We start from the raw sequence: 71,787 nt of genomic DNA on the forward strand, positions 1-71,787 counted from the left end.
AGAGGATGAAAATAATGAACCACTGAGCACAGATTGTTTGACAAAGACCAAATTTTGGGAGCCCTGTTGGCTGTATTATTCACTGCTCAAGATCAGCCCAGTATGAAGGAGTGTTGGTGATTGCTGGTGCATTTGTCCATACCCCTGAGCCATCTCCGCTTTTGCATTTAACAGATTGACATTTCAGTCTTCCATATCTTCAGAATAAGAAAGGGTCTCACTTGGATAGATGTCTGCTGTTTTAGAGTATGTTTTTCTGAAATCAGTGAGAAAGTACTTTTTGATTTCATCTGCTGCAGGGTCAGTTCCTAAGGTAATATTGCCTGACATAAGAACTTTCAACATACAAAACCTAGATTGTAGTATAACACAAGATGGCTATTCCTATGATACTTTTGTATGCATTCAGTCATACATTATTCCTCAAACACCTACATTTTCGAAAACAAAGATTAATGTACTCTATTAAATACTTAGTGAGAGAATCCTTACATTGAATTACTGTGCACATTAGATTTTACTGTAATTTTGTGGCTTTCAGACTGTTGGTGTTGAGATCCAGGAACACTACCGAATCTTGACTGAAAATTTGGAAAAATAAGCATATTTATTTCTGCTATTTGGTGTGAAAACTTGTAGTCTTTACTCTGAAGATGGTAAGGCAGTATAACAAGTGGCTATTTATTCCAAAAAAGGAAATGCAAATACACTTTTGGATTGTAAGGCATCTTGGATGGAAATGTCATTGTTATCTGGTTTGGTTTTGTTTTTTTCTCAAGCTGAAATGTACACACAGATAATTTTCTGTTAATAGTGACTGGAAATATCTAAAGCACGCAATTTTAAACAGTTTTACTGTAAGCCTGACAACCCAATAAAAAAATAATATATAAAAAATACCGTCTCAAGCCTTCATTCAGCACACTTATATTCCTTGATGGATTGATTGTATGCTAGCCTGCTAGTAATTCGTAGACTGGACACCTGAAGCAAGGCAAAATGAACCCTCACTGGCTGGCAGAAAACAAAAGTACAAGGATTGGCTATACTATATATTTGACAGAGTGTCATAGCTTCATATTGTTTCGTATTTACTCAGAGTGCAGAAATGTGAGAACTGTCAAAGACAACAGAACCTCCTATCCTCTGCTCTAAATAATGATCCTAAAATGTTGTAAGTATGTCCTGGCATTTGCATACATACCTCTGTTTTTTTTGGTACTGAAATTCAGTATACAACATTGTCAAGGGACTGTTTTATTTTAAGGTGCCTAGAATATCCAGCAATGTGTTCAAATTATTTGAAAACATAAGAATTATGTTGCATAGAGGGTTTCAGTTTCAAATACTCAAAAGTGTATTAAAGAGGCACACACTTCACTATAAGCAACACATCTGCTTGGAGCACAAAGAGCTCTCATTTATAGCGTTTCAAGTGAACCACTTTAGAGGTAGGTACTGTTGTGGATTTACAGGAAGAATTGACAGTGCTATTGTTAATCTTACTCATCAGTGTACAGGGATTTCCCCTTGGGATCCAAGTCCAACAAGGCTTTGAATAAGACTTCCCCTTACAGACCTGATCCTGCTTTCAGTTGTTCAGTGTGCCAGATTAGCTAAAATAATTGCAGGCATACACTCTAAAAAGAAATCTTACAAACAATTTTTAACAGAAGGGAACAGTAAATTGATGCTCTTAGTATTTCATGTCCTGGATTCATCTCTCATCACTGCAGTTTTACCTTGGAAACTCACCCAGGCTTTTAATTAGGGAATTCAATATTGTTTAAGCACACTTCAAAGGTTAAGTATGTGATTAAGTGTTTTCTTGAATCACTTACTGGAGACACTTCTCTCTTTCCATGAATACAGAGGCAATCAACTCAGCTTGGATACCTGCATGTAGAAGGCTAGAGCTGCCTGCTCTAATTTACTCCCCAGTGGGTATAGCTATAAAATAAGGTTGGAGAGTTTCCTATTTCCAGAATCCATATGACAAGCTCCGTTAGCCAGTGTCATCCCCTCCAGGTCCAAGTTGCAGGTAAGACCCATGTTCAAACTGTCATTAGATTCTCTTGAGCAGGTTTTGCTGCCCTTTCTGTTACAGTTCTGAAGGCTGCAGCAGGCTTCTGCAGCAGGTGCCTTCTGCTTACAAGTCTGTCCCCAGCTAAATGTTGACTCTTAATGTTTGGAACAAAAGCAATTGTGAATGTATTCCCTGCCTGTTCAGAAACTTTCCTGTCTTTCAGAGGGACATACAAAGGCATAGATGAGATTTTCCTGCATTTTCCTACATTTTCTTACATTTTCCTAGACTTAGATTTTTCCTGCTTTACTTGGGCACAGGATGTGTAGTAAGAGCTGGGAGGATTTTCAGGTGGTTTTGTTTTTTATTAATGTGGGTTGGAGGTCTAATTTCCAGCCCTACCCACTCATGACTCCTTATCTTCTTCACCTTTGCTTGTGAACTTTTTATGTTTCTTCCTAGGAAAGGATATTCCTTAGAGTGAATAGTAGCCTTTCAAAGGGGTTTTATTTTGAATTGGGGGATCTAACAGAGGCAATCTGAATGACTTTTGACTTAGGAACAGCAGTTATGGACAAATGCATAGGCAGCCTGGGCTAATAACTAGATGTTAGTCCTTTGGTAGGTAAGAAATGAAACCCCCTGATGAGCAACATGGAATAAGTGCAGTCAAGCCCCTTGCTCCTCCCAATTCCTCCATCCCCATCCAAGCTGTACCATGGCTGCCAGAGTGAGGGTGTGCTTCAGGGCAAGCTCATAGAACAGCTCACATTTTGTTGCTCTACAGCAGGTATGTGATGAAAGAAGAGTGAATGGGATTTTCTGCTCCCCCCATCATGGAGTCGAAAGCTGTTGAGTGAATGCTGCTCATGCAGCCTTGGCAAAGAGGCAAACACCAGGCCAAAACCAAGCAGGTCTGATTTATATCTACCACATTATTCTGACAACTTTATAAGAAGAAATGAGAGGGTAGTACTAGAGCGATATAATATTGGTAATCACACATGAGCTTATGTGAGGTTTTATCTAGAAGCACCTTTGCACATAATATAGAGTAGTTCCAGATGAAAGTAGACCACACAACATAAAATGTTAAATGCACTTTTATTAATGATATTACTTCTTTATATTTATGTTGACTTCAGTTTCAGGTAATCTTTATAGGTTTCCATATTGGGCCCCTGATTTACTCTTCTGGTATATTGTCCAAACTGGAAGGATTTCTTGGCATTCTTTGTTTCCTCTTCCTGAACACTGCTAATTCATGGAACATTCTGCAGTATCACAATGTCAGGAAACCCTTACTGTACACCAGAAATTTGGCCTGGGATGACTAAAGAGTCTTTCTTGTGATTGTTGAGAAAGACTGATGCCTTTTTAAATGGAAAATAAGGTGTATTTTAAAATGCCCAAAACATACATGTAGACAGATTATTTTCAACTACATATAATACAGCTGAATAAAACTGAGCAGGTGTTCAGTTTCAGAAGTCTCTCAGGTGAATAGAAATTTTCTAAGTAATTTATATTAAATGGCAGGTCGCATACACCTGATTCATTCTCCTACATTATTCAGCTTTTGTATATCAGGCGTTCAGCGATGTGATGTTACCCAATGGGACTCCTCCTGATTTGGACCTATGTGGCGCTTATGCTGAGCTGTTGAACATTTTATTGAATTGCTCAGGAAAATGCCTATAATCACAGTATCACAGTATCACAGTATGCTAGAGATTGGAAGGGACCTCAAAAGATCATCTAGTCCAATCCCCCTGCCGGAGCAGGAACATCTAGATAATGTTACACAAGAATGTGTCCAGGAGGGTTTTGAATGTCTCCAGGGAAGGAGACTCCACAGCCTCCTTGGGCAGCCTGTTCCAGTGTTCTGTAATATAGCACTCAATATGTTCAGTTGATGTTGCTGTCATTTTAAAGAGTGGGCTGAAATTTGACAACATAAATTCCTCATATCTTTTCCCAGGAAAGCAAAAATCTGTCTCAATTTCAGTGGTTCAGAATCTGGTCTATCAAAAAAGTCTTGTGGTTCCCAGGGGGCTTAGCCCATTCTCTGATTTATGGGGTTAACTCCCTTACAGTTTGATTTAAAATATTGTTAGAATGGGCTGCGTGAAGGTTTCAAATGATTCATTATTAGAGTAATACTGCTCTTTTTTTTTGCAGAAAAATGGCCAACTGTTATTCCCATTCCTCTGAAGTTCTTAAGAGTTACAGCCTCTTCCTGGCATAATTTGGAAAACAGTGCTGATTCGCTCCATTTTAGAAGTAGCTTAAAGCACGATGGGAAAATGTTACATTTCTCCTTTCAGTGAAATTGTAATTGCTGCTTTGTAACACTTAAAAAGCACAAAACTAGTGAGAATCCTGCAATCATAGTCTTTGTTCTTGCATAGAAACACAATCAACTGTCTCAAGAGGAAAAAAGATGAAAGCAAAGTCTGGGAAAAATGCTGCCCTACCATACTGGTGTTTGTGTGTTTCTGATGATGGGAAAAATTCTCTGTTTTGAAACCAACAGCAAGTGGAGCACTACTATTCTCCTTCTACATTTGCTCCTGAAGTGTGATAAAAGAGTGCTCTTGAAGTGTGACAAAAGAGATCAGTAAAGGATTTTTCTGCTTCTCTTTGTATTTGTTTTATGTGTGCTCGATGCCTGTTTATCAGTATCATGCTGAATCCCAAATTTCTGACCGTGAGCTGAACTGTATTTTTGCTCAAGAACAAAACAGTGCGTCAGTGCCTGAGAGTCTGGGTTACAGAAGGCTGCAAGCATTGCCTAGAATAAGAGGTTTAGGACTTGATGCATTGTTTTTAAGAGAGAAAATGGCATTTTTAGATGAGACACCATTGTAATATTTCTGGAATAAACTCTTTGGGGTAAATTTTTTGGTGGCTGCTGGGTGGTAGAAGACATCCTGGCACAGTCTCACCCTCCCGCCAGCTCCCTACTGCTTGCATCTGCCCATGGACCGGCTCCTGTAAAGCCCTTCCCTTTTTCTAGTCAACAGAGATGGACCTGGTCAACTTAATTGGTTTAAAGAGCAGATTTTTGTTAACCTGACCCATTCTCTGAGAAACAAATCATGGAGCAATGCCACAAGCAGCTGAGTGGAGAGAACAGAAACTGGTTTCCACATGGAGATGTGTGGAAGGAGCAGAGGAGATGGGAAGCTCTAAAAGCCAAGCTGCTATGATGCTAACTAACTCTGTCGCTCAGCAGGTCTTATTAGCCTGGGCACAATGCCATGCAGCTGAGGGGACAATGTGCAGTCAGCAGTGGCTCTGGGATCTCTGTAGCATGCCCTGCTGTGTAGTGTAGACGTCTACTTTATGTTTTCTTCAGATCATTCATGCTACAATTGTTTTTAAGAGGCCAAGAAAGCCTCAGACTTGACAAGATGCACAGAGCTGGAGTCCAAAATGAAATTATTAGCTCATCTAATGTGGGGTTCTGTATATCTCAGGATATTAAATTTCACCTATTTATTTTTTGCAAGCTGGAACTGATCCAAAGCCTACTTGCAGCCTCTGGACTTACTCCAGCAAATTCAATGGGTTCTGATTCAGGCTTTGAATCAAGCCTTAACTTTACACATTTTTGATTATTGAAAAGACTCTAATCCCCTCCTGCCTCCATGTGTGCTGATACAGAGACCTCATTTTCCATTGGTTAACGCTGGAATTTGTCACTCTGCAGGAAACATGCAACATTTTAAATCAAAGCAGTCACCCAGTGTATTTTTCTAATAGATTCTGTGGGTATGTGAGCGGAGCCATGTGGCACAGACCCAGGGTGCAGTTGACGTAAATTATTTCTGAAACTCAATGAGCTGTGAGCACAGAAACAGAAGTATCAAAACTTACACTTCAAAATACAGGTCTTTGCCACTGGAGTCACCGACAGTGCCCCAGAGGTGGAGGGTGACTCAGACACGCACAGAGGTGGACCAGCACCCCTGTCCAGGTACGCAGTCCCAAAGCTTTGTGGAAAAAAATCTGTCTGATTGCTGAAGGAAAGCAGGTGCTTCCCTGACACCATTCACTAAAAGTAATGAGTGGAAAACAGAAAGTCTGGTCCAAGGCAAAATGTTTTTGTTTATGGAAGCAGCAGAGAAGTAGGGGAGAAGGAGAGATGACAAGGCAAACTCACAAAGCAAGGGTGGCATTTGCCCTGTGAGCCTGATCGAACAAGCAAATATTTCCCTCCACCTTGGGGAAATCTTCGTTCTCTGTCTCTCAGCAACCAAAAGGCAACAAGTATACACAAGTGAGAGGAGGTTGGCACAGCACCAGCCTCTATATACAATTATTTGAAGAAACTTGTGAGTGCTGAAGAGAGAGAACCCCCTGAGGGTAAGCAATGATGGCAGCTGTGTGCAGGGTTACTTAAGAAATACCCACAAACTTTGTTCCCTTCATAATTTCAAAAAGGAAATAGATCTGATGCGTTGAAAGAAGAGTGCAAGGGTTAATCATTTTACAGATATAAATAACATGAGGTCCAGATCACTCTGCAAATACAGCTTCCAACTATGCCATTCCTTCACTTGTGGTAGTGTAATAAGACAATTCAGTACATCGCCAAGGTATTTGAGATATGCTGTCATCTCCAGCCAGCTTCTGAAGGGTTCCGTGGTGAGAAGGAAGACTTCACAAACTGATGCACTAACAATGTGCTGAGCTGCTCTCAGAGGAGTGTGCCAGGTCTCAGTGAAGTTAACAGGTTGCAGTCTTGGCTCTGTTCCCAGTCTTTTTTCTGTCTCCTCTCTCAGCATTTTAACTCAATTCTGGTCATATCTACCAGCTGATAGCTGCAAGTTCCGGAAAAGAGAAATCTTTCTGATGACCTGACCAGTAACCTTACAAATCCTGAGCAATCACTGAGCTTCAAATAATCCAGTTAATGAACTATAAGTGCTATAAATCCTTTCTTTTTATTTAGGACCTTGAAACATCATAATAAAGAGATTTATTCCTTTCTGCACTGCAGTGGTTTGTGGGGTGTCATAATTCAGCACTAATTCTCAGCATGGGCAAATCTCTGCCTCTTCTCCACATCTAAAAGCTCTGGCAAATCAGACTGAAGCTGCTGCCACCACTAGCAAGGGAAGAATTGGTGTGTATATAGTGGAGGATACTGGTATAGGAGATGCCTCCTCCTCATGCCTCATATCTGGGGATGTGATATAGCACTTTTGAGGCCTCCTTGCCTTTGCTGTCCTATCCCTCTGGCAAAATACATGCTTTTCAGGATTATATGGAGCCTGCTCCTCTGAGACTAGAGCAATGAAAGGTCTTCCACCTCCCAGGTGAAGCTAGGCATAGCTCTGTCCTCACTGCTCTTGGGCTGCTGCAGGGCTCCTGGTGACCAGCCCACCATTTTGGAGGACTTTCTAACCTCGTCCTGTTAACATGTGCTAAAAATCTGCTGAGGTACAAAGTGCAACTGGAAAAATTTAGAGACGTTGGGAGCTATTAAACATGAAGGAACTTCTTCTGAGATGCAAATCATTGCAGGCTAGACTGGTGATTTGAGAAAGTAACATTATGCATTTGCCTCTACTTCTGTGTTACTCATTACTGGCCATGGTCAGAGACAAGATAGGCTTGTGGTCTGACTCAGTACAGCTGTTCTGACAGCCTTATCTTGGACACAAATCCTAGATTTTTCCTTTTCTGATTTCTTTTTAATATAATGTTTTGAGAAACTTCTAATGTAACTGAAATATCTCCTTGTCAAACCCAGTGTGTCTGCTTGCAGAGTTCCCTGGTGCAGAACCAGCATCACTTTGCGTGCAGAGCCCCACTCAGTGCTTGTGGTCCAGCGGCACTCACTGCTCAGTAGCTCCTCCATCTGAGCTGAAACTGGGCCAGAGCAGCTTCACCTCCACATGGCAGCTGAGCCAGAGCTGAGCTCTGCTGACTGCCTCTGAGACTGAGGTCTGAGAGAGGAGCTAGGAACAAGGACACAGCCACTGATGTTGTCTGTCACACTAGTGTGACTGCAGGCTCTGGGACAGGCTTTACATATATTTACATATATGGATGTATGTGTGTAAAAAGCATCCATCATGGCAGAGCCCTGATCTTGAATAGTACTTATTGACTAAAAAATAAATGACAAAATATTAAGAGCAAACAAACAAGTCTTGGAAATAAAACCAAGTGTGAAGGGAAAATGTAGAGAAATTAAGAAAGTTGCCAGAAAAAAGTACACTGGCATATACAAGTGCATAAAAAAAGTGCATTAATAAATTGCTTCTGTACGTAGCTTACTCATACGGTTCCCCATGGTTTATTTTTCTATTAAGTTATTCTAGACAGTAAACCAAGTTGTTTTTGACAGTTCCTGGATTAGTTAGAGAAGGAAATAACAGATTATGGTAATCTTTCTCTAGAAGAGGTGCCTTTTAAAGTTATGTATGGTGCTCCAGAAATGCTGCAATGCCCTTCTGTTATGAGAAAAAAGAGCTATGCTTTACGATGAAAACACTGGAGGAGCATTGCACAACTTTGCTGGTTTATAGGAATCTGTCAGGTCATGTTAATGTAGCAGTATTCTTGAAACTGAAGCTTAAGGTGACACTGCCAACTTGAACCTGCGCCTGTGCCTGCAAATCGGGTAATTATCAAAGTGGCAAGTAATATGCAATATGCTAAACAAACCTGGCATATTTTTTCTTCTTCTGAGCTATTCAGATTTTTTTTTTTTTTTTTTGCTAAAAAGACCTTTGTGACAATATAAAACTGAAAGATTAGCAAAACAAGCTAGTAAGAACAAATAATGTGACAAAACCAGTTCAAAGGCAGTTCAAAAGGAATGCTAGAGATAGCATTTCAAAACTGTGCTATTTGGACTTGACTTCTTTTAGAGTTTTTCTCAACTAGAAATCATAACAACCTGATAGGGATCAAAGTTTGTAATGAAGCAAACGTTATGCTGTGATACAACTTTTTGATCTACAGCACCACATCCTTTAGAAAAATGAGTGACCTCTGCGCCTCAAAATCCTTTTGATATGAGTATAGGAGATGAAAAATCTTTCAAAAAGGCTGTTTTTTTGTTCAAAGCAGTTTTCAAGTGAAGTAAAAATCAGCCTAAATACTCTGTGTAGTCACATTTTTCTAAGTTTTTCTTGTATGTTGTGTTGTGTTACTGCAAAACCCACATCACTCATTTTCTTGAGGCAGCATCCCATGCACTTATCAATATTTTCATAAAATTAGGCATTTTTTCAAACTCTCCTGTCTTTTGATGTACCATAGGGACACTTAGGATGACAGTCACTGTGCCTGTTGAACTCATACCCATCCACATCATCTCTAACCAGATGGTACTCATGGAAAAAAGGGAGGAGCTGGAAAGGAGCTGTTTACATTTCGATGGTCCTGTTACTGTTTTTCACTACTGTTTGTTCTCAAAATCATTTAGAGAAATATTGGATCCTTAAATTGACCAAACCCATCACAATTTCATTCCCCTTCAAGCATATACATAGCATATATATATACATATCTTCTGACTTAGTCCAGAACTGCAGCAACCACATGCTCTGCTTATGCCACCAACACAGCTCAAGCCTCAGCACTGGTTTTGTCACAAAGGGGTAAGCATTGCCCTTTTCTTTCTCTTGACTCAATTTTTGTTTGTCCCTGGTCCAGTAAATGGGAATGTGTTTCTGTCTGAAAACAGACAAACGGAGGAAGTCTCAGATGTGGCTGTCTGTTGCAATCGTTTGAAAGCGAGTCAGAACAACTGCATCACTGCACAAAGTAGTAAACAAGCGCAACCGGAGTAGGAGTTGAGATAACCCTGGTGTTTGGTGTCAGCTCTTGAGCTGGGGAGAGTCACCATACAGCAGGGACATTTGTCATCCTTCTCTCTTTTTGCTTTGAGAAAAAAAATGGAAAAAGGAAACTCATAAAGAGACATGGGAGATAAGAACCTGTCAGTGTTTTAAATAGATTTTTCTAGTTTACAATTTGGGTCTTCTTAACTTTTTCAAAAAATAAGAGTTTTCTTGGAGAAAATTAAAACAACTCCCACAAGATCCAGTTACAATTTTCCAATAAAAAGCATGGACTTGTTTTGGCTGGCTGAAGCTTTTTCATTTATGTTAGCAGCTGCCAGAAGCCCATTTAGAGAACATGTTTTGCACTGTTAACCAGAGAGGGATTTTGGATGAAAGACGCCTTACTGAGCTACATCCACCATCCTGAGTTTCCTCTATAGTGATGCTGAAAGCGAACTTCTGATATGAGGTGATGTAAATACAGTTATAGCACGTTGAAGTTTTTTAACCACCTTAAAATGAGTTTTGGGAACACGGATCTTCACCAAGGCTCCAGGTAGTATGGCCAAGCAAAAAGATGTTTTTATATATGATATCCAGAGGTATGGGTTTTGACCAAATGCCTACGGAGTCTCTGATTAATTCTCATGTAGTTAGTACAATGATTCATATTTTTTTATGTCTGGGAAAGAGCAATGCTTGCCAAAACTTGCTATTATGTCTAATTATTTTTCAATATTAAAAGTTACTGTAGTAATGTCACTAGTGAGTAGTTACTCACTACTTACTTTAGTTATCTGAAACCAGTGTAAACCAAGAGAAACCCCACACACTTCAGCATGCTTGACTACTCTGCTGCACCATCCCTGTGCTTCTGGGATGTTATCATCAGCAGAATTTGCTGACAGGAGGGAGAAGAAGGCATGGTGGTGGATTACCTGCCTACAGCAGGCATAGGCATTCTGATGAATTTAAGATTTTTATTGACCCAGTTGTCCTCAGGACCTCTAAATTCTGATAGCTGTCTGGTGATTGCAGAAGATTCTTTATCTGTATCCTTCCTCCACATGATAGCAGCAAATCCAGTGTCTCCTCCAGATGCAGTGTACAACCTCTTTGAAGAGCACCAGATGTTGCTAGTGTGATGCACTTTGTACTTGGAGAGCATCAGTCCAGTTGCTCTGCACGGAGCAAGGGATTGGCTCAGTCCACCAGTTCAGAAGCAGGGGCCAGGGAATTTCTGCACTTTTTTTGGAGTATGTTTGCCTCTGCCCATGGCAGGGGGGTTGGAACTAGATGATCTTAAGGTCCTTTCCAACCCTAACTGTTATATGATGCTATGATTCTATGCGTGTTAGGCAGATACCCACTGCCTGTGAAAAGAAAGTAGAATAATAGAAGACACTATGGAAAAGAAGGAAAGAAGCAGTAACTGAAGGCAGCCCTTGCAGGGCTGTGGAATGATTTCATGAAGCTCTGAATCTACTTTCTGAAATCCACACCCCTTCAGGGTCGTGAGCTGGCACATTTGGTTGGCTTCAGACAGCAAAGGATCTCCTGGCCCCACCACTCTGTGCGTTGCCACTGAGGGGCAGCCTGTGTGTCCTAGCAGCTCTGAACCACCAGCTCTGCACACAGTGCAATCCCGTTGTGTTTCTTCCAGAGGCGCCTCTAACTCCACAGGGACAGGAGTTAATTTTGGACAGCATGCAAGAGTGCTTGAAATGCCTGTGTAGATCCTGCTGCTCTGTTGTGAGAGGTTGAGGAATCTAAGGGAATGGTCAACTTCTTGAGATTTAGGAAACAGTCTGGCATTTAAACTAGAGTAAAAACAAATGTTCCCTGCAAGAGCAGATGAGGATGCTGTGTTTCACTTCCTGGAATTTAGGGCTGGCAAAGACGGAAGCCTTTTAATTCATATCATATCAAGGTCTTCTGCACATTCCTTCTGAATGGGAGATGCTGGAAGTGGAAAGTTGGCTCTGGTTTTTATGTTTTTTCCAAAACAAAGGCCTTTCGGTGGTATTCTTAACATAGATTGAATGGGTGAAACAAAACCACCAGAAATTTTTCTTAGAACCTCACCTGAAGGACACTGATTTTCCTGAGAGACATCTAACAGAACTGTGTATATACAGCTTGTTACATATAACATTGTCTTCAGAGGTTTTCTGTTTTACCATTTAAATTTTCCAAAAGTGAAGAACGTCATTGGTGATCACTGTGACTCCAAAGAAAACAGGCTGCTCCTCTTGGTCCTGTTCTTTGCTCAGTGTAACTTTGTGGATTTCAACAGCTATCCCTCATTTACACCAGCGAAGTCACTCCATCTGCGAAGTGACTGATCCTTTTCGCCTATACAACTGGCACTAAACATGAGCTCATCCATTTAATTTACTTGGTCAAACCCAGTCTCCTGGACTATAACTTTAACAGGTATTTCATGTGTGATATGCATAGTCTCAAAAGGTTTCCAGGCTAATACGAATGGAAATGGTATGCAGTCTAAACTTACTTATACCTTTGTAGCCTTGTAGCTGCTTAAGGTGAATTGCTAACGAACAGGGACAAAACAGTCACTTTTGGAACATTTTAACATCTGTAGAGATCTGAAAGCTTTTCTCCCTGAAGAATACTTCACCACAGCCTACTTTTCGTTTGATTTCTGTGGTTTCTGCTTTCTGCTGTGGCTCCTGGAGATGATGCAGGAGTCACAGAGCCAGCAAAGCTGTGGAGCTGGGCAGAAGGAGCCTGTGGTGTCTGTGCTTATAGCTGCTGCTCACTTTATTTTTGCTTCTGGGTGGGAAGCCAATAGTTGGTTTTAATCCCAATTTGAATGTGTCTCAGGGTCTGGCTCTCTTCTTGTGTAACACTGCAAAGCTGAGGTATTCTGGGACACTTTTACTAACCATGGCAGAGATGCATTCCTGAAGACTGAAGCAAGGGTGTTTTTCAGTGCAGGGCCACATGTTTGAATGATTCCAGCTGGGAAACCCAGTCTCTCTGGTGGTCTGATGGAGCCCAGGTTTACTGACCTTCATATAACTGCCACCCACTGCAGTAAGACCCCCCCTCCATGCCACACACATCCCCCTTGCTCTGTGTACCCCAGTGATCTAGGACTTCATACTTGCTTCTCCTGGGTTTGGGCAGGCAGAGCAGTTTAGATGCAAGGATGGCAGTGAGAAGCAGGAAGGAAATGAAGCTACCGACTAATGACAGTTTTCTTCACTCAAACTCCAGTAGATCTTTGAGAAATCCAACATGTTTTTTTGAAAGCAAATTTGTTACATCCTTAATTCCAAATAATTCCCGCTGCTGAAATCCTCTGATGTGATCCTGCTTCTCTCCTACTCTTCAGAATAATTGAGGGGTGATGCTTACACAAGGTGACTGCCTACCCTAGGTCCTCTTGTCCCCCTTATCTCCATTCAGGTGCTAATGATGGTTTAAACCAATGTTTGCTATTCACAAGCCTAAAGCAAAGCTAGGCAGAAGGTCTGTAGACAGTACAGGAGCTAGCTATTTTCAACTCCCCTTCTCTCCTAAGTCAACACTGGGATAGGCAGCAGTGAAAAAACCCAACATACGGAGAAGGAATTTGAAGGCGGGAGAGCTTCAGAAGCCATCAGAACAAGCAGCCCCACAGGGCAAAGGGCAGCGGGAGAGGCATTGGCAGGTGCTAAGTGGGCTGGGGACCATTTGTCTCCCAGAAAAAAGAAAGGCGCTGGACTCATCAGATGTTTACAATGGCTTCTGTCCACTCAAACTGTCTAACTACCTATAAATTTTCACCTCCTGTAAGCAGAACTGTGTGTCTCCAACTTCCCTGTTAACAGCAGAGTGCACGGTTATACATCCAATAACTGTTTTGATCAGCCCTCATCTGTACAGCTGCTGATGTTTCTGTAGTAAAGCTTTTCCTCAAACCCTTCTTGTCAAGTTGACTAAATCCTACTTATGTTTTGGTAAAGAATAATCAGAACAGGCTTTGCAGGTTCATCCAGACCACCAGAGACTCTGCTTGCAGCTTTCTGAATGAAAGTTTCCCAGTAAAATTTCATAGAGGCAAGGATTTAAATAATACCTTTTTCTTAGGGTAGTGTAAAGCACATTGGGAGAAAAATAACTGAGAAGAGAAAACATAAGTTTGGTGATGGATAGGAATTGCAAGAATTTATTTGGATTTACTTTGGCTCTGCAAATGTTTTCTCCTATCACAAAGAAAGAGGGGAAAGAAATTCTGTATTCTTTTGACAATGAGGAGAGCACATTTGTATTCCATTTGATTATGAAAATAGAAAATAGGGATGAACTGACTTGTTCCTACTCTATTCCTTCCTTGTGGTGTCCTTGACTGATGGACAAAGAGAACCTGCAAAGAGCACTGTTCTGGTTTGGCTGGCTTTGTATCTTTGCCAGTATTCTTTCAGCCCTTAGCCTGTTAACGTGGGACAAAGGAAGCAAAACATGAAAGGGAATAAGGATGAGGAAGGTGAGCGATTATCCCACGATTCCCTTTCTCTGAAAGGAACTCCAAATGGGTAAAATCAGAATGGGCCCCACCTTCCATGCTCTTGCAGTACAGGTCCTTCAAGTGTCGTAAGTGTGGGCTCTCCCCTGTTTGCTTCCTGAATCTCTTTGATGCACCTGCACAGGGCAGAGGAAGGATGGTGAATAAGCTCAGCAAGGCAGGAGGTTAGGGCATGATGTGTATCTCACTGCTCCCTAACTCTACAAACCTGCTGACAAACAGCTTAAAAGATTGCTCTGTGAAAGAGTCAGCTGTACCGTGATGTCTTTCTTCACTGATTCAGCAAGGAGTCCTCCAGCAAAAAGAAGGCGGACAAGGTTTAATTTTTCTGTACTTTTGAAATAAGAAACAAGTTTTGACTCCTCTTACATCCCAATACCGCGTAAAAGGAGCAAAACACATTTTCCGAGTGTATATTCTCCATACACGACAAGGAATCAAAGACAGCTGTTTCTCCCCTCCTTTTCGCCCTACCCTAAAGAAAGATCTGTTTAACCTGTGATGAAAGTCTGGGACCACTCAAGACAATGACAAACATCCTTCTGATTTTGTTAGGGTTGAATGCCAAACCTGGGAAAATTGGCCAACATCTTCTTACCAATTGCAATCAAATTATGGTGAAACAGTTTCTGTCAGAGACATGGGCCTAACAAATAAAGTGAAATCAGACACAGAAGCTATCAAAGGACATCTTGCCCTCTGATTCATGGGAGCTAGAAAAATGTGCAGTAATTTATGGATCTTCAGTTTTCAGCATTTCTTTAGGGACTCCTTTCATAGTTTGCTTCCCAGGCATACTAAGCAACTGCCTTTTGAAAATTGCTCCCTCTTAGCGTGCTGAGTTTAGTAGTCAGATAACAAGATTTGCACCATGAAAAAAAATCTTGACAAGAAAGATATAAATCCAGGTTCATTGCAACGCCTGTGTTGTGGCTAGGACAGTGAAATTCCCCAGCAAGAGGAAGCTTGCTACTGCCACAGAAGAAGTAGTACCATTTTAATGGATATTTTGTTTGTTCTTTGGACAATGTCCTGCAAAATGATAAGTTTCTGCGCATAACGTATGTTAAACAGAGTTGGTTATCAAGGGTTAACTTGCTGAGTGGAACCAAAGTGAAAGTTTTAAAATACTGCTGCCATGGAGAACAAATGCCTTCAAAGCCCCTATAGCATATGTTATTTAAAAGAGCACTGAAACAATGTCCTGGTTTTAATTATTTTTCTTCACAGTACTTCTCTAACTTTACTGCCAAAGAAAAGACTCTCAGAGCCAATTTTTAATCTTAATTATACCAGGCTGAATCTGGAATATTTCTAAGTTAGTTACACCAGATTTACACAAATCAGGATCTGGCCCAGTTTCCACATTAGTCTCTTTCTCAAAATATAATTTAGCTTGAAAAACAAGGTACCTGACTAAACCAGCCAGCACTCCAAGGTTCAAAACCTACCTACATGCTGCCGTATGCCCTGTTCTGGAGCTACACCAGAGCTTCTTTGTCTGAGCTAAGTCTCAGCTGTAGGTTCACATCCATGGCTGCAGGGAAGGCTCCTATATCTGCATTTTCCTCTTATCTCAGTTTCTCATTTCTCCCTCTGCAACCTCCTTGCTCAAGTGAAGTGCGTATAACGGAGTTCTCTAAAGGACTGTCAACAGCAGAAGGCAAATAAACACGTAACTGAAGCAGAAAGGGCTCCCTGCAGAATTAGATGATGTGCAGACTGGGACCTGGCGACCCCAGACAAAAGGAAAAGCACAAACAGTCTTTTGTAGAAGCGACAGAAAAGAGGAACAGTTTCCCCTGGCTTCTCAGTGGGTCAGTCCCTCCTGTCTCTCAGTGAAAGAAAGAAAACTGAACACGTGGACTTCACGCACTGGCACTCTTGGTATGGCTCTAGGTGTGACTGGTGCCTGCTTGATTCCTTTCATCACAGATTAGGGTTGCAGAAATAACTTCAGGCTCATGTTTGCATACAGGAAGCACGAAGCGCCACAAGAAGAATGACAATGTGATTCACACCTCCTGCCAAAGCACCTCCAGGACAACCTTGGTAAATAAAAGTAAAATGAATGACTGACTGCAGTAACTAAGAGGAACAACTAAACCTTTTTCCAGGTCTGGAGCTTTTTGCTGACTGTGCCAACATGGATGCTGGTTCTTGGAATCCCTAGTGGTGGATTAGGGCTGGACCTGTTTTGGAAAGTATTAGGTGAAACATGTAACCTACAATGTCTCCACACAACCCCCTGTTCTGCAGGCTCTTAGGAGGCATTGAAGGCTTTCCCTCTTCTTTATCCTTGGGCTATTTGTAATCTCTTCATGCCACAGGAATAGAGGGATAGTGGTTTTATTTTTGATGGCAGTTTGGAGCATGAAACATCCAGGGAGGAGGGTCATCATTCTAGAAAGTCAATTACCATTCAGAACCCTTGGGCACAGCTCCAGTTATTCTGTAGAAAACCATCCGGAAGGGATGTGTTGTTGATCACCAAGCATCAGAAGAAAACCTGTTGTGGTGGAGCTCAGGAATTCAGGGTAGTCAGTGAGCAGACATGTTGAGTCTCTCCTGAGTTTGGGACTTTGCAATGATCAGCCTACCTTGGCCTTTCTGCCCCCATGGGAGGGATGTATGGTGAAGACGCTCAGCCCAGGCACTTGTGTGAGACTGACACTGACACAGACTAGGGATGGTCCATGCCCGTCATGTCCAGGGTGGGCTCCACATCAGCCAGTTGCCCTGTGCAGAACTGAGGGCAGGATCCCCAAGCACAGCAGCCTGAGGGGACAAAGCTGGTACTAAAAGTAAATAGACGCAGAACCGAAGCAGCCTGGTCTGGCTCTGTTTTTGTCCTGCTGTAATCCATTAATTGCTGCAGCTTGAAAGAACAAAGGCAGAGATAATGGTCTCGGGAGTTATGAGCCGAAATCAAACCTGGGCTGAATCAGCAGAGGAGGTCCTTTGATTTCAGAGGGAAAACTCCTTTGTGGCACGGGAGGAATCGCTCTCTTTGGTTTACTTACAGCACGCCACATCCCCCTAGCTGCTGAGCCCTGCCCACGGCAGCCCGGGAGGGCTGGACCTGCGGGGATGGAGCCTGGAGCAGTCGGATTCTGGGGGACGGCAGGAGGTCCCCGCTTCACCACCCTCCCCGGACCCGGTAGATGCCTTAATTAACCACGTTGACACCGAAGGATGGCGAGCCGCGCCGCTCCCGCGGGCTCCGGTGCCCTCTAGCGTCGCGGGCGGCGTCGGCGCTGCCCTGGCACCCCAATCCGCAGCGAGGGGCACTCCGAGGCCTCCCTGTCCCGTCGGTGCCGTGGCGCACCAGGAATCTCCCTCCGGGGACTGGGGGCGGGGGCATAGCGCCTAAGGCGCCGGTGAAGGGTTACCGGAAGGAGCCACCCGTTATCCCCTTGCCTTACCTCACCCCTAACTACTTCTGGACCAGAGCAGCCTGTTTATTCTGCTCCAGTCAAAAAGTCCGGGTGGGAACACAAGGGAAAACAAAGCCTGTTTTTCAAAAACTAAGGCTTCCGCGGCTGTTCTGGCATCTTTTAATGTCAAGAGCCAAGCGCAACAATGAAAGCAAAACAGCCCGACGTCGTGGCAGCAGCGGCCTCAGCAGGAAAAACGACGGGCAAAGGAAACTACCTTAACCAAACATGTGGGAATCAAAATAGAGCTTAGTGAGGGCAGGCTGGGCAACGTTAATTTCTTTTGTCTGGCTCCCTGTTCTCCCGCTGACACGGGATCCCTGCTATTCAGAGCCAAATTCTGTTGAACAAACAAAATGAGAGAATCTGGTGTTGTGGAAGGAGGGAAAGGGAAAAAAAACTGGTAGGACTGCAGATGCACACAGGACCCTCCTGCGGGCAGCGCACATCTCTCTGAGGGGCTGCGGGGCTTCGCGGTCCCCTGACTTGCTCCCCTTCTGCCTCAGGAAGCCTCACCACTGTGCTCTTCTCCCTTCGGAATAGATGGGAGCACAGATTTATAGCGCCACATGACGAGAGGCCTCTCTGCTTTCTCTCTCTAGCAGGGGTTTGAGGGGTATCTGTTCCAGGTTGTAGCTGCTCTTTACCATACAAGAGGAGTTCTAGGTTTGCAGGTAGAAAGCGTGAGCAGGCGGCAGCCGGCCCCCGCACAGTGCATCGCTGCTGCAACGTGGGCAATCTAATCAAACACAGACCTGCCTTCTCACTGAGACAAAAGGCTGCGGCCCCACGGCGGGGCTTCTCGAGGGCCAGAGCCGGGCACCCCCTCTCGCAGGCCCCCGCCCCTCATCAGGCCGCTCGGGGGTCCTTATGAACCACCTATTAGGCTGCTGAATAGCCTGAGCCAGCAGAAAGCTGCCCGGGTTACCCCTGGGAGAGAGCCGCAGGAAAGGGCTCGTTACTAGCAGCAAATTGGGGCTCCTCCGGGGGAGGGAAGGGTCCGGGAGCTGGGCGAACAGGCCTGCAAAAACCCTCCCCGTCGGATCCTGCTGCCCGGACCCTGGAGGCGCTGAGGGACCGGGGAGGGACTCCTGTTGGGGGGTTAGGGGAGAAGGTCGGGAGCATTAACAGGCGAGAGCGGCTCTATCCCGGGCGCTGCAGTGTTTCTTAAGACGTGCAGCTTCCATCTGTTGCCGCGTAAACAAGCGCTAGTGGGATGCCTTGTGCTCCAGCCCTTCGGGGGAGGGGAAGGCGGGAGGAGAGGGGGCCGCAGTGGTAGAACTCCCCCCACCCCCAGCCTGTCCTCTAGCTAACCCCAAGTCCCCCGCGCCTCCCTGGACGGGACCCCCAGCGCCACACGGGGCGGGGGGCAGGGCTCAGCAGCCGTCCTGGAGGGTTTATTTTAACTACCACCTCCTCTGAGCGGGACCAATCCACAGGCACCGCCGGCTCTGCGGAGGTAGATCTGGCAGGCGGCTCCCCGGAGCCGGGCCCTTAGCGCGGGGAAATCACGTCGGGGAAGGTGTCACTAGTCCCTGGCCCTAGGGACACCGCCGTCCCGGTGCCCGCAACGCCAGCCTGGCCTGGCCGGGCAGGAAGCTTTGCCAGTGTCCCAGTGTGCAATTTTTATATTTTCGCTGGCTCCTGTGAGATCCCACGTGGAAGCCGTTAACGACAGCTCGATAATGATCACGACAAAGGCATTATTCAAATGAGGCAGGTAATTGTAACCAGAAAGCGCTTCCTCCCCTTCCCTTTTGCTCCTTTCTTTTGTCAAGAGTAACTCCCGCATTGCATCCCAACCCGACGGTGCTTCGCCAGAAATCACCTCCACCGCCCCGCACGTTAAACCAGGCATGATCACGCCGGTAAATCGCGGCCCGAGACCGGCAGGATCCTCTCGGAGCTCGCAGGCAGTCGCTGCCGCCGGTCTGAACCGCACGTCTTAGTGGGGTTTTAATCTGCCAGAGCCCACAGCTCCGACCCAAGTCACGACAGGGCTTCTCCTTCCACAAACTCGGGGATTCAGGCTGGGTAGGCTAGCTCGCCCCCCAGGTAGAGAGCTCCAGTGTGCGGTGGTGGGTGGGTTGTGTTTTTTCCCTCCTTTTTTTTTTTGCCATGCTTTTGATTCACTGGGAGCCTGTTGTTTATTCACAAGCATTACGGTATCCTGTTAGCATTCCGACCAGGGGCTGCTCACAGATCTGACTCCAATGATTTCCTGGACGAACATGTGGAAGCAATAGCGGGGCTGAGAACTCACCCGAGCCGAGGATGCACTAGCGGAGGGTGCGCAAAGGGCCGGGGCCGCCGCCGGGACCCGGCCAGCCCAGCCTAGCCCTCTGCTCACGGGAGTAGGTTCTCCTTTATGCCCCCATTTCCTTCGGGGCATCTTTTCTTCAGAGATTTAATTCTCTTAGGAAAGAGAAAACCCATCAGATACTGACGCTTGACTTCGAGAACAAACTTTTCTTTTGTTTAATACTAAAAATTAAAAAAGAGGTGCGGGGGGTGGGTGCCAGACTGGGGAGGGGAGGAAGTGGGAGCAGCCGGGGAGCAGCTCCCGGGCCGGTGCCCTCCCCAGGAGGCAGGCGAGCAGGGTATCCCTCCCTGCTCCTTTCCTGGGGCTGCACTGCCCCCTCTCCCGCGGCCGCCGCATAGCCCCGCCGGCCGCGCTCGCCCTTCCGCACCGAGCATGCAGCAGCAGGGCTGCCAGGGCAGCTGCTCCGGCCACCCCTTATCGCCAGCTGATAGCGAGGGCCAACAAAGCAGAGACACCCGGTGCTGGCTCCCCTGCGGGGATCAAAGCTCCGTCTGGAGCGCTTCAAATCGGAGGGACTCGGACGTGCGCTGCCCTCGCTTCCTCAGGCATCGCCGGCACTCGCCCTGTACTGGATGGGACATCCAAGGGGTTTCTTTGCTCTGGGCAAAGCAAAAGTAGAACGAAAAGAGAGAGCTTTCTCGATCCCGTCGGAGCAGCGGGGTTTGGGAGGGTTGGCTCCTGACGAAGGTTACCTTTCGTTGTATCTTTCATTCATAAGTGTTAGTGAATCGTCTCTCACCCTCTCCCTCAGTGCCTCCTGCTCCTGGCGGGCTCACGGCCGTCCATCCAGTTCTCTAGCCCAAGCCCAAGCTCAGTGTTGTACAAAGGACACGAGGAAGCCGCAAATTCGTTTCCAGATCAAACTCCCCATCCATAACCTCACACTGTGCCCGTGGACATCGAGCCCTGCGCCCCAGACCCCGTCCTGGAGGGTCTGAGGAGGGAAGGCTCATTCATGAAATTGGGAGCACTCGGAGTTTTCATGGAAGTTTTGGGGGTTGGTTCTATTTTTTATTATTATTTTGTATTTTCTCCCCTGCAGAGCAAGCCCCTCCGCTCCCCCCTGCCTCCCCCTCGCCCCTGCCATATGGCCAGCCTCCCCCTCCCCTGCGAGGCTGGTGAAATCTGGAGGCAGAGACTGCCCCCCCCTGCCTGCGTAAGAGCCTCCCGTCGGCGCGCCCGCCTCCGGCCGCCGGGCTGGGGGCGCCGGGAGAGCCAGGGCGGCTCTTATTCTGAAGGGGCAGGAGGGGGGCTTCATTTCCTGACAGCTATTTACTTAAAGCAAATGATTAGTTTTGGAAGGATGGACTATAACATTGAATCAATTACGGGACGCGGTTTGTGAGACCATTACAGTCGGATCGGGAGGGAGGGCGAGCGGGAGGGAAAGAGCGCGGCTGAGCGGGGAAAGTCACAAAAGACGTGGACATATTTTGGATATTTTACAATCTGCAGGATTGGGGTTGAGGATTATAAAGGAGAAGGTAAGAGGTGAGGGGCAGTTTCCCCACCTTTTCCTTTCTTTCTTTCACGTTTTCTCCCGCTTTTTTCCTCTCCTCATTTATTCCTTTCCCCTTTATTTACTTGTTGCTGTTTCTTTCGGTTTGTGCTTATTCTTTTTCTTTCATTTCCGCCCTTTTTCCCTGTGTTATGAGCCGGGCGGGGGGCTCCTTCCCGCGGGACGGAGGGGAGCTGGGAGCCGGGAGCGGGCGCTGCGCGGGCCGTCGGGGCGCGGCGGCGAGCAGCGCGGGCAGCACTAATGACAAACACATTGGAGCGGCGGGGCCACCGCGCCGCATTCCCGCCGCGGGGGCGGGAGCGACTCGCCGGGGCTCCGCGGGCAGCGGCAGTGCCTGCCCGAGGGGGATCCGGGGGGATGCGCACCGACAGAGTGGCTCCCCTTCTTCCCGCATCCCTCGCTTCCTTCACCCCGCTGTTTGCCCCCGTCCCTTCCCCCACCCTTTGTTTTTCACCACCTTGCCCTCCCCACTTCATTTCCCCTGACCCGGTGGGAGCTGAAAATGCCCCTATATCCCAGGTGGGGATATGCACTCAACCCCCCAAGGCAAGCCGATCTCTATCCCTGCGTGTCCCGTCTTTTTTACACGTCTCGGTGGAAGGGAAGATGCTGAATTTAGGCAGGACGGGTACCTGGAGCTTTTCCAGTTTACAGCCTCTTCTCGCCACCGGAACGGCAGCCCTGCCGCAGCCCCGCCGGACTGCCCGAGCCCACTGCCTCCTGTCCCAGGGAGGGCAAAAGCTTCGCTGCCGCCGTTTGGACTTTGTCAAGCGCAGTAAACTTGCCAGCCCCTGCCAGGCTGGAGTCCCCTGGAAAAGTCCTAGGAGCAAGTAGGAAATGGTTTTTTGGCTGTCCGCGGCATTGCTCAACATTTTTGGACGCGGATCCGCAGCCCAGGAGCCGTTCCAGAGAACAGGACTTGGACAGCTTTTTCTGGAGCCAGCAGCGACAAATCAAGCGAGGCAGCAGCAGCAGGAGCTCCGGGGTGCAGCCGCCGGAGACGTGGCTTGTCCACATCCCCGTGGGAGGCGGCTGCGGCGCAGCGGAGGGGCGATGCCCTGGTACCCCCCGCGCCAGGGGCACGTTTCCAACTCCCTTCGAGGGCATTTCCGGAGCGTATCTTGCAAATGTTCCAGCTCCCGGACGCTCCTCCGGTGCCCAGGGCTGCACGCCCGGGGCGGACAGGGCATCGCCTCAGCTCGCATGGGGCCCGGCGGACCCGTCCTTAGCGCTTCGGGCACGTCGCTCTTCCTCGGTCCAAGCAGCTGCCAGCAGGGGCACACCGTTTGTTCGCTGCCGAGACTCCCGCCCCTCTCCGGACCCTGCGCCTTAGGGGTCCGTGCCTCACCTGACGGAAAAAGCTGCAGAAGGAGCACCGGGTGGCAGCTCCAGCAGAATTAGCCAGCCCCGGAGGGAAACACGGCTTCGCTCTGCATCTCCCCTACCCCGCTTTTCAGTTTTCTGGCTACTTCGCATTAAAACAAAAAAAAAAGAAAAGAAAAGAAAAAAAAGAAAAAAAATATCGCTCCTTGGCAAGGGCTTTCCTATTGTTTCCCAGACAAGCAGCGAGGTGGCCAGGAGTTGCCATCTCTGCCAGGTTTGCTCGTTGTCCTGGGCAGCCTTTCGTTCTCAGCAGCTACAACCGCCGGGCTCTGCCTCGGGGACCTGGACCAAGGAGGAGCCTCTCCCCAGGGGGTTCCTTTCGGGCTCCCCGCAGACAGACCGGGTTTGGCAAGCGCCTGCAGCCTGATGAGGGCTAGAGAGTGTAAACGTAACCCCCCCAGCCCCATCCCACCCTGGTCCCGCTGGTTATAAGCTACCCGCTCTCTCCCCGACGGGGTGCACCGGGAAAGGGAGGTGGCTTGTTATGCTCTTGGCATCTCCCGGGGCTGATGCAGAGCCCAGTTGGGGTCCCGGCTCGGCTGCCTTAACTCTGTGTCTCTAGATGGGGCAAGAGAACGGATCAAAGCAAGGAGACAGGCATCAAAGGTTCTTCTGTCATCGGCTGATCAAAATCCGAACTGTGGCGGTCCGACTTTTAACTCTGGATCTGGAAACGCTAGGGAAAGATCTCCCAGCAAGGGACTTCGGGTTTAGCTTCTAGTTAACAAAGACCATTTTAGAAAGGCTCTCAGCTAAACAGCGGTTTAGCCAACCTCAAAGCTTGGGGGGGGGGGAAGTTTGGAGAAAAATGAGACTGCACAAAGCAGTGGGATTTGGGATTCCACAAGCAAACCAGCTCTCCCAGCCTGCAGGGGCTCTCATACTGCTTCAAAATGACACCCCTTGTTGTGGTACCCTTATCCAGGCACCAAGGGGCAGGAGGTGTGCCAGTCTGGCTGCCGCTGGTCACTGAGGCCATCCTCAGTGTTATTTGCTTGTTGATGTATGGGAAATCATGCGGCTGTGAGAGCAATATATAGGTATTAGGTTTCAAGAAAGCAGGAAGTAATAAATATTTTAATAAAATACCTCTCAGCAGTACTACAGTATCAAGCTAGTTTTCGAGGACAATGTACATAGGCAGAAAAAGCCTTGCACACTCCAGACTTTGCTGGTTACTTCCAGCAGTACCAGTTAGTCTAAAAAAGGGTGAAAAATATAACCTTAGACAATCCTCTCCTCAATTGCATCCTTAGATTATTATGGCCATAATGGCACTATTTCTACATCTGAACTCTGAAAATTTTGATAAAAGATGTTTGTTTTGCTTATTTTAAAGACCAAGGAATGAATTTTGAGAGGCTGTTTCTTCTGGTGGAGAAACAATCCTTTCTCTCCTTTCTCTCCCTCTTGCCTTGCCCTCCTGCTTGACTCATCTCTCTCGAGCCAATAAAGCTTTGCAAAGGCACCCAAGGGAAAGGCTTGCAGCAGCTATGCTTCCTAACTCTTGCGATCAACAGAGGTAGATTGTTTTTTTCATGCAATGCTTCTGAGCATTGAGTTGACATCTGAAGTGCTCTTTGATTTGATCCTGAGAACCTAAGCGAGATGTATTCCTTACAAGTGCTAGTCTGTTTGTTTGCTTAGACAGCCTGGAAAATCCTTTTTGGACTAAGTGGGAAAATTTAGGCTTTGCAAATTTCCTCCCACATTAGCTCCTAGACTGGTGGAGTCTGTCCTTGACGGTTAGGCTGAAGAATGGGGCTGACTAGAAGGCTCATTGGGTATCAGCCATCAACGTGTGTCCTGCAGAGCATGAAGCACTATGCAAGACCCCAGCACAGGGCTAACCTTGGTCCTGGTGTGTAATTTTTCCTGCTTGTAGCCTGTGGTGGATGCAAATAATTGCAAAGTGATGTGGAACAAGCCCCGCTTTAGGAGGGTATTTAAGCCATGAAGACATTTTCTTTTGTTGTTTGAGCCCTTCTCCAGGAGGGAGAGGAAACCTTCGGACTGATCTGTTAGTGCTGCAGGGCAGCCCTGCTTTTGCAGAGAACTGAGTTTGCAGTTTTGGAACTGAGAACCAAGAAGTGTTCATGAGGTCCTGTCTGAACATTGACATTCAGCTGGTGAAAACCACCACAAAGAGGGAATGTTCACCTCTTTTCTTGGGCTGGCCTTAGCTCTTCCTGGAAAAGATCAGTCTTCCCAGAAGGACAGGCTGCCACTCTGACAAAATCACCACTGAAATTATCCAGCCCTTTCATAACAAGGATAATCACATCATTACGTGCCAAGATTTGCAATCTAACCACAGTCCTATCACTTATGTAAATATAGAGTAATAGGGACCAGTTCGGTTTTATTATTATTTCTAAAATGGTGAACTGGCATGAAGTTAAAATATGAGAAATTCGAATTTTAAGTTGATCCAGGAGACCCAGTTTGGATTCCATCTGATACGTTGGAGAGTAGCGCTGCCTTCTGCTCAACGTTGGTTCATTGCTGTGGATCAACATTGCCATCCTGTGGCCAAGAGGGTGAACTGCTGGGTAGCTGGCCGGGAAACAGTCTGGAAGTCTCCATTCTGGTGGTAGGTGGGCTAGTTTTCCGTCTTGAAAGCGGTCTTTGATTGATTTACAGCAGTATGAAAAGAATATATGCAGTTTACTCTTCATGTTGCATTGCCGTGCTTTCTCTCTAGATCACGTAGAACAATCACCCAGGAATATCTAGTTTTTTGTTTCTAAACCTATATGTCCCTTGGTTTTCTGGATATTGATTTTGTATTCTGTGGTGTGGTCAATGGTAGGAGGCCAGCGCTTGGCAGTGAGTGCTTGAGATTGACTCCTTACTGATAACAGTTCTTCAGATGTTATTTGCCTGTTTTTTTTTATCACTTAACTGCCCAAGAAAGATACTAGGATTTCAGACAGATCCTTTCAAAACCCAGCAGTTAAAGTAGATGCAATGACTGTTTTACCCTGGACAATCAGCATTCCCTGTAGAGAGTTTGGCAAACCCCTCATAGCATCATCTAGCTTTCGCTATACAGGACTGTTTCTATTTAGCTAGCAATGTTTAAGGTATGCAAGGAATTCAGGTTGGCTCGATCTTATACTGTATATGTGCTGTTACTACTGTGCTTCAGCTTGCATAGATCTACTGGCTTCAGTGAGGCTACACCAATTTATGAGTTGATAGAGTGGTGTTAGGAACTGATCTTGATGTATTTATTCAGGGCTGAGATTTGTGTCCTGTAGAACAAAGAGGGCTGATCTGCCATAATGAAGGTAAAGAAGACATGTAAGTACATACAAAAAATTAGATGATCATAAACAAATAAAGCCATGATAAGTGTGCCTGTTTGATGGTGTGGGAAAGAGTAAAGTCTCTTTTGCCCAGAAGTATGGACTTGTACATGTGTTAAACCTTGATTCCAGCACTGGCATGTGAGGATATGCTGGTGATGGAACTCCAGCAAGTTTAACTCAGATGTAACTAAATCCATTTCAAATAGTTTTTTAATATGGATGATGGTGAATCCTTAGTACATTATTCTGTCTTTCACAGTGAGGAAGAGTTGCTCTGGGGCTTGATGAGATTAACAGGTCATTAAGGAAAGACCAAAGCTCAGGGTTGTGAAAGAACAGTGAAACCAGAACAAATAGCCAGATGGAAAAAGCAAATTTAGTTAAGTTCTTGTGTTTTGAAACTGCAAGTTTCAAATTGCCTGACCAGTTTGGTGGCCTTCTATAATGGGGCTACAGAACTGATGGATAGGGGCAAAAAAACCCCCTACCTGGACTAGTGCAAAGCATTTGAGACAGTCCGAATGACATCCTTGTCTCTAAACTGGAGAGACATCAATTTGATGGATGGACCACCTGGTGGATAAAGAGTTGGCTGGATGGCTGCATGCAGAGAGTTGTGGTCAATGGTTCAATGTCCAACAGGAGACCAGTAACAAGTGGTGTCCCTCAGGGATCGGTGTTGTTCAAGATCTTTGTCGGTGACATGGACAGTGGGATTGAGTGCGCCCTCAGCAAGTTCGCTGATGACACCAAGCTGTGTGGTTTGATTGGTACACTGGAGGGAAGGAATGCCATCCAGAGGGACCTTGACAGGCTTGTGAGGTGGGCTGATGCCAACCTCATGAAGTTTAACCATGCCAAGTGCAAGGTCCTACATCTGGGTTGGAGCAATCCCAGGCACAGCTACAGGTTGGGCAGAGAAGAGATTCAGAGCAGCCCTGTGGAGAAGGACTTGGGGGTGTTGGTCGATGAGAAAATGAACATGAGCCGGCAGTGTGTGCTCGCAGCCCAGAAAGCCAACGGTATGCTGGGCTGCATCAAAAGGAGCGTGACCAGCAGGTTGAAGGAGGTGATCCTGCCCCTCTACTCTGCTCTCGTGAGACCTCACTTGGAGTATTGTGTGCAGTTCTGGTGTCCTCAACATCAAAAGGACATGGAACAAGTCCAGAGAAGGGCCACGAGGATGATCAGGGGACTGGAGCACCTCCCGTGTGAAGACAGGCTGAGGAAGTTGAGGCTGTTCAGCCTGGAGAAGAGAAGGCTGCGTGGAGACCTCATAGCAGCCTTCCAGTATCTGAAAGGGGCCTATAGGGATGCTGGAGAGGGACTCTTCATTAGGGACTGTAGTGACAGGACAAGGGGTAATGGGTTTAAACTTAAACAGGGGAAGTTTAAGTTAGACATAAGGAAGAAGTTCTTTACTGTGAGGATGGTGAGGCACTGGAACTGCTTGCCCAAAGACATGGTGAATGCTCCATCCCTGGCTGTGTTCAAGGACAGGTTGGACAGAGCCTTTGACAACATAGTCTAGGGTGAGGTGTCCCTGCCCATGGCAGGGGGTTTGGAACTGGAGGATCTTAGGGTCCTTTCCAACATAAACCATTCTACGACTGTGGCACCCAGCTCTTATTGATTTCTATGGCAGCCCACGCAAGACAGCAAATTCAAAGCAGCACTTTGGAAATGTCATCACCTATACTTACACCAGTATCAGACTGAAGCGAGCTTCAGTCCTCACTTACACAGAGCTCTGCAACAGTGCAGGTCCACTTCAGCAGAACTTCTGCAGACTGGTCTGCAAGATAGGAACTGGCTTTGTTTTTAGTCCGTCTGTGCTGCATCACTTGTTCTGAATAGTCTGGAAAAACAACACAAAAAAAGGGGGAGAGATCTGCCTTTCAGAGAGAAAGGGCAGAAGGAAACTTGGCAGACAGTGAGGTAGCATTGTCTTGCAGACCTTAGGAGTCTAGGAGTCAGATCAATAAAGCAAACCATAGTAAGTCGTTAAAGATGTACAGTGGGTTACTTTATCAGAAAGAAATGCAGGAAATAAATGTGATAAAAATGAGCAAGGAGGCTGAGGGACTGCTTTGATATTCGAGAGTCTGTTATCAATGAGAGACAGATACATAAAAACATGGTAATTATGGCAAATTGAAGAATCAGGCAAAATGCCTTGTCTCTGCTAGAATGCTGTCAGCTGAATTTCTGAAGTTGTTTGTACGTGTTTTTGAGGCTGGTAGTTTGTAAATCTAATCCTGTTTCTGAGACCTTTATGTTTGATTTGAGTATCAAATACTTTTCACTTTGCAAAGGTCCACTGTCTGCTCCACATATTGTGGAAGGAAAGCAGGACTAGTTCAGAAACACTCCTTGGCATGTTGTAAGCATTTATTTCCCATATGTCACTGGCATAGTTGTAATATCTAGATGCACCTACGTGCTTTCCTATCTCAGCATCAGGAGCTGAACACCAGAGGGTGAATAGAAACCCTCCAGAACCTTTGAAAAGAGGTCCCTGTCTTGGCACATCATCCTTTATTTTACTCCTCAATCTGTGTTTCAGATTAGGGTCTCTTATGTGCAGTCTTTTTCCAATCTATATCGGCTTTGGGCCAGGCCCAGTTACTATTAAAGTCACCAACAAAACATCCATTGATTTCAGTGGGAGCAGGTGTTGCAGGAGCTTCTCCTTCGAAAATTATCTAGCAGGCTGCTCTAGGGTTTTCAGTAGAAATGCTGTTAGGTGGCACAAAAATTACATAGATGCTTATTGCAATTGTTGCCTCTTCAAGACTGATGATTTAGGATTATGTGTTTGAAAGCTGAAATTATCGAGTATGATCTATGAGTCTCAGCACTGTTAGGGAGAAGAGATGCTCTGTGACTGGCAGTGCTAGCCTATAGTCTGTCATGGATTTATTTCATTAGAAAAAATTGGCATATGTTTTAAATAGCATGCCTCTCAATCAAGTGAATTCTTGCTAAATAAGCAATAAACACTATTGTAGTGCATTGTGTTCAGTAAGCTATATATATACATATGTACAATGGCAAAACAAAAATATCACTCAGGATTGTACTATTTGTAATGAAAGCAGCTTTAAAATATGCTTTTTCTCCCATAAAAGCTGCTTGCAGCTAAAAGGTCAGAACCCACTGTATGTAAAGCCACTGCATCCTCACTGGTTCCTGTGAGGGTGCTGCCTTTGTGCAGGGGTCTTTCTGTGGGCTCAGTCCTGGACACTGGAGCAGACATCAGAGCTGCCTACAGGCTGTTTGGAAGAGGGGTGCACCAGAGCTTGGCTTCTGACACTGCCAGCAGACAGAAGGGGTTATGGTGCTTTAGGTGCATTCCTCATGCTGGTGATATGTCTGTGGCCACACATACCTCATGGGAGGTGGTGGCATGAGTCTCAACAGGCTGTGGGTGTGAGAAAGGGTCCTCAGGCTGTTTCTGTCTGCTGCACCATGCAGAATGACAGGAACCTGTGCTAAGGGCACTGTGGAAGAGGGGTCCTGCAAACTCTTGTACCATAATCAATTTGTTAACTGCCCCTCTCTTGCCTTCTCCTTTCTGTTTCAGTTGTTGGTAGCTATGGGTACTTACCCTCGGATGCTCCTGATCCTAGGATGTTTTCTCACAGGTAATGGTACTCAGTCCTCTAAGCTTCTTCACCCCTATTCCTTCATAAATTCAGATTTAAGCTTGCTTTCATTGTGTCCGCAATAACAAGTGCCAAATGGTGTCCAGCTGGCTACAGAGTCGATTTTTCTGCCTTCCCCTTCAGTAGGCTAAGACAAGACCTATCAAGAAAGCAGTACTTCTGCTAGCCCATGCCTGACACTGTGGCACCCTGACAGCTGCTCTAACCTCCCTCCTGTAAGGAAAGTGAGCCTGTCTTTCTCCAGCTGCACCAACCCTGCCCCACTGGGGTTTCTCCAGCAGTGTGGTGCAGACAAGGCTGCCTGTGTGGGCTCTCCGCATCCTCCTACGCCACACCACCTAGCCACACTCACTGGGGCTGCCTGATGAGGCTCCCAACATCTGCCAAGTGAATGGTGCTGGGAGGGAAGTGCAGGGTTTGCCACAGGGAGCCAAATATAGAAAGGGCCTGGAGACTGAGATAACATGTGCAGGAGTAAGAAACTGGTTTCAAAGACAGTCTGGGTTCCTGCTGCTGGTTTATTGCACAGAGCCCACTTTCACACAGTGGGTCTAAGTGGCTGTTTATTGTGGACTACCCTATCTGTTTTGTTCAGGCCATTTGACAGACTGAAACAACAAATCTTGTTCTTGGGTGAACTCCCTATTTTTTTTAGGGTGTGGATTCTTTGATTTTCCTTCTGGGAGTTGGACCCACACCAACCCACATACAAATTACGCAGGCTTGCAAATCTGAGCCTGTAACTGGAGATTGCCTCTGAAAACTAGTGCTGTCTACAGCATCTAGTTCAGTGAATTACAGTTTTATTTGGCTATAAACCTGCACATTTTTGGCTAGAGGTAGACCTGATGGACAAATTTTCAGTGTAAGCCCCTGCTCTGGCCCTTTGCAGGAATAGAAGCCAGATGTAAAATGCTGGTGTTGGTCTAGGGAAGGGCTTTCTAACTTTCAGTTGTGAGCTTACTCTAACGCTGACAGAACTGCTGTTTTCCTGACCACTGCTGTAAGGAGTTGTAAGACGCTGGTGGCCCAGCAGCCAGGGTGTGGGATCACTGGTCTGCAGCAGATCCCTGCTCACATCTGGGGCTGGGAAGATGAGGTGTGGATTTTGAGCCATCTCTAACTTTACCTCTGTCTTACACCTCCTGATTTGACAAACAGAAGTCAGCAAGCAAACACTTAGCATTTCAAAAGGGAAGCCTTTTGCCATCCATTGAGCAAAGCTCAGGCTTTTAACAAGGGCAAATTTCCTTCGGCATGTCTGAAACGGTCAGAAAAACAGCTGTCCTGGATCTGCTCTGCTTTACTTCACATCCCTGTGCTGGGACTATTCTGTGTGTTCATATGTTATTTATTCGTGTCTTTTTGCAGGACCATCTCTAACATTTTGCCAGCTTCCTCTGCCGACTATTGTTCCCAATTGGAATGAAATGGTTGTACAATTGAATTCCAATTTCACACTCAAATGCTCTGGAGACAGTGAAGTGAGCTGGCAGTACCCAGTGACTGAGGGAAGCCACAAGATAGACATTAGACATGAAGAAAACAACAGTGGCCTCTTTGTGACGGTGCTTGAAGTAGGAAATGCCTCGGCTGCTCATACGGGCTTGTATGTTTGCTATTATAACCACACTCAAGTGGAGGATGGGGAAGTGGAAGGGAAGGACATCTACATCTATGTGCCTGGTAAGTGGAGTATGTCACAGCTGTACCCCAAGGTTTGGATGGGAGAACTGAACATGGATGCCTAAAAGAGACCTATTGCTGATGGCAATTAGCTGTCAGAGGAAATAAATGACCCCAGGGCCATTTCCTAACGTGTAAATCAAAACCAGTCTCCGTGAATCTATGGACCTGTTCCTTTTTCTGTTGGTTTTCACTTGTTTGGTAACAGTTTTAGTTCTGAAGAAGAGGGGTGAATTCACACTTAACAGCTGAGGTCTTTTGCCAACCAGGGGCTGGGTAGTAGACACTGGTGTCCAGGTCAGCTCAGCTGTGAGAGCATGTCCAGCCTTCAGGTTTGTCTGGCCTCTACGTGGAGATTAATGTCAATGCCAGTCCTTTCAGAGGTGACTTGGGTGGATGTTTTGAGACTGTACTGACCGAACCAGTGCCATGTCTGACACTAAAGCAGTTGCCAGATGAGGAAGACCACATCTTGCTCTAAACCTGAATGTTTAGAACCAGTTGTGTGAACTGAGACTGGAAAAGCTCATGTGTGCACAGGGCCTGGGAAGTGTAAAGCAAACGAGATGTCTTGGGGGTGGCTGTCACAAGAGAGGGAGAAACACAAAGGAGGGAGAAACAAGAAGTGTTGTTATTGCTGGTCAGTCTGATGCAACATTAAAAACATGGTGCTACCATGCAGTGCCCTGTAATTTTCAAAGCGAACATTGCCTTCCCAGGCCCTGTGCTGCCTTTCTCTTTAGTGGTGGAAAACCTTTTGGACCTGAAAGAAATGCCATCCCTTCTTTTTGGAAGTGCTTATCCCAAGCTGTGCTTTCCAACCCCCTTGTTCTGACTGGAAATCTGTTTAAAGCCATTCCATGCTATCCGTGGAATGAATTGTCATAGCTGAGATGAGCACCATAGGCTGAGCCACAAACAACTGCCTTTGTAAAGCCCTTTCTCAGCATTGGCTGGGGTTCAGGGGATGAGTGGCACAACTGCAAGGCCATGAAGATCGAGCCAGTAGATTTGCAGTAAATATTTTGAACAGGAATAAAAGAGAGAAGAAGACATTCAAATTCATCCTGCAAAATAGCTGTATGTTGTGAAGGAGATAATGTCTGCAACTACAAGGAAAACTGTGGGAGAGGAAAAAGTCAGGAAGCAATAACAGAACTTGTTTTAAAGGCTATTTTGCAGTGGCATGAAGTTTTTGCAGTTTACAGTATGTGATTCAAGGACAGTGATTCTTCCAAGACTACTTCTCCATTTCCCACAAGAAATGTAAAAGCATTTGAATTCATTCTTGAAGCAAAAAGTTTCAGTAGAGGCTGCAGGCCTTGGCACATGTATCTGAATTTCCAAACAGCGCTAAGCAAATCACCAGAAGATGTTATTGGTGTTACTCAGTCTTGTAATTCTCTCAGTGAAGGAATATAAAGGCAAGAGATGGAAGATTTATTCTAGAGGGCATTTTGGTTTGGTTTTCAAAAGCCTCTAGACATCAGGCTACCAGATTTGCAGGGCAGAGACACCCTGTAATTTTTTCCACTCGCTAACTATCAAGCTGTCATAAATGCAGAAACATATCCTTTTCTTCAAATTATAGAGAATGTTTCTGTTTCCACTATAAACTTCGTCTCTGCAATTGTTTTTCCTGCAATGAATTAGGAGGGCAATGGGTGGCAGCAACCCACTTTATCCAAGGAGGATTACATTGAGACTTCATACAATATCCTATTTTCACTAACAGCACACAGAAGACCAAACTAGGTGAATCCTGTTTCTGTTTTAAATTACAGTGGGAAAACGAATACATGGAGTTGGCAGCATCTTTGGGACAGAACACTGTGTTTGGAATATTGCTACAAAGAGCCTGCCAGTGCAGCAGAAAGTCTATTGTTGGAGGGATTTGAATTGCTATTTATTAATTTTTATTATAAAGCTTTGCACAGAAGCTCCAGGCTAGCAGGGATTATTTGTTTATTCTGAATGGCCAAATGGAGACGATTTGAGGGCTATGCTTTCTAAGTTGGCTATGTTATCCAATTATGTTTCTAACTCAGACTTTAGATTGGCTGGGTAGGAAAGTTGGCATGTATTTTTGTTGACTTTAAAAGAAGTAAAACTACCAGGTGTTTGTTTGCTTTTTTTCTGGTTGAATACCATGTTTTGAAAACCACATGCTGTGACCATAATTAACTATGTTTCATAACTGTGGTGCTGGACATGTTAGAAATGAGTGAAGATAAGTACCTTAAACTATTCTAATTGAGATGTGGTTTTAATGGTGTTCAGCATAAACATGAAGTTGATTTCTACTTTTTGACGTGAAAGTGTTTGGATTTTTTCCTTAATTTTATTTTTTCCCCCAATTACGTATTGGTCAGGAAACACCTACTATTACTAAAGGGAAAAAAAACCCAAACCCTTAACTGAAGAAGATGAGTGATTTGTGCCAATAATTGGCAGGATCTGTAATGATTTTTTTTTTGCGTGTGCAGTGAATGTTGCGCCTAAGTGCAAAATAATGTGTTGTAAAAATAACATGTTTAAATCTGAATTTTTCCCTGAAATCTTTGCTGTACGTATATCTTGATAGAGTTATCTATGATAAAGTTAATTCATTTTTACATTATTCCCCAGCAATTGCATGGAAGTTTTCATACTTAGAAGTGATTTTCTTGCTTTGTTTGTCACTTGAAATCCTTTTGCCTTTATTGTCAGAATACGTCAGAAGCAGGTCTGAGGGGATTAATAATATTTAGCACTTTGGGGGGGAGGGATCTTTTCTGTTTTTCATTCTGCATCCTGAATTGTCACAACAGAGCCCAATCCCTTTCCTGCTTTGTGCTTAGGTCAAATGTCTCTCTGCATGTCATATCAAAGAGCAAAAATGAGATACTGCATGGAATCACCATGCCCTACACTTAATCTCTGAAAAAGTGGGCTAATGAACTATTATTTTCAATTCTGATCTGTAAGTGGTCATTGATACTCAATTCTTGCACATGGACTTACTACAAACAAGACAGTGCAAAATTTCCTCTTGTTTTTTTACAGACCCAGACATGCCTTTTGTCCCTTCTATACCAGAAGACCAGTTCATCTTAGTAGAAGAAGGTGATCCCACCGTTATCCCCTGTCGGACAAGTGCCCCAAATGCTGAAGTGACTTTAATTAACAGTTTAGACAAGGCTGTCTATGCTTTCTATGACAGCAAACAAGGCTTCATAGGGAATTTCCCTGCAGGCTCATATACATGCAAAACAACAGTTAAAGGTGTGGAGTTCAAGTCCGATGAGTTCCTCATCTATATTTTAAGAGGTATTTATTTTTGTTCTTTTTTTAAAAAAAAGAAGTAATGTGTTCAGCCCACTTCTTTCCTCACACTGTAAGAGCCATATTAACATAAGCATCACAGGGTTATATTGAATATTTCCCCAGTGATGAGCTCCTTGCTCCTCCAGCAGCATTCCCAGTTACTTGGCTGCTAATTTGCTTAGAGGTTACACAATGTTGATGAGAATAAACTGTCCTTAGCTTTATCTCCTCTCCTAAATGGTTATAAGAAAAGTCTTCTGTAATGCATGTATTTTCATCTTGTTTGCTGAAATGTAATTTAAAAGACTGGTGTTTCCCAGGGGCTTCAAATCATAGGACTTAGGGTAGTCTGAAAACCAGTGTGATTCAAGTATTTTGAGAACAAGGTTTTTATTGGCCAGCAAGGCAGTCACTGATTTGCAAAATGGGAAATTGTTTTTATACTGAATGACTTTTCACAGGGGAATTTGAGTTAGGAACTTCTAATTGAAATTTTATGCATGGATCCTTTCTTTGTGAGATTGAACTCAATGCCTGTACATTTCATGCTTTAAGCACAAATTGTTTAAATGAGTATAAATAAGCAGAACTTTCACTGAGTTTTCCAGGTAATTCCTCAGTAGGGGAAGTGAAATGGAGCTCTCACCCCTGAAATTTCACCATGTGAAAACTGCATAATTTATAAACCCAAATCTGCTCTCCTCTTCTTCTAGCTACTTCACAGTTGCCGGTTGAAATTGAAGCGCTTAAAACTGTCTACAAAACAGGCGAGACCATTGTGGTAACTTGTGTGGTCTTTGACAATGAGGTGGTTAATTTGCAGTGGAATTATCCTGGGAAAGTGGTAAATATCTCTTTTTATCTATCTATCTATCTATCTATCTATCTATCTATCTATCTATCTATCTATCTATCATCTATCTATCTATCTATCTATCTATCTATCTATCTATCTATCTATCTATCTATCTATGTACCTAATCTACTTCTTTTTCTTTGAATGTTTGTAGCTACTTATTGGGAAAGAAGGTGGTGGTGTAAAATATTCTTATTTTCTCTGAATGAGAACAGCTGAGGAGAGAAAACAAAACAATTTACTCTACTTTTAGGTTGCCACAAAAGAAATACAGTCCCAAAAGTTAGTTTTTGTTGTTGGCAAGTATGCAAACCATGAGAGGATGGTGAGGTATCACCAGGAGTCCATCCTCTGAGGGAAGAATGCTGTCTCTCACGTCTTGTGCTCTTTCAAAAAAAAAAGAAATGTGGAAATAGAAAGGCCTAGGAATGTGGGACATCTGCATACAGCTCTGCTGCTGAAGGTCTGAACCTCTAAAACAGCTCTCTTAAAACCTGGTTCTTGGGCTTAAAAAGGAACGAAGATGAATCAAGTCCATAGTCTTAATTGTTCCTCATTATGCAGGTGTAAATTAAAATTACTCTTACAGTCAGTGTAGTTACTCACTAATGAGAACTGTCTAGCAAGAAAACCTTAAAACTTTTGGAAATTTTCAAACTGGTTTAATGTGCTTCTGCACTGAGAATTTTTATTCAGTGAAACTTGGTTAGTTCTGGTCAATGGAGAATTTCAGAGTATCCATGTAAAAAGTCTTGTCGTTACTGAAGGAATACGATAGTTGAAGTGTACCTACTTGTGAACCCAAACCCCAGCTGTTATTTAAGTAGGTTAAGAGACAAAGACGAAAAATTATATGAGAAGGTTTATTTTTCTATTTTTCATGTTACACATCATAATCTCTGCTATGCGCCACCTTTCAAAACTAGCCCTGGTGTATTTTTTGTTCCAACCTCTCATGATAACATGGTCAACAATTCTCACCATCCTTTTACTTGCAGAAGTCTTCTCCTTGCCAGTAAATTACTCTTGTTTTCAGAGCAGGCAGAACATAGAATCAAGCATTGATAATTTTTTTTTGGGGGGGGGGGGGGGGATAAAAATTCACCTGACTTCATGGGAACTGACTGATGAAAAGCCAAGTGGATTTTGTGTTTGAGGAGAAGGTAGCGCATAAACAGTAAAATGCTCTTTCAAGCTGCTCATGCACATTCAAAAATAATTAGTTTTGAGTGCGCAAAATACGAGATCTCAGCCTCCTCACCCTTCTGTGCCTGCTCACGAAAGGATGTATTTTTATAGTGCACTTTTTGTGCCTGTGGCTCAAAAATTCATCTCTGACAGAGTAAACAAGCTTCTCCCATACAGAGTGTATGTAGATCGTTACTTTCACTCATATCATCATAGATCCTCAATGGTGTCCTTTCAGCTCATTTATTTAGGTAATTTTTTTTCCCTTCTCCGAACTACAGAAAGAAAAAGGTCTGATAAAACTTGATGATATCAAAGTCCCATCGCAGAAACTGGTTTACACCTTGACCATTCCTGAGGCATCAGTGAAAGACACAGGGGATTATGAATGCACTGCTCGGCATGCAACCAAGGAGGTTAAGGAAAATAAGAAAGTAGTCATTACAGTTCATGGTACAGTCTGATTTTAATGTCCAAAAATTATTCACACATCGGAAAACACTGTTTTTGATAAATGCTGCAGTGTTGCTTTACACAAGGCTTTTTCATTTGCAGACAAAGGCTTTGTTCATCTGGACCCTCAGTTTAGCCCTCTGGAAGCTGTCAATCTACATGAAGTCAAAAACTTTGTTGTTGATGTGCAGGCATACCCAGCACCAAAAATGTACTGGTTGAAGGATAACGTGACTCTGATTGAAAATCTCACTGAGATTGTTACTAGTTCCAACAGAGTCCAGGAAACAAGGTAAAAATAATCTTCTGACTCTTACTTTTCTATGTTGACTTGAGTTTCTTCCCCAGAAACCTGGGCACTGCTCCTTCTCTCTTCTTTCCATCTGTCTGTCTCTTCTTCCTCGGGTAATGTCTTTGTTTTCTTCTCAAACAGGTGATGCCTAATCTGCCTCTGCCTTCATAACATCAACCTCTCCAAACCATAGATATCTTCATTTTTGAGTACTAAGCCTTTTCAGTTCCTCCAACATGTCTCCACATCAACAATTTGTAGCTGTTTCCAGTAATATCAGAGGCTTTGTCAGATCCCTGCATAAATAACTGTGCCCACTTGTTTCTCAGTTGTATGTTAGTAGTTATTTACTGCTTGAGTAGTGACTTCAGTTAAAGGCGTGCTGGAAATGCTGAATGTCACTACATTATAGTCTTTACATACCCAGATTACATATTGCACTAAAGTGATTTTTTTCTTGTGCCTGCTTTAAAAATACAAACAAAAACTTTTGTTTCTGCAGATTTCAGAGTATATTAAAATTGATCCGGGCCAAGGAAGAAGACAGTGGATACTATACTTTGGTTGCCGAAAATGAAGATGAGATTAAAAGATATACCTTCTCCTTGCTGATACAAGGTAAGGACCCCCAGACCCTTGCCCATCAGAATTTATGGCACAGAGCAAAGACTTGATCTACTTACACAGTGGATTGCCTAGAGCATGGAGATAAGAAGGTGTGAACTAAGAAGGGGTGTCTGGAGGAGTGCATGTGGTGCTGAGGCACTGGAGCTCTCCTACCCCCATCCTGGCTTTCACTTCTGCACTGGCCTTGAGCCAAAAAGAAACTTTATCCTCCCGCCTAAGTTATTCCAGCTGACAGTGGGGATGATAGCTCATTTAGTATGACATGAAGACGTGGCATAACCACAGCACTTCCTTTCCATGGCTCTAGGCTAGGATGCACTCTGTCCTACAGGAGATATGGACCTCCTGGACGAGTCTGGGACTCTAGCTGCTCCTAAGCTGTTCTGCTTTATTTGAAATTTCAGGCTGGTTTTTTTTAGACCCTGACAAATATTCTAACAAATTCCTGACTCCTTCCCAGTTCCAGCCCTGATCTTAGACCTCGTGGATGATCACCATGGCTCTGCGGGTGGGCAGACGGTGAGGTGCTTGGCAGAGGGGACCCCGCTTCCTGATGTGGAATGGCTGGTTTGCAAGGACATTAAAAAGTAAGAGGAGCAGGTGCTTTCTTATCTAAAATATGACTTGTGGTGTCCTCAATTAGCGTAATGTTACAGTTACAGTACCGTGCCTTCCTCATCAAGCACCAGTAAGCTCTAAATATTTTTTTCTCTTTAGACATATGCTGTTCACGTTTCAAGAGAAGCTGTCAGTGCCCTTCTATTGCTTCCTGTAGGAAAAGACACAATGCATTAATTCAGGAGGTTTCTCTCATATAAGCTTTGTATTCAATAAGGGAACTCAGCAGATTTCACAGTCCCAGTCTGAGTAAGGATCCTGAGATGTAGCTATCCCTCCCTTCAGGGAGTTCTTATCATTTCACAGATAGCTCAGTCTGCCTCATTAACACTCTTGCATGCTTCTATTTTTTTTTTTTCCCACTTGTAATTATCTCTTTATTAATTATAATCTTCACCTTCAAAGTATTTTAAACGTGGAGTAATTGCTCCAATTCTTGCTAGTTCTAGGCTGTCTCTTTCAGCTGCTACTGGGAGGCTGCTTTTTACCTGGGAGGTTATCCACCAGGGAGAGGGAGACCATGCACGGAAAAAGGCTAGGAACCACGGACACCTTCCAGCTATGTTCTGCTCTCATTGTGATAAAATCTCTTATTGCCTGGTGGGACGGTTGTACTCCTAGCCCTGCCTCAGGGAGTCTTGTACAGCATTAAGGATCCAGTACTATAACTCTATGGGATACATAAAGGCATCAACATCTGCCTAAACCAGGTCTTCTGGTCTGCAGTCAAGCCCTCAAAGTGGCAGCAGTAATGAGGATCAGAAGGCAAATTATTCTGAGGGAAGAAAGGTGCAGGCTTTACACAAAAGTTGTCTTAAGCATTTCTGGTCTTTAAAAAGATTGCTGTCAGAAGGTAGTTATAGGGAAAGGTGATTCTTGCTCTTGACTCTATCTGTACCGATGCCCAACACTCGTTTCCTTTGTTATTCTTCTCTACAGGTGCAGCAATGATACCTCATGGGCTCTTTTGACTAACAATATCTCCGATATACATATGGAAGCCCACCTGGATGAGAAAAACATGGTGGAAAGCCAGGTGACCTTCCAGAAGGTAGAGGAGACCCTGGCTGTGCGATGCGTGGCAAGGAACGACCTTGGTGCTGTTACTCGGGAACTGAAGCTTGTGGCTCCCAGTGAGTTCACTTTGTCCTTCTGTGAAGTTACAGCAGCCAGTTTGACCCCTCTCTAACACATCCTAGTTCAGCCTTAGCAGATAAAAATACAAATTGTTGCAGATAAAAGTAACTGGAAATGGATCTTTTTCCACCCTGAGGCATCTGAGTATGAGGCATTCTACAGGTCTCTAAAGTGCATCTGTTGTTCACTTGTTCTGTGGTTCCATGATCCATTTTATCATTTTATGGCCACTGGCTACGGGGCATTCTTCTGGATGATCTCTTCATTTGATTTTGAAACAGGAAGGCAGAGCAGCTCTGGGCTTGGGAAGACTTCACAGTCACCAGCCTCAGGAACTGCTCCTGTCACATTTGCAGAACATGGGAACTGCAGTGGTAGGGGAGGTGGGTGCCTTATGTGTGTGCCACGTTCCCTGTGGCTCAGGAGAAAAATGTGGTCTGTCTTTTCCTCCACAGCCTTGCGATCAGAACTGACAGTGGCTGCTGCAGTCTTAGTGCTGTTAGTGATTGTGATTATTTCGCTGATTGTCTTGGTCATCATATGGAAACAGGTAATGTAGAAAAAATTTTTTAGTTCAGCACTTGAGTTCTGCTGGGTTTTGATCTGCTCTGAGGTCAGGCACAGGACTAACGGTTGGTTTTGCATTCGAATGTGCTTTGCAGAAGCCGAGGTATGAGATAAGATGGAGAGTCATTGAGTCTATCAGCCCTGATGGCCATGAATACATTTATGTGGATCCAATGCAACTGCCTTATGACTCCAGATGGGAGTTTCCTCGAGATGGGTTAGTGCTTGGTAAGTTTCCTCTACAGGCCTAATATCATCCTACTCCAGGAAGAAAGACAATTCAGGACAACTCTGAGGTCTCTGCTACTAGGATTTGCGATGTTAGATACGACCATGAAGTCCAGAGCCTCTCTGTACCTGTCTGTTCTCAGTCCTTCTCCTGCATCCTCTTCTCCTATACAGTGGTGTCAGCCTTGAGCTCCCTGCGCTAGTGTCTCCCATTCCTCAGTTCCAGCTCTCCTCCACGTACTTTGTGTGCAGCGCCCACCCCCACATGGCTCTGGGGGCCTCTCCCAGCATTAAATGCCCTCTTCAGCATTCACTTCTGCTAAGGCACTCACAGGAAGTGCATCAGCATTTTTAATTTGCAAGACATTTATATACTTGTGTGCAGAGGCCGAGGGAAATCTGCAGGAAGTTATGTAGTTTTATTAAAAGTAAGTTTTAAATTATTACTCAGCACTGTGCCCATAGGAGTGCTGAGTAACTGCATAACTTATTTTTGTGGGTACTGTCCTTCTTCCTTCCCCTTCTGTTTTCTTGCTTTGTTATTCCTCCTTTGGAGTTCATACAGAATTCGGTTACAATTGTTTCTTCAGGGCCAGCCCAATCTGTCACTTGTATCAATCGAAAGTGTAATGGTTATAAACAATTTTAAGGTTCCATCCAGTCACTGCTTTAAACATACAAGCTTTCCCTCTCTTGGAGGTATCTGTGCACCAAGTTATATCATCAAACACAGAAAAAGAAGACAAAATATATTTGCTATTTGATATATTTTAAGGAAAATAGTCTCCTGGTGTAGTTCCCCTTCCCCATTACAGAGAAAGAATTGATGTTAATTCTTGAAAAAAGCAGCACAAAAAAATCTGGTTCAGGAATGATGTCCTTTAATTAAATTCATATTGCTAACTGAAAACTAGAGAAGGGTGAATATTTAATGGAAATATTTTATGACCCGGACTTTAATTATATGCCTAAATAGAATTTGTCATATCTGAGTTGTTAACAGACCACCACTGTGACTTTATCTCCCTCTGACTCATTAGCACCAGACTGCCCCTATGCCTTCCTGTTTACAAGTATATTCAGGATAGTCAGTGCTTTAAAAACTAATGCTACATGTCCTTTTGACAACCTGGATTGTACAACCATTCTTCATGACACAGTTTACATTTACCCACTGTCAGTTTTGCCATGTGAAATGTTTGCTGGTGTTTTTTTGTTTGTGGGGCTGATAATTCTGGTTTGTGTGGGTTTTCTCTTGTCAAAGTGGGAGATTACACCAAAGTAATTACACCTTCAGCTCAGGGAGGCTCGGAAGCAGGATACAAACCCATTTGGCTCAGCCAGACAAGCATTTCCCATCCTTGCTGTGTAAGCCAGCTGGCATTTATTTGTTTTTCTATCTAGTAGTGCCTGGAGTGCAATGCTGTGTTGAATGCCAACTTTGAACATTGGCTGGATGGAGTTTCAATTGGTAAATTTGGGTTACACTGCAAATTTTCCTTTGCTATCGCCCCTCCCCAATGCATGTAGTGTACTGCAGTTGAAAGCACTCATCAGCCAGTGCAAGACTAGGGGATGAGTAACAGAGTGAAAAATGTGATAACAGTGCGCTGTTTGAACGCCACTGCCTTCTCCTGGCTCTGCTGAGAAGTGGTTTGGTCCCAGCAGGACCTGGACCTCCTCCTTTGGCTGAGATGGCAGAGGGCACAGCCTTTTGAGGAGCAGAGTCCAAGTGCTGGTGTTTTTCAGGATCTTGGGGTGGCTGTAGAGAGAGGGCAGAAATGCTCCCATAAGGCACCCATTTGTTCTGACAGATGTAAGAAAATGGAATGCTGGTCTGACACAGAATCAGATTCATCCGTGTTTGCAAAAGGCGAGTTAAGATTCAAGATGCACAGCATTTAGGGACGTGATACGTAATTTCTCATGAGTCTAGACACTGGACGGAGATTTTGAGGCTTGTCACTTGTTTGGCTTTCAAAATAGACCAAGAAAGTTATAGTTTAATTTGGGCTAGCCTAATCATCCCAGTTCAACTTTAGTCAAAGAAACACCCGGTTGAAGAGGCTGTGTCTGGAACAAATTGACAGGCTTCACCTTTGTATTTGTGTCCCCTCGAGCAGAATAGCTCCTCTCTGACAGGCTCAGCAGATGGGTACAGAGGCTGAAATAGTTCTCACACCCAGGTGCTGTTTCCCTACTAGTTGGAGCAGCCTTGAGCTGCTGCTGTTGTTTGCACAGTCCCTCTGTGGCAGAGAAGCAGCTCAGCTCCTCTGGTGAACAGATCACAGTGGTGCCATTAGACTAAGAAAAGTAAACACACGCTATCATTCTGGGCTCTATTGAGGACATCAAGAATGCTGTGGCATTACAGATGCCTCCAGCTCTTGAACAGTCAGCTCCCACCTGACTCCAAATTTCAAGTGTAAAACATATGAGGCTTAAGCTATGTCTGTGGAGAGGGGTGAAAAGGGGAAATAGCAGTGACTGTTCCCTGCCATACCGGAAGCGCTCTCACTGCCTCCGTGTGCAACCCGGCTCAGCAGAGGTGATGGAGAGGGAGATGTGTGCCTTGTGCTCAGCTGACAATATGGTTTGGGGAGGAATTGGCTTGTGAAGACAAGAAGATCAAGGAGCATCAGCAAATGCCATTGCATTCTGAAGGGCTGCATCCTGCCATATGGCTCCCAGACCTTTGGTCTGAAAAATTTCTGGGGCCAAATTTCAGTCTCAGGTTGTTTGAATTAGTCTGAAATTTAGAGGGCAGCTTTCTCACATCCTGATTGGGAAGAAAAATGTTTGGAGCACAGGAATCTTGAAAAGAAATCGCATAGTTTTTATGTGCATGACAAACTACACTGTCATAGCCTTGGAGAGGCTTGGAGAGGTTCCTCAGTGGTAACCCAGCTAAGCACTTTTAACCATTTCTTGTGCTTGTTAATGATGTAGATATTGTTTGGCTGAAAATATTTAAAAAAGCATATATACAATAAAAGTGGGGGCTGTAACTAGAGGATAACACAAACATACAACCTTGCATGTCAGATAACACCTTCAGAAGCATAAAATATGGCCAGTTCAAGCTGCAAATGAACATCAAAGACAAAAAGCCATCTATCTCCATAGTAAAAGTCACTACTTATTTTTTTTCTGTTCTGGAAGTTAAAAAGTAACATAGCATAAGATAGAGAGCTTATGAGGAATATGGAGATATCCTGGCATCTGGAGCTCATATATGGGTTTGTTCACTGAGTAAGTGTTGCCTTCATGAACTTGCTTTTCAATACAGAAACTATGAAACATAATATTTTTGAGTATGGGTGTGCAGCTCATATTTCTCTAAAGGCTAACTCAATCTGCATGCAGTTCTTCTGCACAGTGTATCCATATCAGGAGACAGGAAATGATAATCCCAAATTTTTGTCTAAATTGATCTGTGGGAAGAATAAGCTGTGTATAAACATTAGCCGTTTCATTACAGCCCTTGGAAATTCACAATAAAATTTATTCCAGCATATGAAGCACACTTGCACATTAAACTTCAGAGAAGTTTCCCCTCATATGTGATCAACATGTATTTCAGCTTCTTGCAGATTACTGAGGGTGCCTCTTGCCTATTTCTACATGTGCTGTTGATGTGATTTACTCTATCTTACTGCTAGATGCATCCAGGCTTGATATAACAGCCCAAAACTACAGCTAAGGAGTCCAATTCAGATTTCTAAGTAAAGGACACAACTGTATTGCAGTCTGGTGCTGACTGAGGCAGGGAGGTCAACTTAAACCTAGAAGAGTCAATGATTAGAAAGGATAAAGCGAGTGTGGCAGGACACAGTACAAGATTAATTTAAATGAGTTGTGCTCTCATGTACAGGCAGATGTACTCCTGATGTTTGCTTGCTTGCTTTTATTTAAGACTTGTACTTAATGATAGCGTTTCATATTTGCTTTTTCTGCTTAACAATGGTAATAACAGTAATACCAGTCTGGCTAAGTGTGTGTGCTCTTTCCAGAGTACATTTGTATTTCTCTACAACCAGTAGCAGGAAACGAGGTGAATTGCTGTTACCTTCTGAAATAAATAATGGTTTCCCTTGTGTTCAGGTCGAATCCTTGGTTCTGGTGCATTTGGAAAAGTAGTCGAGGGGACTGCATATGGATTGAGTCGCTCTCAACCAGTGATGAAAGTAGCTGTGAAAATGCTGAAACGTAAGTTGTCACAGTTCCATTTCCCAAGGTAGGTAGGGCACGTTTCCACAGGGTTATTGAAGCATTGCTTGTGTATAAATAGGTTCCCCATATCTGAAGTTGAAAATGAACTATGGAATGACTAAAGTTTAAAATTATACTTTAGATTGCTTCATGGTATTTCAACATTGAAAGTGCCCGGGCTTCTGAAAACATCCAAAGTTTGGTTTTAGCTGTATGGACCATAGCAGACATAAAAACTCAGCAAGTTCAGAAAACGATAAAATAAACATGGATATTTGTGAACAAATGGAAGCTACACAATAAGGGAGCAATAGGCAGGTCTTGTGTGAGGATCTTCAGCTGACTGAAGATTCCCCGGTTCATGACAGCAGAGAATCTGATGCAGTGATTTCTTGAGAAACCTTGAGGAGCTTGCTTGTGTTGAAATGAGCACCTTGTAAAGTGCCTCTGTGCCACCTGGGCAACCCACTGTACCCCTGCAAAGGGACAAACAGAGTGGTTCAGCTACTGAGCTGCATCAAGTGATTAGTGATTTGTGACTCCTCTCCAAGCCTAAGAAAGCCTTCTGTCGAGTAAAAGACAGTCTTCTTCAAGAAACCATGGTAGCAATGTTCTAATGAGGCAAGCAAGGAGAAATCGTTTGTTACTGTGAAAAAGGTGGTTGCTCTCACTGAGTGGCTGGTGTGTTTTATTTCTACAGCTACAGCTAGATCCAGTGAGAAACAGGCACTCATGTCTGAACTGAAGATAATGACACATCTTGGCCCTCACCTGAATATTGTGAATCTGCTTGGAGCTTGTACAAAATCAGGTGGGTTTGGCTGACAGAATGGAGGTGTGCTGTGGAGCCATCATTCACTGTTGAACAAGCACACACATTTCAAGTAAAGGATTTAACAATAAATATAAACAAATAAAAGGTTTCACAAACCTGCTTGATATTTGGCAGTAGGTGTAGTCATAACTTAGTAAATAAAAATGTACTAGCCCACAATACTTTTTATGTTTTATATTTTATTTTCTACTGGGTTTAGAGTTTTTTTTTATTATTATTTTAATGCATTATTTTGCTTTATTTCATCAGGTCCTATTTACATCATTACTGAATACTGCTTTTATGGTGATTTGGTGAACTATCTGCATAAGAACAGGGACAATTTCCTGAACCGACACCCAGAGAAGCCAAAGAAAGATTTGGATATCTTTGGGATGAACTCAGCTGATGAAAGCACAAGAAGGTGGGGAAAAAAAAGTATGAACTACAACACAAGGAAATGTCATTACTAACACTTAACTCCATTTGTTTCATTCATTGTTTCAAAGCCCTCCATAATTATTCTCATTAGGCTTTTATTTACCAGGTTTCATAGACCTAGAAAGATTTCAACACTTTTTTTTCAGTCTCCCTGACATGTGTCTTGGATCCATGTTTCCCCTGTGTAGAATGCCTTCAATCCCAGGATTGCCATTGGTTCTCCATTGACATCCTGAGGTCCCAAAACCAATTCCTATTAATAAAGCATGGCCCAAAGGTTTTACAGAAAAGAGGAACCTTTTGCCCTTACCCAATTTTAAAAAGTAAAGTGCAACTATCTGTTTTCCTCGTTTCCCTGCTTGGGGAATCTCTACTGTCTAAAACTCCTTCCCTTCAAGCAACCTGACAGAGCTTGTTCTCCAAGCTCAAGTACTCTCCTTTATCTATCAATGGCTTTGCCAGTCTGAAGAGTTTCCTTCTGGTTAATGTTCATCCCACAGCTTTTTCCAGATGATGAAGGAAGCTTGTCATCATACATTCAGCAATAAAGCAATGTCATAAAATTAGCCAGGATTTAGAAAGTGAATGGAGATTCCTTCAAAAAATCACTCAGGCAAATAGCTCAACTGACTCAGTAGCTCAGTACAGCCAGGACAATTCACCTGAGTGTGGGTTTGTGCAGAAGGACTGGATTAGATGCAAACTGTCTGGGTGAATAAATTACATCTATCATTTGGAATACCTTTAACTAAAAGCCCAAGTAATAGTAATACTTGAATTCAGTGGGATTTTCAGATGTTAGACAATATATGCTTGCATACCTGACTCTTTTCAAAAGGGCAGGTCAAAACACTTGACTACGGTAATACCTGGTGACATGTACTAATATGTGATAATACACAGTTATGTTACAGTACACGATCATCATGTATTCCCTACCAGGAAACCAGCTCTTGTATTTCACAGCAATACAATTGTACACTGTAAGAGAACTGTTAGATCTACAGGATGCTGTGGCAGGGAAGTTACCTTGACACCCCTCACTGATACACCTTTCTTTTTTTTTTTCCTATTTCAGTTATGTGATATTATCATTTGAAAACACTGGAGAATACATGGACATGAAACAGGCTGATACCACTCAGTACGTGCCAATGTTGGAAAGGAAGGAGGGATCTAAATACTCTGATATTCAGAGATCTGTGTATGATAGGCCTGCTTCATATAAGAAGAAATCTATGTCAGGTAATATAGAATTTTCTCTTTTGATACATCATTAATACAAATAGTTCTTACATACATGCATAGCTTGTTTTTGCTCTCTGTAGACATAAGCTCTTCATCTGTGTTCTGCAAGTGTGCAAACTATATGAGCTATAAAATAAAAACTTATGCTTGTGTTCTTCTTTATGCTCTGGGAATAGAAATTCATGCTCCTGGAGCAAAAGGGATCCTGTCGGATATTTGCTTCTACGCTGAAGTGCTCTGCAACAGGGCTGTAGGCATTCTTTGGAGGTAGTGATTCTATCAGTCGTGTAGTTTGCAAGATTTTGAGCAATAGCAATGAACAACAGTGATAGTAATTTGTAATGTTCTGTTTCTACTTATATTTCACGTTAACTGACACTTACCAAATGCAGAACACTCCCAAATACTTTCCTGGATTATGTAATGAAGATAATGAATTCATCTTATTCCCTGGTCCTGTTCTCAGAAACCAAATATGCTTTGCTTTAAAAATAGGCACTGTCCTTTCTGCCTCTAGGCCTCAGAAGCTGAACTATATCCAGTCCCAGATCTACATCTCAGACTAATGTACTCATATTGTGCCCTAGGACAGTTGGAGTAAATGAATCACTGAATTCTGAATGCTTTTTTTCCTGACATCTTTCATAAAAAAATAAGAACTGTTACTATAGAATTCCTGACCCTTCCTGCTGGTATTGGATTAGTCCCCGTGAATACTTGCCGGGAAACATAACAGTATTCAGCAAAAGTAAATGGATAAGAATGTACATGCATGCACAAAAACCTGATGAAGGCACCACCTCTAAATAAATGTTTTTGTACCACATGCTGAGTGTTGTAAACAACCTCTATAACACTTCCACGAGTCTTTTAACTTCACTTTTTCCTGCACTTCTCTGAGGAAAAAAATACAGAAGGAGAAAACTCAAAACCTATATTTAATACTGGTTGTTTTTAAAAATGCAGTATGTGTCAGTGACTGATGCAGACATTAAAAGTGGTTAGTTATTATGAAAAGACTGGTTTGGTCATGGTACTCTGTTAAAATCATCGGCTTAGAATCATGATGGGTAGGGGGAAATGGGTGCTGCATTCCCACTCTGAAGCACAAACACATTCTCTCTTCTTCAGTAGAATCAGAAGTCAAAAACCTTCTTTCAGATGACAGTTCGGAGGGTCTCAGCCTACTGGATTTGCTGAGCTTCACCTACCAGGTTGCACGGGGAATGGAATTCCTGGCTTCTAAAAATGTAAGTAAATAGAAAATCGAACAAAACTGACGAAAGTGCAAACAGGTCTTTGCCTCCAACTCTGGTTTTTAATTTAGCTTCTGAAAACACCACATAATATAATATTCTTTTTGGTGGCATAGACAGCTTTCTTACTTGCTTGGCAACTGGCATCACCATGGTTAGAAAAATCAAAGCAGCAGCCAATCCTCTTCTGTTGTTGCAGCCATGACATTCATGGAATCAGGGTGCCAGAGATGGTGGTGGATCTAGGCAGGGTCTGGGTGGAGGGTCCATGCAGCCACAGACCAGCATGGTAAGAAGTGTTGACATATCATTAGTACATGATGGGTAGAAAGGGAAAGGCTGGCATCATTTTGTCTCCTCCCCATTACAATGCATCCGCATGAGCTCTCACTGGCTCTGAGGACTGATGCCTCCCTGCCTCTGTTAGCAGGGCAATACAGGTGCCTGTTCGGTAGAAGACCTTCTTAAGACTGTGCCTAGAAAGTCAATAGGTCTTTTTTCAGGCATCTTTGCAAAGGAAATGGACTTCGTGGAACTAGCACGTCCTTGAACAACTTCATTTCTCTTCATACAGTGTGTGCATCGTGACTTGGCAGCTCGTAATGTCCTCCTGGCTCAAGGAAAAATCGTGAAGATCTGTGACTTTGGGCTGGCTAGAGACATCATGCATGATTCCAACTATGTCTCCAAGGGCAGCGTATGTACTTCTTAATCTCCTGAGCTCTGTTTTAATTGAAATGAGAAGTGCCAATTTTAAATGCTTTTCGATGTTCTTGCCATTCAGTGCTGGTTACACTAATTGACTGTTGGGATAAACGCTCCTGAGAACAATTTTTCTTCAGTTTGTTAATTCCTGTAACTTTTATAATTCCACTTTGAGGCCGAAAAGTACTTGGCCACACTTCGTACTTCACAGGCTGATATTTTAACTGTCAAGTTTTGTGACTGGATAAATTAAGGAATTCTCAATATGATATGGAGAGTAGTGACACATCAGTCAATGATATAGACTAGACCAGCAGCGCCAGCTTTAGTATCATATCTTCAATCAGCTTGGTCATTTGCTAGTGATAAAATGAATAAAGTCATTGCTTAATTAGCTTCTGTGGGGAGCAAATAGTAGCATTGCTTATAATCCTGGTACATCTGTGTTATATTGAATTAAAAACAAACACTAACCAGGTTAACACAGCTTTCCTTATTAGAGAGAAGTTAAACCTGGCTACCAAACAACAACTGTAATGGGAAGCACTTCTTTAATGACTAATCTGTGCTGTTTGGGGTTCCTTTCTTTTTGCTCCAGACTTTCCTCCCGGTGAAATGGATGGCACCTGAAAGCATTTTTGACAATCTGTACACAACATTAAGCGATGTCTGGTCTTATGGCATTCTGCTGTGGGAAATATTTTCTCTTGGTATGTACTGTGAACACTTTCTTATGTGTAGTGATTAAGCTTTTTCAGTTCAAGCTGTTCTACATAAAGTATTTAAAATTCTACAGTAAAAATGTATGTGTGAATCAACTGTTAACTATTCTTCTATATGGGGTTTCAGATCTCAGCTTTGGGCGTGAAATGAAATTTCCATACTCTCCCCAAGTTCTCTTTAGATTTTTTTCTGCAAGGTATTTTTTTTTTCTTGCTAGAAAACTTAAAACAATGCATGAAAAGATTTTGTGGAAAAAAAAAGGGTGTGCTGGCTAGAGTGGATTTTCTGGCTAATATGGGAAGGAGCATGTTTCCCCCTTGCAAGAGGGTGCCTGGAGCTGCAGCCCAGCCCAGTGGCTGGTTTGAAACAGTCTCTTCATATATGTTTCTTAGTCCCATTACTGAATGAAAACAAACGTCAATCTTCTGGGATACTGATTTCTCATTTCCAGGTCAGCACTGTTCACACAGTTGGTTTATGGCAGCATAAAGTGGTTATGACAGTGTATGGCAGTTGCAGACAATGTACAGTTCCCAGCTGGAAAGAGCCAGGGAACAGCCTGGCTCTTTCCTCAGCCTCATTAATTAGCCTCCCAGGCAGGTGGCTGGCCTGCTTCAGCAAGTGTGCGTTGCCCAGATCTATTCTCAGCAGAATTAATCACGCCTATATGGCATCTACTACTGCCCTACGGCAACCCCCAGCCTAACGTTATTTTCTAGATTAAGTTGTCATGTAGCTGCTTCTCAGAAAACAGCAGTTCCACCATTTATAGTATTGATTACTGTAATCTCTGGGCATCATAGCATGCTGTAATAACCATTCCCTGGCATCCCTGAGTGGCATGCGATTGCCATCGGATAGCTCTGGAACTAAGGCACAGTGAAGCCTGGGCTTGACTGCCTTATCATTAAGGAAGATTCTGAAGCCCAGTTTTAGGTGAAAATCCTGCTTTTGAGAGGGCTGAGGTTTCTGGAGTAATATTATAGTGTGCCTCCGCCACCCAAGAAAGATGATCTGTCTTGGAAAGAAAAACAGATGCTCAGCAGTATTTCCTAGGAAGGCCAACTTTGACATCTTGCTGCAACACTGATTTCAGCTTGAATGATCCTTTTACACATCAGTGGCAAGTGGGCTTGAGTGCAATGGTCAGTATGCTATGGCCCCAAATGACCACTTAGCTGAATCAGCTCAGGTGCCACATCCAAACTTTCCAACTACCCATGTAGCTGACAGGTTAGCTGTTGTCTAAAGCTAGTTGCCAGATGAGAAGACTTGGGTATGGAGGGACTGGCTCATAATAAGGCTTTGCCTTTACAACTGGGATGAGACAAGTAACTTGGGCCATGGCACTCTCAGCTGTTGTGCAGGTGCCAAAGGCAGTAAAACCAGATAAAGCAAGTGATTTGCCTAATGTTGCACAGAAAATCGGTGGCAGAGCAGAGCCATGATCCCATATCTGCCAAATGTGAGCTGATGACCTGATGCAGGTATCATCCAACCCCTGTGCACGATAAATATATTCTATAAACACTGTAAAGGTATTTTTTCCTAAGTAGTACCTACTTGAGTCTTTCCTAGCCAGTGTTTTGCATCAAACACTAATGTCCTGAAGACAATAGCTCTGATATGAAGCATTGGCTATGAAAGATTAATTTTGTTGGCACGTCAAATTATGGTGTTAATGTATTTTGACATGAACAGCAAGAGAGTATTTAGAAACTCTGCCAGAGACAGTCAAATACAGAGTAGTATTTTTTCTTCTCTTTAATCTGCAGGTGGCACACCATATCCTGGCATGATGGTCGATTCTACTTTCTACAATAAGATCAAGAGTGGATACCGAATGGCCAAACCTGATCATGCTACTAATGAAGTGTATGTGTGCATTAGGCTTTTCCACACCTGGCTAGTCTCCAGTTTCTGTTTGGTTACTCACTTTCTTTTATCAGTTGGCTAAATTGGTTTCCATCTTATCTGCAGGTATGAGATCATGGTGAAGTGCTGGAACAGTGAGCCAGAAAAAAGACCTTCCTTTTACCATCTGAGTGAAATTGTGGAGAGCTTGTTGCCTGGAGAGTACAAAAAGGTTTGCTCTTTGGAATTTTCCCTGTTTTCTATACATTATTTTAGAGGGAATTGCAAGTGTTCCAACCATGAAAACCATGAGCACTGAACTGGTAAATACCAACCTATGTGAATTATGTGATTTGGACAGGAACATCACATGCTTTTGCATGCAAGCTTACTGAGAGAAGCAATTCTGCAATATTAAAGTTCTGCAGTATTAACTAGGAAGCAGACCTCTCCATTTGTACTTAAAACCTACCAAATCAATTTTTCTACTAGGGGATGGGTTTTATATGTTGTCACTGGATTTTCTAGGCAGTGACTTATCAGCCCGTGTATATAATCTCCCTATCTCCCTCTTTGGACCCTGACACTGGCAGGTTTTCCCCTCATACTTCTAATACCTGTGCTTTGCCTGCCCCATCATTCAGTGTTTCATTTTCCTGCCTGCCTTCACTCCCTTCTCCCTCCCCCACCCTCTTTCATACTTACTAGTCTGCTTTGTGCTGTCACACTCACTCCTGCATCATCTAAAACTTACGTGTCAGTTCTCCCTTCAAATCATTTGAAGATGCTGGATTTCTCTATCCAGTGCTGTTGGCTCATAGGGCAAAACATTTTCCGGGCTAATGAATCACAGCTACCCATCTGAAGAAAGACAGCCTCAGTGAACAGTGTGTAACGAGGGATTTGAAATTAATATTTTCAGAGCTATGAGAAGATTCACCTGGACTTCCTGAAAAGTGATCACCCAGCTGTCACACGCATGAGAGGGGAATGTGACAATGCTTACATTGGTGTCACCTACAAGAATGAAGACAAGCTAAAGGACAGGGAGAGCGGATTTGATGAGCAGAGGCTGAGTGCTGACAGTGGGTACATCATCCCTCTGCCTGACATTGACCCTGTTTCTGAAGATGAGCTTGGCAAAAGGAACAGGCACAGGTAGGTGCAGTTTATAGATCATGCAGCTCATAGTCATCGTTTGAGTTCTTGTTTGACAATGTGAATTAACAATTTTTAGCATCTTACTCCATGAATATTTTCCTCATCTCTGTTGAAACTCCTTGTTGGGAAGCTGCCATGTAAATATGGTAGTATGACTGGCAACAATGTTTTCAATGGGAAAAATGTAATTCCACCTCTTTTGTGACTGCCAGTGGGAGGGGACTGTTGGTAGGGCACTCCTGTATGTCCTGGGGACTCCATTTTTAGCTTGGCCAAGTTGCAGTGGCTGTCTGGTGGCTCTGTGGGCAAATTTTGCAACACATCTTGCCCCTACAGCTCAATGCCCTGGAGCTGCATGTGGGATCTCAAGTGATTGATTTGTTCTATCTGAGACCACTACAAAATCTGGAATAAGTTGTTTTTAATACCAGTCTTCCATGGTATTCTTTTCTTTGACAGCAGGGTATCCAGGACTTTTTACTGCTCCCTTGTCAGTTTGCATGACCGATTCCACTAGCACACTGCACTGTGTAACCTTACTATTACTTTTTTATTTGATTTGTTTGATTCAGCACTGAGTTCATAGTATGCAAATTAACAACCTAGAAACTTCTTTTTTGATATTTTTGCACAATTTTCGAGAAGGGGATGAATAAGTCCCTAAGAATCACTATCCACATTAAGAGTTATTGCCTCTCTCTAGTTGTCTGTTATTTTATTTTCACCTGACCTCCCTAGATGTACCAAAGTGACCTATTGTCACAGCAGCATCATCAAGCTATTTTTCTAACAGAAAGTGCTTGGAGAAACCTATATGCAACCTGCTCCTTTGAATTCTGAGGTGGTTCATTACTTTTGAAATACAAGATGTGTCAGTCATCTAAGATTGTGCTGTGTGTTAGAAAGCATGTGGGGAGGTAGTGTTCAGTCCTGCTAGAGACTGGAGTACTTAACCACATTTGCCGTGTATTTTATTTCTGGGGTGTTTGTCTCTTCCAGTTCCCAGACATCTGAAGAAAGTGCCATTGAAACTGGTTCCAGTAGCTCTACCTTCATCAAGAGAGAGGATGAGACCATTGAGGACATTGACATGATGGATGACATTGGGATCGATTCCTCAGACCTGGTGGAGGACAGCTTCCTGTAACCCCACAGACACCTTCCAGCTCTGCACACAAGGAAGATTGCCATGTCATCTGTAGAATCCTGCTCCACAGAGAAAACCACTTTATTGCAATGCCACAGATGTGAAGAGGTGGATTTGTACAGAGAAACTCCTGGTGGCGGGCAGAGAAATCATCCTATGAGTGAAAGAAAGACATGTCGAAGATGGATTTTTAGTTTTGCTTCTTGCAGTACTTCAGTAGCATCTCAGTGTTTGCCATTTGAACTGGTAGGAGGATGAAGGAAAAGGCCACAAACAGACAAGTTTTGTGTTTCAAGGGCATTCATGTGACTGATGTATCAAATTTCCACTGCAGCAATACTTCACCATTGTAATTATGTAAATAACTGTCTACTCAAGGATTTTCTGAGGTGCACATTGAACATGTGCCATGGATTTTAGAAGAGATCGCTCATGAATTTTGTGTACTTCTTCCCTCAATCTTAATGTCAGCTGCTGTTGAACTATCATGTGAACTGAAGAACGTACTAAAACCACTTTTGGACCAGAAAGGTCTAAAACCACAAGGGACTCACCGGTACTACAAAACATGTTACTTTTTACCATTAACGCAAGTAAATGGGAATAATAATAATAATAATAATAATAATTAAAAACCAGTCTATAATAGGTATTAGAAACCTAGTAAATCTTTATTAACTATAGAAGATAGCTGTTTTCAAGATAATACCACTACTGTTTTCAGTAACACTAAATGTATATTTTACAATTCATTGTCCTTCAGTAAAAACACAGTCTCAAGAAACTTTTTTAAGTACAAGGAAAAAATTTATGACCTGAAAAAGATGGTAACCATTCTGGTTAGCTAAAACTAGTTTAACATGGAGAAAAACCTGCTATTTTGTTTTCTATCATGAGCTAAGTAGCTTTTCTAATCAGCTATACTACAAGCAATTATTGTCCTCTGATTAAATGAGGTTCTAAACATTTAAATGTTAAAAAAAAAGAAAAAGTTATGCCAGATCTCCGAGATGCTGGAGAATGGAAGATTATGATAAACCAGCAGCAACATCCCATTGTTATCATTTTATTTCATGGGTACTCAAAAGAAATCTTATCCTGGGGTTAGCTGTGAAGAGTTGGTTTGATCTTTGAACTGTTCAAAGAACAAAGACATCTCTCCCAGTCTGGAACTCAAGTTTAAATAAGCAGAAATAATTCTGCAGCAAATATTCTTGTCTTAGTTTTCAGGTTTAAACAGAAACAGAAAACATTATTATCTTTGCCGACTGTAACTACAAATTGTAATTGCTTCCAAGACTGGTTTTTTTGAAGAAAAAGCATCAAAATGAATGTGCTCTCAGCCTGCAATACTTGTTTTTTTTGACACCACTTATATGAACAAAGTATTACTGTTACTGCTATCACTGTACAATGTGTTAATGAGATATGATGCTTTGGAAGACTCACATGTAAAAAATGGTACATCACTGCGAAGGGCCCCATCCTTTCTGGTGCTCAGCTTTCAAGCTTAATCTTAATTCATTGTGATGAGCGTCTCGTAGGACCTGCTCAGCCTCTGGCCTGACACAACCAATGCAGGTCAAACTCATCCCTGTGTTTCAGTATTTTTCCTAGGAAGTGTAAAAGGTGGACCAGCAGCTACTGACAGAACATGCTGCCACATTAAACTACAGTTTAACTTGACATGGCCCTTAGAAAAGCTACACAACTCACCTTGGTTTCACTTGTGGACAGTTGCGGATCATATGAAAGCAAAACTAATATTGTCAGTGTTACAGGCAAATAATTCTGAGTCTGGGTTTCAAAATGGCACCTGGCTAAGGCCACGTACAAGCATACAACTGATATCAAAACAGGACCTGAAGCAAGGCACCCTCATTTTCAACCCTGATAAAGGACGACAATCAGAAGGAAGCATGAGTGATGGCACATCCGCTATTTCTTGCAGTCAACAAATCAAGACCTGAAATACAAGACCTGAAATACCTGGGAGCTATGCTTTAGCCAGACACATCATTGAACTCTGTACGGGGACAACTGTGAAACATAAAGACTCTTGATGCAACCAGATGAGATAATGGAAAGTCTCCCTCCATCTATAAACTATGAATTGAGAAAACACAAATTATCTATTTGATATCCCAGATATCTGAATGGCCACTTGAGACCACACATGCCTTAATTTGCATATGTAGTCATTACAATTACATGTTCAAATTAGGCAAGCAATTTCACCTGCATTTTTTGCACATGGCCATGGGTTCTTCAGGGTTTGAAAATCAGCTGCCGCATGTTTTATTATACTAGTTACTGGAATCTAAGGACATTTTCATGTAGTCTCCCCTTCCCCTCACTGGTTTCATTCTGTATCTCTCAGTGCATCTCCAGTGGGGCTAGACCCAACCAGTGGAAGTGAACCAGCTGGCTCACTTTCTGATGCATGGTAATGTTGATTCTCCATCTTGTCATGAGTATTGTATAGATTAACTGGATCTGTGCCAGGGTCTAGCTAAACCCAGCTCAGTCCAGGCTTGGAATCAGATAAGATGGCCTGGAAACTGGAATAAGAAGCAGAGGAAGAGAGGGGATTTACTAGAGAGGGAGAGTTGTGAAAGGATGATTTGTTTTGTTTTACACTATTATCAGTATTACAGACTTTTTGTTTTATGGCTTAATTTTTGAGAAGCCACTGGAAGAGATATTCCCAAACCTTTCATTACAGTAATTGTATAATGACAATCAGTGTTAGCCTATGAAACACAGCTTTTGATTTGGAATGGCCAACCAATACCTTAAAGTGTGGTCTCCAACTTGTACAAAACGGTCCTAATACATGATGAAGGACGTGAGATATGGTGATGTTATACATCAATATGTATATAAGTATTTTTATATAGACTTTTAGAATACTGCCAAAACATTTATGACAGCTATATCACTGCCTTTGTTTATAGTTTTTTTTTACTGTGATATATTCCACAGGCACGTTAACTGTTGCACTTTGAATGTCCAAAAGTTATATTTTAGAATAATAAAAAAGGAAGTGTTTCCAAAATGGTGGCTGTTGTGAAATGTTTGAAAAAGGGTGAACTGGCCTGAGAGATAGTAGGCACAAAATGTATTTCAAAAATGCCCCTGTTGATATTTTGTCTTTGAAAAAAGTCCTGTAAATTAAGATCTCTATATTTCAATAAATGATATATAATTTAAGGATATGTGAGGGGTCTATACTCACTTTTTGAGAGATGGTTATAGAGGATCAGTCTTGCTTTGGGCTTTTCTTCCCCCTCAAAAGATTTTGGTTAATTGGGTGCTCTGCAAAGCCATCAAGATGCAATGACAAGCAGGTCCCTGAGTCCTTCTGGTGGTCGTAGCATGGAAGTGCCTGCAGCAAATCATCTGCACAGCGAGTGACATCTGTGGGGAGCTATGCTGTCCCCCAGACTATGGCAGAGGCAGTGCTCCAGCCATGCTCCTGCTGCCCAGAGCAGAGCATGTGCCTCTGAATGAGGTGAAACCCTTCTTGTCGTTGGCACTATGTGTGCTGGGGAGACAGATGCCTGCTGGTCTGCACACACCGAGGAAAAGGGTGACACGGGATGCAAATGGATGTGTTGTGCTGCATGTCTGCAATGTACATTCTCTGCTGTTTCTATCATTACTGTGCAGCAAATGGCTTTATGCAAGGATTGCTTTTAACAAGGCACTGTAAGTGACCTGTGTCAGTCTTTAGCCCAAAGCTTTTCATGATTAGAGGTTTGAAATAGCCATGCTTTCTCTGCCTCTGGTTAAGGGGCTTTTTAAGCCTACACTGAGCTCATCTTCTTTATGAATCAACCAGATTTTTGTCCCATGGTTCTGTGCTTCACATTAATTAATTTTACACAGCGGATGTAACTGAATGTGAAATTGGGAAGAATTGCAAGATTTCAGCCTGAAAACAGAGTTAAACTATCAGTTGCACTTCCTACAGAAGAGCCTGTCCTGGTTTGCCATTGGGAGCCAGGAAAGGCTGGCTGTGGGAAAACCTTGTGAACAGGCAGGTTAGCAAACTCCTGTCCATGGAGAAGTCACTTGATAAAACATACTTAGAGATGAACTCTCCATCTATCATCTCCCTCTCCGTCACCACTTCCTTTCAAAACAAACCTGCTCCTCGCTCCAAACAGCATGCAGCGGTCTGGGCCTTTGTCTTAGATAAGAGTTGGAGAAGATTCCCTCTCATTTTTGTCCTTGACAAAGAGGAATCTTCATCCTACAGCACTGCATGAACACACAACGCTTCCTGCCACCCCAGGGGTTCAGGAAAGAGCTGTGGCAGCACTTGGTCCTTACATCTGTCTTACTCGGTTGCGCGCCTGCTATTCTGGAAGCTCAGCAGCTGCGTGAGACACGAGGACTGATGGACCCCTGATTCCTGATGTGCATGGTAATGGGTGGTGGCACCACAATCCCCCTCTGTACAAAAGCCTTCAGCTGGGTACAGAGCTCAGAATCAGTTCTGCATTCTCTTCTTCCCCTTTGCAGAGCAGGAATGCAATCTTATGAGTATAGGGTATGGCTGTGTGCCTGTGAGCATGTGTGTTCATGCTGGGGAGCATGGATGGTGAGTATCTCACCGTCCTGCTGAAGTAGATCCGTTTTGGGCAAAAGCGTAACCCTTCTTTCTATTGATAACCGCAGAGTGGGTGTGCAGTGGGAGTCATGCTCATTGTCTTGCTCCCTGTCTCAAGGCCTCTGCAAGTGTTTGGCTGGAAACGTATCCAGGGAGTGCACTGGCACATGGCAGAGGCAGTCTGGCCAGGATAGAGGAGCTGCGGGGAGAGTGGCACTGTGCCTGGAGCAGCAGAGAGGGGAGGGGTCCTAGCCAGGAAAGGGAAGGGAAAAGTAGGGAACGTCTGTCCACATGAGCCTTATGCAGGAGACTTTGGTTTATGCAGGTAACCAGACCTTTGCCTAAGCGTCTGGATTGCTATAAGTGGTACAAAAGGGTAGCAGCAGGTTTATCAGCCACCCTGAGAAGCTCCCAGTGGCTCCGGGAATCCTAGGCTCAGTGCCCTTGCAACTGTTTCAGCAACACGGCTGTCTCCCATCACCTTATCCCCATCGTGAGAGGTTGTGTGGTACGCAGCTCTGTGCAGGCATAATCCCTGGGGAAGATCAGAGGAAAGCTAAGGAAAGTTTTCTGTATGCTCGACACCAAGGAGGGAAAGTCACATCATGGACCTGAGCTGGCCCATGAAGCTGGCAGCTGAAGCAGAGTCTGTACGCTGTGGGGGTCCTATCACCAATGCCTGCAACAACGTGAAGGGCTGGGATCAGCACTTGTTCACCTGACCTCATCTCTGTCCTGAACCCCTTGGCACAACCAGTTTACACGAGACAGAAACACAGCCGGCAGCAGAGGAGGCACCAGCCTCTTCCTCTGTTGGTGTTGATGTTCAGTGCCTTTCAAAGTGAAAACTCATCTGACTTTCAACCCCAATTCATCCCCATCCATATAACTGGAGGTAAGGATTTGGGACACTTTTAAAAACTCCTGTGTCTCCTTACATTTGTAAATGCCTACACTGAAATAGAGACAAACTTTTCAGAGTTGGCCACAAGATGGAAGCATCAGACAAAAATCTGTTAAATAGTTCTTTTCCTCATACTTTTTCTGCTTTTGTTTCCACAGCAGCACAGAAATTATGCCACTGCAGAAGCAGAGCAGCTGAATCCTTTACAGCAATAGAAAGTAAGGAATGAATACGATGTCCATCAGCTCTAAACGTTTTGTTAAAGAACTTTGAACCATAGTTTTCCAAGGGATGAGACCTGTGGTAGACACTCCTTTTTAAGAATATGTACTAAGGTCTACTCTTACCAAAGGAAAAACGGAAACATCATGGAAGTCAGTGAAGTTGTCTGGGATTTTTCCAGGCTGTAGTTATCCCTTTTGTATTACAGCATACAGTCCAAATTCTGCAAAGCTGGAAACTTCACTGGCAAATACCATTCTATCCCTGATGGCTCTGAAGGACACTCTGCCTTTTGCCTCAAAAAACTTACCCCTAGTGAAGAAAGGGAATGGTTTAGAAAAAAATCTGATTTTCAGTATGGCAAGCAGTGAGACCTTGGGTGTCCCAGACTCAGCTGAGACTGCATTCATTTCCTCTGCATTCATTCATTTGTTACTTTAATGTTGTGCTGATGTTAGATGAGGAGCCGAAAGCACCCCTGAGCTGAGGGCCAGATTCATGTGTTTTCATGGTATTAAAAAAAATACAGGGTTAGGACCAGTCTAATATATTTAGCCAGACATCCAAACTCTAACCCCTAGAAGGCATGCAGGTTTGAGGGTTAATTTGAATTGTAAGCTATTCCAAATCTGCAGAAATCTGATGTATCGGACATCGCTGTATCCACCCTGCCCTTAGCACTGCTGTGCTCCACCACCAGGAGCATCATCTGCTTTATCATTTCTATATAAAAGTGATGCAAGCTTCATAAGAAGGGCCATGTGATTTATTAGACCAGCTGATACAGCTGGAAGAAAGCAAAAAGAGAAGTAGCTCACATCAGTGCTTGAGGTAGGGTCTGGGTATCTAAAAACTGGGCTGTGTTTTCCAGTCCTACTAATTTGCCTCATAAAAGACATCTCTGCATATTGCTTCTGGGTGGCTGAGACAACAGCCATGGTGCTGCCAACAGCAGAATGTGCCAGCTGATGCCTGAGTCTTAGAAATGTGGATGTAAAGGCAGGTCTAAGCTTTGTAATTGGAGCCACGTTGTCAAGGATAAACCAAGCATGTGTGCAGTACAGAGCAGTGGCTCCCACCTGCAAGTGTATTTGGGTGTATCTGGGTTTATACCAAGCGCATTTGTGAGTTCATTCATTGACTGCTTTCAGCGGTAGAGTTTTGTTTTTCTCACAATCTATTTGACATGCAAAATGATAGGTACTTTGGTAGGTAAAAATGCTGCTATATTGATGTGGGAACAATGTCAGTGCTTTAAAGCCAATCTTCAATTATAAAAAAAAATCAAGTCTACTGTCATTTAAGCTGGCATGCTGTATGACACAGACCAGAGGGTTTTCCCAGATTAATTCCCATTTGAACCGGAGCCTGTCATCTAGAAAAAAAGCAGTCTTTTCTCATCTCTGTGAATCCTTGTGTAAATATCAGGTTTTGCAGCTGCTTACATGTGAGACAAGTGTTATTAGTTCAACACTCTGGGCATGCACCAAACCAAGACTTATATTTCCACACTGTTTGCTCAGAGGAGCTCAGGAACCCATTAGCCATCATTTCTAGTCTGATCGGGTGGATGAGCAGGGGAGAAGGATTTCATCAACATATTTCAATAGCGTGCAGTATAGTTTCTGGTAGCCGCCTTTGGCGGTTTTGGTTATGAGTGTACAATACTCTGATGCTCTGTGTATGAAATGAGAGTTCCTCTGGCTGGGAGTTAGTGCACGTGGACTGGCCTGAAGGAGGGAAGATGCCTGTAGCCCAAAAAAATGATATAATATTTCTACCCAGCAAGAAAATGTGGGTGAATTTAGTTAAACGTGTTTTCCTTTTCCATCCCAAGACCTTCTCATGCTTTTCCAAGCGGTCCAGGAAGTTTGCTTGGAGCAGAGCGGGAGGGATGGCACTGTGAACCCCTAGGGCTTTGGTCAGATCTGCCCATACTTCACTTTTATGTATGCAAAAGCAGGAATGGATAGAGGACTCTCTATACCAACGTCAGCTATGACATAACATAGCAACAAGGAGGTTTGGGCCACTGCCTTTGGTTGCAAGCACAGGAGACTGTCCATGTTCTGGGCTGGTCAGGAGAAGCTCTCCCTGGCTGTAAGGCTTGGCATGAGTAGTGAGACAATGCTGAAGCATGGCTTATTCTGCTTTTTTCTGCCGTCTTGCTAAGACTGCTATTTGTTCAAAGGTGCATTTGCCTGGGCTCTTTTTGCTTTCACCCACCCTTTCCAGCTTCACCTCCCTGGAGAAGCAGGCTGGGAGCTCTGCTGCATCCCTGCCCCACTTCAGACTTGGACAATATCAGTTGCTGCCAAAGGCCAGGGTCAAATGGGTCCAGCGCCACTCCAAGCCACTCCCAAGAGTCTGCCACAGTGAATGCGTTCCTACAGCTCCTCCCTAGATCCTCAGCTGTTCCTCCGGCAATGAGAAACCCTCAGAAATAAATACTGCGAAAAATGTTGAAAATGCTCAAGAGAAACTGCATTTTGGGAGAAAATGCATTTGAAAATGTCAGCATTCTGTAAAAGAAGAAGGAAAAAAATGGTGCGAATATATGTTGCTTTACTGTCAAAAACTGAGCAGCACAAACCTGTCCTGAGCTGCCAAAAATTAAAAACTTTATTTTTTGACGGAATATATCGGTATTCAAATTTTCTCATGAAAATGCCATGTTTGCTATGGGGAACACAGAAATCAAGCTTTTGTTTTTTTTTTTTCCCCCATTGAAATCCAATTTTACCTCCTCCCTCCTGAAAAGGTTCCTCCTTCCCATACTGTGTGTTATGCCAGCTTGTGCTGAGACCACAACTGTGCCACTACAAGGACCTTTCAAAGGAACAGCTGTTAGAGGTGGCCTTACAACTCCAGGGAAGTATTTGTCAGGATTTCTTATCCTGGCAGCTTCCAAACAAAACATGCCAGCAGAGGGTTAGTGCATGAGAGCTGCGGAGGCTGCGGGCAGGGCACTGTCAGTGCCTTCCTGCAGATGAAAGATGCATGTTGTTCCCCTGCTCTGCCCCATGGCAGTTGGGTCTGGGAGTGGCTGAGAGCCTTCTTTCCTGGGAGCATCATTGACGCAAGGGCTCACATGCATGAGTGAGAACACAGCAGTGCTTGTGCACTGGCATATGCCTGCCCGCTTGCCTGCCTGCTGCCTGCCCACCTTTACATCCCAGGAGCAATGAGAAGGAAGGGTCTGAGCCACACCATGGCATTGCAACTTCATGACAGTAAGAGGCACTGCTGGTGTTGCCTGGGTTTTGCCAGCCGTGTGGTCAGGGCTTGTAGAAGACATCACCTAGGTCTGTTGACCTTCCATGTGTTAATCTTGAGACCATCCCAGCTAGGGGAGCTCTGCTGCACCAGCACTGAATTTTGTCACAATGCTGCTTAGATTGGCATCTTCTCCTTCACTAGTGTGAAGTGGGGGATTTATGAAAGGCTAAGGCCTCAGAAAAGAAAGGCTTTCCTACGTATCTACTGAATGGTGGTGATGTAGCTCATGGCAAACCTCTCTTCCTGTCTTCTTATCACTTCAATGTTATGCGTCTTGCCCCAGCAGCATGTCCACCATGCAGTCCTCAGGCTCCTACTGAGGTCCCCCAGCTGCATGTGTACTGCTGTGACCTGTCTGACTCATGCCACGGCAAGAACAATAGCTCTAGCCCAGAGAGATGTCTCCAGCAACAGGAGGTGACACTGGATTGGCTTCTGGTGAGGGAGGGAGGTAGAAGACCCCTATGTGGTTGTATGTGGTGGGAGAGGGAACGGGACCATGTAAGTATTAGGACAGGGTAAATGTAATAAAGATTTATATGCAATCATATAACACAACCTATCATCCTAGCAAGGATCCAATCCTGTCACCATTGTCCAGGACAAAGCACCTCTGTGCTCATTCACACAGGAGCAATGAGCAAGGATCTGGGCAACATCACTAAGTCCAGAAGTGTGGCACTCCTGTAGCACCTAGAGGGACAGTTAAGGATTTACCCTTGAGGAAATCCGGAAAAATATAGAATCATAGAATAGTTAGGATTGGAAAGGACCTTAAGATCATATAGTTCCACTCCCCTGCCATGGGCAGGGACACCTCACACTAAACCATCTCACCCAAGGCTTTGTCCAACCTGGTCCTGAACACTGCCAGGGATGGAGCATTCACAACCTCCCTGGGCAACCTATTCCAGTGCCTCACCACCCTAACAGGAAAGAACTTCTTCCTTATATCCAATCTAAATTTCCCCTGTTTAACTTTAAACCCATTACCCCTTGTCCTGTCACTACAGTCCCTAATGAAGAGTCCCTCTCCAGCATCCCTATAGGCCCCCTTCAGATACTGGAAGGCTGCTGTGAGGTCTCCACGCAGCCTTCTCCTCCAGGCTGAACAGCCCCAACTTCCTCAGCCTGTCTTCATACAGGAGGTGCTCCAGTCCCCTGATCATCCTTGTGGCCCTTCTCTGGACTTGTTCCAACAGTTCCATGTCCTTTTGATGTTGAGGACACCAGAACTGCACACAGTACTCCAGGTGAGGTCTCAGGAGAGCAGAGTAGAGGGGCAGGATCACCTCCTTCGACCTGCTGGTCACGTTCCTTTTGATGCAGCCCAGGATACGGTTGGCTTTCTGGGCTGCAAGCGCACACTGAAGCCGGCTCATGTTCATTTTCTCATTTACCAACACCCCCAAGTCCTTCTCCACAGGGCTGCTCTGAATCTCTTCCCTGCCCAACCTGTAGCTGTGCCTGGGATTGCTCCGACCCAGGTGGAGGACCTTGCACTTGGCATGGTTAAACTCCATAAGGTTGGCATCAGTCCACCTCACGAGTGTGTCGAGGTCCCTCTGGATGGCATTCCTTCCCTCCAGGGTATCAACCAAACCACACAGCTTGGCATCATCGGCAAACTTGTTGAGGGCGCACTCAATCCCACTGTCCATGTCAGCGACAAAGATCTTAAACAAGAGTGGTCCCAACACCGATCCCTGAGGGATACCACTTGTTACTGGACATTGAGCCATTGACCACAACTCTTTGTGTGTGGCCATCCATCCAGTTCTTTATCCACCAAAAATAAAAGCAGCCATTTTGTCCCAGTCCTGCACTGGAGGAGGCTTTTTTAGGGCTCAGAGGGTTTTGTGGTTCTGGCTTGAATCTTCTTACTTCTAGGTGTGCTTACCATCACTGAAGGCATCCTCACTGACAGCTCTTTTCTAGGGAGTGTGAGGTGTCCCTGCCCATGGCAGGGGGGTTGGAACTAGGTGATCTAAAGGTCCTTTCCAACCCTAACCATTCTATGGTTCTATGATTCTATGAGTGGTCTGAGAGCTTTTATGGCACTGTCTAAAAAGAAGAGGGAATGAGTTAAACTAAAAATATCAGAGTAGTCGTTGACTCATTTTACTTTAGTCAAATTGCTGTCAGAAGGTAATAGCAGGGGTAGTTCCATTACTGCTGTTGGAAACCTGGGCTGGATTCGAACAGTTTACAACTGATCCCCTCATCAACTCCCCAACCACTCATTCCTCTTTTAACTAACTTTTATGTCAAGTAGCCATGCAGCAGCTAGAATACTGACAAATTATGATTTTACAATATTCTTACATTGTTGAACCTGATGTGATGTCATCAGATTGGATTGTTTATATATATATAACCATACTTTCTTCTCTCTTTGCATGGTCAAGCACTCCAAATACTGCTCATCTAGTGCATTGAAATACATTCTCTGCATCTTTCATGAAATGAAAATGATAATTTTCCTTATTTTTTTATTCCGTTAAAACACCTCCCAGAAAATTTGGGAGTGTTCGGAAGTTTTTCTTTTGCTTTTTTTTTGTTTGTGATCTGGAAAAAACAAGAGAAGAGATGGTCTAATTAAATAAAAAATACCTCATTTATATAAAACGTTGTATAAATAGCAATGGAAAATCAACTATTATCTATCTTAGGTGACCCACAGCCTAAGCTGTGCTCAAATCTTTTCAGTAGAGCAGGCACATCTTGAGCACATGCTATTTTTGCTAACCGTCTGAATTCTTCTAGCCTTAGTAGTTCTGTGGTTGGAAATGCTCGAAGGCTGGACATAAGCACTAATACTTCAAAACAAAAAAGAATATTAGTTTATTGCAGAAGCTATGCAACTTTTAAACTTTTCACTATGTCACCATCGCTGCATCAAAAGGGTTCTTCAACCTTTGTTTCAAATATAGCCATGTAGTTTCAGCTTATCAACCTTTGCCTGCAACCTCAGTAATTCTGTAGAATAATTCTGCTAAATAAGTAGATGTACAGCTATGCAACTACTCAAAAGGGCCATAGTTTCACTCTGCAGAGAAAACTACATAAAAATTACATAGCTGTTTTGGATGAATTAATAAATGCAAAAGATGAGAGGTAATAAGAGGGTCCTGGGGAGCAAGAGGAGCAGGGACTATCTGCGCAGTGGCTGGGCTTGTCTGTGCCCTCTCGCCAATGTGTTCTGCCCCAGTATAAAACTCCAGGTTAAGCTTCAGCTCTTTTTGCAAAGAAATTGGCAGAAAGACCCTTTAGCATGCAACAAACAGAAAGTGGCAGCTGATAAACACTTGCCTTTTCTGTGTCTCTTCTTAATTCTTCAAACATAGCATTATGGAAGTCACGGAATGGCAATTTCTTTCTTGTCCTTCCTTTCCCTTAAGGTCACATCGCCCCCATGATATGTCAGTGGTCAGTACTTTGGAAAATCAGTTTGACTCCTTCTTCCGTCCCTGCAGGTGCTGTGACTCATCCACCTGAACACTGCTCTGGAGGACACAGATGCTTTGCACAGTGCCCACTATGGTACTAAATCACAGCTCAGTCTTGGATTTAAAATCTGCAGATTTTGAATGAACATATGTGTGAGTGACTGTCCAGGAACACAGCTAGATTGCCTCTTTAAAAAATGAGTATTTTGATGAAAAATCTGCCCATTGGAGAAGAGAAAGAAAAAGCAGAGAAACAGTATTGTCAAAACAGTAAATGGACAATATGCACCAGCCCTCCAATACCATCTTCAGATCCTGAATTCAATCCTTTGTAAATGAAGATCCATTCCTGTCTCTACTTCCAATATATTATCAAAGAGTTAACCAAAATGTTCTCACATGCTGTTTCATCCATATTTATCTTCTGGAACAAGTTTAGAAAGATTCCTACTGAGGTAGAAGGATTTAGACTCAAAGTCTGCCTTGATTACATAGTGTGCAATACAGTCCTCACTGGCTAACCGTATTAGCCCTGGTAGACGTCTAGAGGGCAAAATTATAATGGTGCTCAGGAAAAAGTCTGAAGCATTGATGTACTCATTAACAAAAAATCATAGGCTAATCTTCCAAAGCGTAATTTAAAACCAAGGCAAAACTCTGCATTCTTTCATTTCCACTTGGTGGATTTTCATGTTTTACTAGCTTCGCCTGATGACGTTAGCAATGCACTATGTACAATGAAAGTGAAGCTGGAATCCTAGCAGCTGGTATTTCACATCCATCAGAAAGACGTGGCAAAGCAACCTGATACAGCATATAGCCAGTCCAACTCTCCTTCTGCCAGCACAGAAGTCCCTAGGAATTCGCAGATTTTAGAACTCCTTCTCCAGAACTTCATTCTCTATGAAAACCACCAGCAATCAGCTGATTAAGTGGTATCATGTGCATAGTTACCCATTTTGACAGGAAAAACAAATCCTTCCTCTTGTCTTTTTCTATTGCTAGTAACTACAAGAAAAAAAGAGAATCTCAGAAGCTGTTGCTAAACAGTACAAGAGTTTGCCTAGGGGAGCTTCAATAATTAGCAGTAATTTAAATACAACTGAAAGAAAATTAAAGAGCTGTACTATACTAATAGGAGATCCAGTCACAGCCTTCAGGCTCAAGTATTCACATCCATAAAGCAGAACTGAAAGAGAGCTGTTATTCTATTTATCTCCCCCATTTTCGCAAAGGTCAGGTTTGTACTCTGGCTTGTGTGCAGTCATTAGCATGTAATAACATAACTACCCATATTCCCTTATCAGGCAGAGTTGTTCATCTGCTTTTCGTCTTCTGCAGATTCAGATGGCTGTATGTACACAATCGCAGGTGTACGTGCAGGGTCTGGTTTAGTTCCAACACTTCCTCTTTCATCTCATCCATTCCTAGGGAGGCAGCAGTGAGAGTTTCATATCTCTGAAGTCCATTTCCTTTAGCTGCTCCCTGTCATTTCCTAGCAGGATTTGTCTGTGTATGTGAAGGCACAGCTGGCAAGGGGTGCTGTTTGTCTTTTTTTTCCTACCGCTACCCTGTCTGCGCACATGGAAGCTGTTAAGGAGGCCACAGGGCTCTTGGTCGCAATGAGGAGCAGTAGAGGAGTGGGATCTCAAACTCTTCCTAGGACACAAACCATCTCCCTGCTTTAAATTTGGTGCTTCCTGGGGTTTTACATATATAATTGTTTTTACTTTTTTTTTTTTTTAAAGAAAGAAAAAAGAGGAATGGAGAACTGAGAAGTAAAACTGTGTGTTTCAGGCTAATGAGAAGAGGCAGAAAAAGATCAAAGACAAGTCCAGGGGTAGGCAAGGTGCTAGAGATCAAATGAACCAGAGTTAAACCCAGCTCAAAATTTGCAGCAAAGAGGGCTGTGGGTAAGGAGAAGGCAATATAAGGAGGCAAGCTGGTGTTTATACAGCAGCTGTGAAATCAAGGGCAGATACTAATAAACTTCCTTCAATTTATATCACACTGTGGCCATTATTTAACAATAACTTTAAATGGCACCAAAAGCTGAATTAAAAATGCGCTTTTCCAAACTGATTTCACAGAAACTCTCATCCCAGCTGTGATAAAGCTAGCACTCTCTGTTCACCAAGAGAATGAGGACTGGATCTTCTAGGAAGACCACATCTTACCACCGGAATCTACCTTTCTTTGCTAAAGGCATGCTGTCAAAATGATACCTGCTTATTTCCTAAAATGAATCAAAAGTTGCTTGAGGATTACACCTGTCTTTGCCAATTTCTGTCATTAAACAATTTCCTGTCTCCAGTTTTATGTTTTATTTCCTGTTGGTGTCTAAGGGTTGCACGCTGACAGCTGAAGAAAGTGACTGTTGTGAAACACTGGGACTGCCTGTGGGGCCATGGTCAGCAGCAAGACTAACTGGTGGGCCTGGGGTTGTTTTCATCAGTCATTTAGCATGAGAAAAATGTGGCTTTGGTGAATCTGGCACTATTCACTAATTGGGCTGAATGTGCAGATTAACTAAAACACATGCCTATGGTTTGGGACATCCAAGTTCAACTCCGCCATCTGCTCAAAGCCTCATTTTCCTGCAGTCCTGGTTGAGCAGGCTCTGGATTGAGCAGGGCTGGCAGGTGCAGAGTCTCATGCTGAAGCTGTTACGCTTTGCATACAAAGATTAAATATTTACTAGTGCTGATGGTCCCGTGTGTCCCTGCTCCCAGCTGGGTGCCCTACTCACTGCACTGTAATGCTCCCCCTGGAGCAATCCATGTTCAAATGTAACGCGCAAAGTGAGACCACGTCAAGGGGAGAGACTGCAGAAGACTTTCAGTGCTGCACAACAGTTTGCACAGCTAAAACAGTCCCTTGGGGAAGGAATGAAGATATAAATCTCCTTGTACAGAGGGAAGCAGGGCAGAACTGGGGTTTCCTTCACCCTGAATATGTGCTGAGCCTGCAGCTCTGTGGGGTTCCACTTCTGGTGTGGAGGCTTCTGCAGTCTCTGAGCTATGCAAACAAGCGTGAAAGCTGTTCAAGAAGCCTGAGCCTGCAGGGGAGATTTTAAATCCTTTGTGCTAGGGTCCTCACCTGGCAACTTTGGGTGATTTCACTGAATCAGAAGAGCTGGAAACAAGTGGAGTAGATGCTTGGGTAAAGGGATGCAATATCTGGTAGAAGAATATGAACTAGAAATAGCTTTCATCAATTCAGGTGAGGTGCATTAAAATCTTTCCAAGGTCTTGAGACTGCCACAATCAACAACACAGGTGCAGAACTGAGTCTTTCCTTCAAAACCTCACAGGCCATAGTTGGTAAATACAGTTCAGACACAAATACATTTTTAGATGAAGAGTGTTCTTTTAAATCATTTTTTCTCTCTTCTAAGAGTGCCAAGTAGTGTCAGTTTGGAAGTAATTTCTGAAATGTGGACATCTGTCTTCTAGGATCTGTACTAAAAACACCATCTTTTTTCATATGGCTCACCAAACAAGCCATTCATTAGTAACTAGTTTCAATCTGCAATGACTTTGGGTCTGATTCATGGTTTTAACTCTCAAGCTTTTTGCCACTGTCAATGGGGTTTGCCTAAGGGTGTATCTGGGGTGCAGAAGTGAATCTGGTCCTCTTTCTGGTCATACTAATGATTTTCATGTAATATTTCACAGCTCTTCATTGAGTCCCAGAGCTCTTCAAATGTCTGAGAAAGAAAAAGCTGCAGGATAGCATTTACACCATAAAACTACTCTAAAAATAACAGCTAATCTCCTGTTTGAGGTGCTAATTTATAGATTGAAATGCTTTGGAATAAACCCCAAATATTGTAATTATGTGACTTTTTTTTTTTCTTGAGGTACATAAGCAACTCTTCTGTCCTTAGCTGAGAAAGTGTGTGCTGTGTTCTACCCCTGAATCTTTTAGCTCTAGCTAGAAGGTATTTCACACTAGTCCACATGAAAGAAAAAGCTTTATATCAGTCTGAAGTAAGGTATAAACAACCTCAGGAAGTCTGGAATATGTTATTGAAACTGTTCTCTAGTATCCTTGTTACAGGGTGTTTTGGCATCACATCCTTTAGTGTAAGCTTATTATGCAAGTCTCTTGTTGGCTAGCTTCTGATCTGTCCCATGATCTCTCATCAGAAAATCACATCCTTTTGTAAGTGGGGTATAAAAAGACAGCGTGCTGCTGTTCATTTAATGATGAATCTGTCTTGCTCTCCTCCTCTTCTAACCCTTCTCTGCTTCTGGTTTTCAACCTGCCTGTGTCTCAGCTATTTTTCCTGGCTTTCTCCGTCCCATGCCTTGCATATACCTGTGCTCAAAAATGTGTAGGCTGGCTTTGGGCAGCTCCCTGAGCACAGTGTCAAGCATGTGCTGGCCGTCAGGCCCTGCTGCAGTTGGAGGAGAGGCCATGGCACCCATTGGGAGCACTGCACACAAAAGCTGTGATCAAAAATACTAACATTACCATAGAGGAACTACTTTGCTCCCCTGTTATAGGGCACAAACTGAGCTTCCCAAGCAGATGGCCCTATCATCACACTGTCTCATTGCAGGCATGCTGCTGTGTTCAGGTTTTGCAGTGAATTGACATGGCAGTGCCTAAACTTCAGCAGAAAACAGGGGGTGTTTAAACACCAAAAGGAGAATGGGACACATAGATACTTGTGCTTCCAGCTTCCAGTCAGTACCTCTGCCTCTTACCTCGCATTTGACATATTAAACTAAAGAATGTCACAGGCAGACCCTCTATCTAAAGGATTCTGAAGT

At 43.8% G+C, this 71,787-nt stretch overlaps 1 protein-coding gene across 1 annotated transcript; it reads left to right on the forward strand.

Moving 5' to 3' along the window:
• Window positions 1-21,486: 21,486 nt before the first annotated feature.
• PDGFRA (platelet derived growth factor receptor alpha) lies at window positions 21,487-54,684 on the forward strand. Its single transcript, XM_057413820.1, has 23 exons — window positions 21,487-21,615; window positions 29,934-29,994; window positions 31,387-31,701; window positions 34,747-35,010; window positions 35,721-35,851; window positions 37,333-37,504; window positions 37,607-37,796; window positions 38,299-38,414; window positions 38,884-39,010; window positions 39,981-40,174; window positions 40,634-40,728; window positions 40,841-40,973; window positions 45,078-45,182; window positions 45,886-45,996; window positions 46,270-46,423; window positions 47,519-47,685; window positions 48,823-48,938; window positions 49,519-49,641; window positions 50,248-50,359; window positions 52,148-52,247; window positions 52,353-52,458; window positions 53,149-53,384; window positions 54,387-54,684. The coding sequence occupies exons 2-23, from the start codon at window positions 29,946-29,948 to the stop codon at window positions 54,532-54,534; spliced, it is 3,264 nt and encodes a 1,087-aa protein (XP_057269803.1). The 5' UTR covers window positions 21,487-21,615; window positions 29,934-29,945; the 3' UTR covers window positions 54,535-54,684.
• The last annotated feature ends 17,103 nt before the right edge of the window (window positions 54,685-71,787 follow it).

This window comes from Pezoporus wallicus, unplaced genomic scaffold (assembly GCF_028554395.1).
Source record: "Pezoporus wallicus isolate ANWC-B61680 ecotype Strahan unplaced genomic scaffold, APGP_CSIRO_Pwel_v1 contig_5709, whole genome shotgun sequence".
NCBI classification, from domain to species: Eukaryota; Metazoa; Chordata; class Aves; order Psittaciformes; family Psittacidae; genus Pezoporus; species Pezoporus wallicus.

Excerpts from the sequence above, each read along its gene's own strand:
- PDGFRA (XM_057413820.1), top strand. The coding sequence starts at position 29,946 with ATGGGTACTTACCCTCGGATGCTCCTGATCCTAGGATGTTTTCTCACA. Across the intron at positions 40,175-40,633 it reads ACTGAAGCTTGTGGCTCCCA|CCTTGCGATCAGAACTGACA; the intron begins GTGAGTTCACTT and ends TTTCCTCCACAG. Across the intron at positions 52,248-52,352 it reads GATCATGCTACTAATGAAGT|GTATGAGATCATGGTGAAGT; the intron begins GTATGTGTGCAT and ends TCTTATCTGCAG.